This window comes from Girardinichthys multiradiatus, chromosome 14 (genome assembly GCF_021462225.1).
Source record: "Girardinichthys multiradiatus isolate DD_20200921_A chromosome 14, DD_fGirMul_XY1, whole genome shotgun sequence".
Classification (NCBI taxonomy): domain Eukaryota; kingdom Metazoa; phylum Chordata; class Actinopteri; order Cyprinodontiformes; family Goodeidae; genus Girardinichthys; species Girardinichthys multiradiatus.
In genome coordinates, this window is record NC_061807.1 from 30,673,716 (window position 1) to 30,744,648 (window position 70,933).

Genomic DNA, 70,933 nt, shown 5'->3' on the forward strand with positions numbered 1-70,933 from the left:
TAATGGACTTGTTATTATAGAAGCAAACTTGTAGGCTGGATAGAAATAGTCCAGCTGGAAAGAATTTTGATATCCTGAATCCTGCCAGGTCGCTTTGACATTAGAGTTCAGCGGTCCAGATAAGTGATGAAATTGTTATTGTAAACTGCCACGTAGACCAGTTTTGATTTCCTGCAGATGTTTGTATTGCTGGAACTGCTCTTGAAAATCCATGTTGTGGATGCCAAAAGTTTTACGTAAATGAGTATGATGATTTCAATTGGTCAAGAGGATCCCACACACACCAATGTTTTGTATCTGTATAAAAATCGCCCTGTAGGAACTGAGGGCTGGGATTCTTTGGGATTTTGTATGAAGATGTATTCAGAGTTGTGGTCTGAATAAAAGATCCCTCGTGTTGGCTTTGAAAGGAAAACAGTTGTCTCTTCATCATTTTTAAATTAGTAAACTTTCTTCTCCCACACAATCCACATTAATTAAGCTCACTGGCCTAAAGTTGCCTGCATCTGTTGGATCCTTGTCGTTTTTGAAAATTAATGAGATAAAAACCTCGTGAAATGTTTTTGGCATCCGTGCCAATAAGAACATTTCCTCATAAACCTTAAATAAGGGCTAATCTACTGAAGATGTAAACAATATGTTCAGATATAAATAATTTACAGAAAAACATTTATTTGTAATTTTTATATATCTCCAATTGAAAGCATTTTCAAAAGAGCACAACCACGTAGGGTAAACAACTGCAGATCAAGGGACAACCACAGTCTAAAAGAGGCAAACTCTGATTAATATGATTAATGTTATTGTTACTTTTTAGTACTTTTAGTAATTATTATTATTGTATTTTAAATTATAATGGATATTTTCTGACAAGATTTATAGTATACGTTAAATTTTTGAATTTAATAACACCGACAAAAACTAAGCTCCTGCTATTGTTGAACAGTAAAAGACATGTATTTATTAGAATGTAACAGATTCCACCAGGTGTTTGATAAACTGCATTTTTATCATCATTCGCAACTGCTTTAATTATGCTCAACATGGGAATCTATAAAGGTTCCTTCAGTTGTGCAGTTTCTGCAGAGCTTACATAGTTTTCATATGAGATCAGCATGCTGCATGCTTTCATGGCCTTAATTTAACTTAAACCTTTCTTGCTTGACTACATACTTTTCTCAAGGTTTGCATTGCTTTCTGTCTGTTCACTTTTACTTTTTCAAAACTGAAGAAAAAAAATGCAAACCTTAAAAAAGTAATGCAGGTAAGTCATTTAAAAAGGACTAAATACATTTTGAAATAAATCATATTTCACATGCTTTGATGAACCAAAAGAGCTGCTACATTACTGCAACAGTACCGCAGGCCACGAGTAGTTTTCTTATTATCCATGGATAATTTATTTAATTTCCCTTTGGGATTAATAAAGTATTTTTGAATTGAATTGAATTGAATTGACAAAATAATAATAATCTGGGTTTCTATCTTGTCTTGTAGAGTTCGTTGACATTCCCACCTTCTGTTAATCAATCTTGTTCAAACATTGACTGATTAAACACTGTAGATAATAAGGCTGAAAAACAGCCTGCAGTTATGTGATTTCTAAATTAAGAGAAACTGAAACAAAACATTTCCAAGAATGAACATCTACAAATAAAGAAAAAATAACATCTTCTATATCAGTTTTTTAATAATTGTTGCAGGTGTTTGCCTCAATGTGCCAACTTGACAAAGCATCAGATGATAAATATTAGTCCACAACCTTTCAACTGTGAGGCTCGATCCAAAAATTTGTGTGTTTTCTTTTGCTTTGAATAATCTTCAGTGGAAAACAACGTGGGCAAATAATCAAAAGGAAATTCACCTGTGGCATCTTTTTACACATTTTATTTCAGAAAACCGCAATACAACTAAAAATGTAAAAGCAAAAGGTACAAAAATGTTAACATAATTATTTTACTTGGAATTTCTTGCCTGACACTCACAGCATTGCTACTTTAATTATATTCAGCAGCAAAATGCTAATGCAGCATTATTTAAATCCTTTGCTGGACTGATACATTATGTGAAAATGGTCTTTGACTGAATTTCTCTATAATTCCATGTATCCTGACCATTAAAGGCCTGCAGGACTGAACAGTTTATGAAGCTGCGTTCACAACAAAAAAATTACTGCTAATAAAATCACTTTGATGAATTTTTAAGCTAAATTAGATTTTTCTGGCTCTTTCTAGAAATAGAGAAACACAGAAATGTCACTTTTCTTTTCTTTGTTGCTTCCTTTGTACTCACAAACATACACACGTGCACTGACATGAACATTTTTTTTCCTCTTTTACATGCTTGTTTTGACATGTTTCAAACTCAGCATCAGGGGAAAAATTTTGCCTGTATGCGTCTTTATTCGCATCTCTGGCGACTTCCTTCAATGTGTGATCTTGATGTTCAAATAAAAGGGGATCAGAGGGGGTTATTCCTTCTTCAACTTCGTTTGAATTTCTTTTAATATGCTTTTCATTGTTTTTTTCCTTTCTTTTAATACTGTTGTGTGAAATTTCCTCAACAGTTGTTTTTATTTGTATTTTCTTTTTTCTTCTACCACTAGGAGAAACCTCCCAGATATCTACTTCTAAAGTCTTACAATCAAGTCCGGACTGCTTTGAACTATGTCCCCCAGCTGCAGCGCCCTGTAATCCTTTACTTGTGTCAGCTTGAACTTTTTCTTGACTTGTTTCTTCATCTCTCTCAGCTCTCTGGTTTCCTGTTAGCATTGGTCCTATTTTATTATTATTTTTCATGGTTTTCTTTAAGTCAAGCTTCTTTTGTGCATCATAAACTGAATGGACATCTTGTCCATGGTGTCCCTTCTGTAAATCCTCTGGTCTTTCATCATGGTAAGACTGTGCAGGACTATCAGAGTACTCTTCCTTATGTTTTACCCTTTTTCTTGCCTGGCTGTTCTCATAGGGTTTCAGACGTTTATCCTTTCTATGGCTGAACAGATACTTACCTATCCTGTCAGTGTTCTCTGTGTTCTCTTTCTTTCCTAGACCGTTTTTATTCCTCTCACTGTTTCCTGTTATCTGTCTCTGATCATCCTTTTGTTTGCTTTCTCCACTTTCATCTACCTTTGGACCATCATCATCATGATGAAGGCCATCTTGATTCAATAACCTTTGTGAGAGGTTATTGAATCCTTCATTATCAGAAAACTGTTCAGAAAAATCTGACTGTTCTTTCCTATGTGATTCAATCAGTTTTTCTTGCTCATTAAGCACAGCACTTTCTGCTTGATTATTATTAGAAATAATGTCAGCCTGTATATTTCCAGACGTAGTTTGCTCAGTGTTTTTAAAATAGTGGGGCAGATTTTCAGTAGGGAGCGGTTTGTTGTTTTCTGCGTCATCAACAGCGGCTGCATCCTCTATTCTTCCAGCATCATGACCTTGAGTTTGATCTTTTGCAGAGAGTACAGTTCTGTTTTCCGTCTGCTCATCTCTCTGTGCATCCTCCGTTACGTCCTGAGCATAACTAGATCTTGTCTTATCTTGAGCCCTGCCCTTTGTGTGTTTCTTCCTACTGTGTGTTTCTGACTCATTCAGTTCTCCATCTCCAAGATGCTTGGACTCAGGCTTAGCTTCAGTCAACAAACTATCCAGTATCCTCCCCTTATCATTCACTGGCTTAATGTTACAAGCATTTTGAGCTCTGTCATCCATGTCAGAAAAATTCTCATTAAGTGTTTCTGTGTTGTCACCGCCCTGAAGATTCTCTTCCTTTTGACTTTGATCAGAGTCCTGGGTGGTACATAGGTGGTTATCTTTGTCTGAACACGAATCCACACTGCAAGAATCTGCAACAGTTACACAGTAAAAGAAATTAAAGACATTTTGCAAATGAATCCAACAAAGTCTTTAACACTTTGAAAATTTTTATTCAAAATGATATGTTGATTCTCACCTTTCTTTCTGTAAAATAGAAGATAGGCATCCTTGAAACTAGAAAGAGAAAGACATAAAAGAAAAAAAATTTATTTAACCTAATCAACTAATTAAAAAAAAAATCAAATAATAATAATGCTAAAATATTTATTTGAAAATTCAACATAAACCATTTTTGAATTTAATGTTTGCAGAAAAGAAAACTGTAAAAAAAAACTGTGATGCACATTTTTACCATTCTCTTTACCACTTGTCTTTTATCAATACTGCTGTATTTAAGATGCTGGACAGTTTAGGCCTGTGGTGTTGTTTTTTCTCCCTATCGAATGTTTTAATTGTATAATGAAGGCAGGTTTCTGTGGCGATCTGGGCAAAACGTGGTTTATAACTGTCTTGCCAAAATAAGTTCTTGCTAAAAACGATCTGGTTTGATGGATGTATAGGTTAATTTATCTTTGACATTGTTACTAGGGGATCTTTTTGAAAAAAAATACAGCTGTTCATATTTTCCCATTCTCCCTGACAGCTTGCAGACCAAACCCATTTAGGTTTCACAGACAGAAATTCAGCTAGTTAAAGGGTGGCATTTGGTATACTTTATGTCTAAATCCTCAAACAAAGCCTTGTAAACAGCCCTTAGAGAAAACTTGAGTTAACAAGTTTAGTCAAGTTAAAGTCAAGTTTAACCCAAACTTGACTTAACTTAGTTACTTTCAACACCCACATGGGAAACTACAATGAAACCAGGAGGGGTGTGATTAGGAAGAATGGCCTCCCTGATCTGAACCTGAGTGGTGCTTCATTATTGGACTTCTGTGCCAATCACTGATTGTCCATAACGAAAACCATGTTCAAGCATAAGTGTGTTCATCAGTGTACTTGGCACCAGGACACTCTAGGCAGGAGGTCAATGATCTCCTTTGTAGTTATGTCTTCGGACCTTCAGCCTCTTGTCTTGGACACTCGACGAGGGACATTATTGGACGGTGGAAGGGCGCCTTCCCGGGTGGAAGCAGAGACTAGAGACACGGACTTGGACTCATTCATCACCCAGGCTGAAGTTACCAAGGTGGTCAAAAAGCTTGGAGGTGGCAAGGCTTCGGGGGTGAATGAGATCCGCCCTCAATACCTCAAGTCTTTGGACGTTGTGGGGAAGTTATGGCTGACATGCCTCTCCAACATTGCGTGGCGGTCGGGGACAGTGCCTCTTGACTGGCAGACCAGGGTGGTGATCCCCTTGTAGTTGTTCCAACTACAGGGGAATCACACTCCTTAGCCTCCCTGGGAAGGCCTATGAAAGGGTATTGGAGAGGAGAGTCCAACTGATAGTCGAACCTCAGCTTCAGGAGGAGCAGTGTGGTTTTCACCCCAGCCATGGGCCAGCTCTACACCCTCTACAGGGTGCTTGAGGGTTTATGGGAGTTTGCACAATGGTCCACATGTCTTTTGTGGACCTGGGAAAATACCGTGTCCCTCGTGGTGGCCTGTGGGGGACACTCCAGGAGTACGGATTCGGGGCCCCGGCATTAAGTCTATGGTAGGGCTGCCCATTGTCACCAGTCCCATTCATAATTTCCATGGACAGGATGGTTTGGGGACCAGGCCCTTGGGGACCAGTTTGGGGACCAGATGACATGGTCCTGCTGACCCCCTCAGGACCTGCAGGTCTGAGCTACCTCTCCATCTTGCCTGACTTTGTTGCCCCATCAGTTGAAATACCTATTAGAGTTAATTTATCTGTGTTGCTGTTTATTTATCTTACTTATTTATTGTTGTTACTGTGTTTCCATTTGGTTAATTGTGTTTAGTTTCTTTTTTGTGTTCTTTCCTCTGTGCAATTCGGTTTTTCCTCTAATGTTAGTTTCCTGTTTGTTTCATTTTTGGTTTGTAGATCCTTTCATGTTTTAGTTGAACTCTTTTTGTGTTATTTAGTCTCCTTCCCTCAGTGTTCCTGCCCTTATTCAACTTTTTGTTCCATATTCCCTTTAAATAGCCCAGCTGGTTCCTATGTTGTTTTCCACCCCTGCCTCAGTAAATAGGCTCCATGGTTTAATTGTTCATTTCTGGTTTCTTCTGTTGTTTCCTGCCCAGGTAATTAAAAAGCTGACAATTGGTGATCGCATCTTTAATGCAGCTTGATAAAAACAACAGTCAGCAGTCTTTAAAACTTACTTTACAATGTTCACATTGTCAGGAAAATGATTTTGGCCAAGCTGATAGAAGAAAAAAGCAAATAAATTATCTGATTAATTGTTCTCGTTCTATGTTTTACAATTCAAGTGTTGAGCACAAATCTTCGAAGGTGAAAGAAAGTTTGAATTAGTTTTACCGGCGTGACGTTGGTGTCATCAAAGACGTACCACTGGACTTCTTCATCCTTGGGCCTGATTATTGCCTTATAATGCCCACCTCTCAGGTCACCACAATGCTCCACAACTGCGTACAGCTCATATGTCTGATTCTGACCCACATGTAAGAATTTTTGTTGGAATCAGGAATTATACAAAACAACAATTCTGCTCTAAATAGTAAATCAGTTCTAAATAAAAATATAGAGAGGATTTTTACCTCTGGTACCCTCAAGGTGTGGGGAACATCGGCATAACAGTTGATTTTGATGTATGACATGTGCTTGTAACTGAAGTCAAACCTCTTCAGCATAAGAAGAAGAACATCTGGATGATGAATTATTACATATTTCTGAAGGACAAAACAGATAAAACTAGATATGAAAACATTGCTTAAACATTGCAGTGTATGCACGTTTTTTTCATCATGTATCACAAAAATCTGAAAACCACTAAATATTTACTCACTCTGGTAGCATCAACTTTAACATCACAGTTATCGCAGTACATCTGGTTCTCTCCATCAAATATTGTTGGTGTGAAAAACATCTTGATGCCATTCTCCTAAAGAATTTAAACTGTATTTATGTCTGGGGAAAAAAACTCTCAAAAAGAAGCACTTAACAGTTAAAGGGCTTTTAACCGACTTTAACATGTTATAGTATGTTCAGACAAGAAATTATCACATATTATCACAAATTTAAAAGAATAAAAAAATGTAACAGGTTGGGTAAGTGGAGCATCAATCAAAGAGGCAGCCGAGAAGCCCATTGTAACTCTGGAGGAGCTGCATAGATCCTTGGCTCAGGTAAGAGAATCTGTGATGCACTATAAAAATATGGCCTTTATTGAAGAATGACAAGAAGGGAGGCATTCAGAATGATTTTGTGCAGCCAGCATTAATCGTTTAATAGTTGCACAAGTTTGGTCCACCAACTCAAGTGGCTGATGCAATCAGACACTATCTATTAACTTTTTCGGGAAAGATTTCCATTGATATTATGCCTTTCAAAAAATGATGGGAAACTGGAATCTTATTTTTCTTTTATTACCCGTTTTTTGCTTTCATTTTATTTCATAAACAAAAACATCCAAAGACCTTTACTCAAAGGCAGTCCAGGGAGCGCCCATTCATTTAGCTTGTTTAAATACAGTTAAGCATTTTCAGAGAAAGAGTGTCTCAGATCTTGTTTTTGTAGCTGAGAATTAACTAAACTTTTTTTCTAGATCAATAACATAGAAACAATTGACCAAAAGACATTAGGACATGGTATGTCTTTCTTTTAAAAAGACAGGAGCCATTTGATGTTTTAGATCTGCAATGATTTACAGATCTCTTTTCCACCAAACTTTATTTGTTTCATAAAAATATTGCTAGATAATTTTATTTTTTCACAGGAAAATATATATTGTTTTACCAAGAGATTATTCGTGCCTTTATTTTTTTTAACGTTTTGGGTTTTCAGTTTTCAAAACAAAAAAAAGATTTGCGTCACAAATAATATTCACATGTCAGAATTGACAAGACAAGCCAACTTTAGTGATAAAGCACTTTAAAAAGAGCAGGTACTGAACAAAGTGCTGAACACCAAGAATGATTAAAATAAATTAAAAAAACATTACATGTTAAAACAAATGATAAAAACAGAAATAAAATCCAAGAAAAAGTAGCAACTACTAGGACTAGAAAAAGCGACATGGATAAAATAAAATCAACAATGCCAAGGAGAAGCGGTTGGCCTAGTCAAAGTACAGACATGTTGCAGATGCTTTCCGTCCAATCCGACTGAGATTGAGATCATTTGCAAAGCAGAATATTGTTTCATCCTTTGTATTTGCAAAATTGTGGAAATAGTTTTTTTTTCACTTCACAATTATGCACTACTTCTTAATGGTCAATCACAGAAAACCCCAAAATGTTAAAAAGTTCCACAAGAGAGACTATTTTTTTGCTCGGCATATGGGTCAAGAAAGTCCTAGCTCAACATACATTTGTGAGCTAAGTAGGGAAAATGATTGGTCAACCTGAAATAGCTATAAAAGAACTCAGGGATCTCCAGCAGTTGGATGGGAAAGAGGTGTAGTTATTACAGGAAATGTACTTTGTTCAGTTTTTCAGGCTATAAGGATGTTTAAAAGTAACACTCTGTGATAAAGAGTTCAACAATAAACTTTGTGATAAGGCAACATCGCAGTTTGTCACTGCTGGCATAATTTCGTTGCAGTTAACTCATTTGTAAACAGTCAGCTGACAGTTCCTATACCTGTATTACCAAAGTGCTTTTCAAGCCATATTCCACAGCTTAAAGTTAAGAAAACTGCACTTCATTGCTCAAGCGTTACTAGCTAAATCAAGTGTAATCTATTCTTATATTGCTCTGCTGTGAAAATATTTTGTCCGACTCGTTGAACATTGACCCCTTGCAACAGTTAAATATTAACCTCACAGCTCATCAAATGCTCACCACACTGTAGTTTCCAGAAGACTCTTCCAGGTCAAGAGGAAGATGCCAGAATGGTCCTTCACTGTCAGTCTCTGTCTGACATACTAAACAGGTGGTCCTGTGAGTCAGCTGTCCATGGAACACCTGAAACACAAACAAACAAACAAACAAACAATCACAAAGTACAAAAATAACTAAATAAATATATATATAAATTTCAACATTTTTGAGATGGTCAGTTATTTAAATTTACACATTTTCTTTTAGGGTAAAATAAGCAATGGTATGTTAAGCAGATTTAAAAAGAAATTATAAGTACCATAAAAATGTAAGAAATCTACTTGATTTTACCCATGAAAGCCCTTTCATTTTAATCATTGTACATTTCCGCCCATAGTCCTTTGTGCCATGTACAGGTCATAGTAATACATTTTTAACTTTTTGTGTTAATTCAGAGGGCTTAAGCCATGTCAGTGAGTTTGTATTTACTGTTAAGAGTAAATATCTCACTAGAACATTTTGCAGAATTATTATTTCAAAATAACAATGACCATCCATATACATTTTATGTGTTCATCTGTTGGAATGACTATACACTCACCGGCCACTTTATTAGGTACACCTGTCAAACTGCTCGTTAACGCAAATTTCTAATCAGCCAATCACATGGCAGCACCTCAATGTATTTAGGCATGTAGACATGGTGAAGATGACCTGCTGCAGTTCACACTGAGCATCAGAATGGGGAAGAAAGGTGATTTAAGTGACTTCGAACGTGGCATGGTTGTTGGTGCCAGACGGGCTGGTCCGAGTATTACAGAAACTGCTGATCTACTGGGATTTTCACAAACTACCATCTCTAGGGTTTACAGAGAATGGTTTGAAAAAGAGAAAATATCCAGTGAGCAGCAGTTCTGTGGGCGCAAATTACTTGTTGATGCCAGAGGTCAGAGGAGAATGGCCAGACTGGTTCGAGCTGATACAAAGGCAACAGTAACTCAAATAACCACTTGTTACAACCCAAGGCATGCAGAAGAGCATCTCTGAATGCACAACACGTCGAACCATGGGGCAAATGGGCTACAGCAGCAGAAGACCACACCAGGTGCCACTCCTGTCAGCTATGAACAGGAAACTGAGGCTACAATTCACACAGGCTCACCAAAATTGGAAAAACGTTGCCTGGTCTGATGAGTCTCTATTTCTGCTGCGACATTCGGATGGTAGGGTCAGAATTTGGTGTCAACAACATGAAAGCTTGGATCCATCCTGCCTTGTATCAACGGTTCAGGCTGGTAGTGGTGTAATGGTGTGGAGGATATTTTATTTGCACTCTTTGGGCCCCTTAGTACCAATTGAGCATCATGTCGACACCACAGCCTACCTGAATATTGTTGCTGACCATGTTCATCCCTTTATGACCACAGTGTACCCATCTTCTGATGGTTACTTCCAGCAGGATAACGCGCCATGTCATAAAGCACAAATCATCTCAGACTGGTTTCTTGAACATGACAATGAGTTCACTGGACTCAAATGGCCTCCACAGTCACCAGATCTCAATCCAATAGAGCACCTTTGGGATGTGGTGGAACGGGAGATTCGCATCATGGATGTGCAGCCGACAAATCTGCAGCATCTGTGTGATGCTATCATGTCAATATGGACCAAACTCTCTGAGGAATGTTTCCAGTACCTTGTTGAATTTATGCCACGAAGGATTAAGGCAGTTCTGAAGGTAAAAGTGGGTGCAGCCTGGTACTAGCAAGGTGTACCTAATAAAGTGACCGGTGAGTGTATATCAACCACTGATTTAGTTTAGCTTAAAGTAAAGTGCTCACATTTGCTATTGTAAAAAAAGGGTTAGAAGGATCATGATCTTAAACATAATTAATCAGATATTTAATTACTTTTGCTTTAACAATTACACTTTTACAAACTTATGATATTTAAACCCGTATTGATTTCATTGGCCTGACATAAGTCTGTCATAATTTCAGAATTTTTATGTTGTTTGTAACCAAACACCCAATGGTATCACCGTCTCTGTCTTGTGTGCACTTTGCCAGTCACCTACAGTGGAACAAGATACACTGCTGGGATGATCCTATGTTATGGTTCAACGTGTGAACTACTAGACTTGGCTGAGATAATGCAGATAGTCGTTTTGGACAGTTGTGTATATTTAATTGTAAAGTTACTTGCTGCCTGGTATGTAGAGCATCTGAAATCTGTTCAACCAGAGGACACTGGCAAGATCACTGTTTTGGAGCAGCAGGCAGCAGAAACTTGATGAAGATTGAGAGAGATGGAGACAAAGCTCCGTGTAATCATTGATGACCAAATGGAGAAGTTCCATCAGGGATCCCACCAACAGTAGAGGAGCTGCTAAGTGTTGTGAAGCATACCTTCGGGATTTTAAATGAGTTCAGTCTTCAGTATTTTCATTCAGAATTTAAGGACTACTTCACTCTTTGCAGAAGCGACCAGATAAAGGACAAAGACACTGTGAAGGTTGTTGATATCACCCTGGTTGTCCTAACCATGGCTCCGCTTGATAAAAGTTTCGTAGCCACTTTGGTCACCTGTCAACTGACAACGACTCATCATATGCTGAGGCAGTTGCATCAAATGCAGACTCTGCTGCAACCGTATCTTCTCAGGACACCATTATTCTCAAAAGGCAGAGCACCACAGAACGATGTGAGCCCTGGCTGAAGCATTTCCCTATTTCACAGTCTTCATACTAAACTGATGTACTTTGAAAGAACATCTGAGGAGTACAAAAAGAATGGAACTCTTCTCCCAACCTCCAAAGAAAAGACAGACATTATGGAGAAGTTGGCTGAAACTATATTTATGTTTACAGCCTATCCTTCAAATACACAAGTTAGTTATGTTGCAGAGGTACTCGTGACAAAATACTCTTGTCTCAAGGAACCTGGCTCTTTCTCAGGTTATTATGGCTGGCAACAAAGCATCAAATACAAGATGGCTAATTATCTCACAAAGCTTAGAGGGTTTGGTGTTCCTGAGGTGACATGCAATGCTGTGAAACGCAAGAGTCTGGGGGACCAGAAATCTACAAAGAAAGTGAAAAAGCCTCAGAAAGCAGAGGTAAATTACCTTCCTCCATATCCAGCAGGAGAAAAGGAAGACAGTCAAGAAGAAGAGAGGGTTCAGTTGATAAAAGAAAAGATGGCAAAAACATTTGCACATAGACGACATTAAATCGGCAACCAGTCCCCCTTGATTGAGGACATCAAAGCCAAATGGCCAGCATTGTTTGAGGCATCTCATGTGAGTTACAAATTCATTGTGGGTAGGCTTTTTTTTTTATGTCATGTTTCAAGTTTCAAATAATTTGAGGCTTTAATCTTGTTTTTGTTTTTTTTGTTGTTCAGCTGCAGGGTGAGTTCTACGGGATTAGCATGGTACACCTTGAATTCAAGTTTATGTCCATGCTGGATGAGTATATTCCCATGCTGTTGGCCATTTTCCATTCCAAAGGGGGAGCCATGGGATTGAATTCGCAGGCTATCTTAGCCAAGGTATGTTCCACAGACATTTCTGTTTAGAATTTAATGAGTTTTGATTTCAAATTAGAGACTGTCATTTGCATGGGGTATAACTCAACTAAGTTGTTTGCATGTTTTTGTCAAGTGCAAGAAAATGTCAAGAAATTTTGGAAAATTATATGAGTAACATTCACTACAAAACACTTATGATTTTTATGTTTTAATTGTATTATCAATACATGTCTGTTCTTAGCAGAAAAATCACATAACTACAGAAGTTACTGGGTCTTTCTTTTGTCCTAAGAAGGACATTTGTTTTCTTATATCTGCATTGTCCCATATGATGATAATAATTTTTATTTTTTGGGGGAGAGGGGTTGTTCTTTTTAGTCACCAAGTAATCCTAGCATTAACATAACCTGGGATCTGGTTATTCAGTGCTTGATGGTGTACTATGGGGAGTCCATTGATCAACTCGTCAAAGAATATAGTGTAAGTGTTGAAATAGAAACATCTTTTTGTTGTCTTTGTTCATATACGTTAGTCAAGGTGTGAGATATTTCATGTTTGCAATTACAAATAGAAAACCCACATTTTGTTGTTTTAAGATGCTGATGGGGATATGTTGTCACAAGGTCTTTCTGAACAGAGGATGAAATTCTAGAAAATTAAGGCAGCTGGATCTGAGGATGATGACATTGGGAGGGTGTGAGTGTTATGCCTGGGTAATTTTCCAAGGGCATGTGCAATGCTTGTTGGGTTGACATTTGCAGTCAGTCTTACCCATCCCAAAGAGCTAAGGTACACCTTGGAGGTATTCCAGAAATGTTTCCTTGAACTGGATTGTGCTAGGCTCTCACCAAAAGTGAACAGCCTTAAGAAAAGGTTAATGGCTTAAACAAAGACTCTGAAAATATGAACAAGAAATAAGCTCACTCTGATCTTTTGCTTTTTCTTTGTTAGACATATCCATCTTTTCAGTTTTCAAGTTAATGTCAAGTTGTTCAGATCTTTCCCAAATGACCTGCAATGTGTCGGGCTGTATCTGTGCTTTTTACTTTAATATTTGTGTTTTATGACCTGCAATTTTCTTAGGAATGTGTCTGTTTTAAAAGCAACAGGAAGCACTAGGGAAACGTATCTTTACTTAAGTTATTTATAACCATAACACAATAGTTTTCAAACAATTTCAACATTTTACAAAATTCTGGACAATTTAGTCCTGTAGCTGTTGAATCTTTACCTTCACTTAGATGTGTGCAGTTTTCTCAGGTTAAACTTTCAAAGTAAGTTAAAAAGTTGATTTACATTGTTGATACACCATGAACACCAGTGAGAAATATTTGTTCTGCAGTTATATTTAGCGATTCAAATAAAAACTTTTTGTTTTTTACTTTTTGTAAGTTAGTCACTAAGCAGTAACAGAGATAAGGTAAACTGAATAAAGGATTTTCAAACCTTAAATTAATGTTGAGGTTTTAATTTAAAGGGTTATATTTGGTATATAATTTACAAATTAATTTCAATTTAGCAATGGGTCGCAGGATCAAAACATTTTTATGTGACCTTCAAACATTTTCTCTTATGTTGTATGTATTTTGCCACCTTTGGAAGAACCAACATGTTGTTCATGGAATAAATGTTTATCGTGTGCTCCATGTGTCATAATCTGTTTAATCCAGTAAAACAAATTTACACCAAGGAAATGTATTTAGGAGATTATATGATTATATGATTTGCACGTCAGGACCGCTACAGGCCTCCACCAGAGTTGCCTCTGACTTTGCCCTGCCCAGGCATAGTTCACCATCTTTCGGGTCCTATTATATGAGTCCTTCACTGAACTGTCACCTTAACGTGGTGGATGGGTTTGAGTGCTCGAATGATCCTAGAGGCTATTCCCCCTTTTCCACTGGCTCGCATTAGCCGGCTCGGCTCTGCAGTGCTCGGTTTTCGCTCTACTCGGTACGGTCACTGTTGTGTTTCCACTGACCCGCCAATGACTGAAGCTGTGCCGGCTGAAGCCCCGCCTCCAGCCATGAGTGTAGTGTGTTAGGTTTTAATGTCGAAATGATCCACATTACAATAATTATCTGGACCACAGCCCAGCCAGAACTTATAAAATAAGGTTCAGGGGTTCTGATGTGAGGGAGTGTGGCAGGAGAAGCAGAGAGGAGAGATGCTGCTGTCTGGATAGTGAAGCTCCAAAGTTTGCCTGAAGAAGTTAATTTTGGGCTTTATTAGGAGGTTTTTGTCTTATCCATGACAATAACGAGGACAATGTGCAAAACCGCGGACTTATGACCTTTAAAGTTAATTTCAGGTTGGATATTGCATATTTGTGCTCCGCAGATTCAGCGAACTCGTCCACCCGTTTGGTCCGATGCAGGCAGTCTGATTACGGGCAGGTTCTCTCTGCCTGTTCCCACTGGTTCGCCTAAGGACCGTCAATAAATGTCTGAACCACACACGTTATTTCACAGTGGTATTGTTTTGTGTGTTTTGGGAGAAACGTTTGTGCCTCTGATGTCCGGATGAAGCAGAAGACGACGAGTACGAGATTATATGAGATATATTATTACTGATAAGAATTTTAGCGTATACAAGTCAAATCTAGCAGACAAATGTTATATTACAAACTCACATGCTTTATTTTTCACAATAAAACCAATTAATGTTTTTGTTTGTTAAACTGATTACTTATATTCAAAAAGTTGTTATAATAATTCAATTTTCTCTCATCATTCAGTCATTATTTATAAAGTTTAAAAATCTAATTTGAGTTTTACTTAAAAAAACTAAAACATTTTTTTTTGTGTAAGGGGTACTTAACTAAATTTTCCACAACTTTTCCCTGATTATTAGTAAATTCAAAGTCATTTTTCACAGATATTTATTTCATACAACTTTGATTTTTGTGTTAATATTAGAATTTATTCTTTGTAATTGATAAAGGTACCTGTGCTGCATTCGTACTGGTCTTCCTTAAGATCCTCTCAAAGTATTCTGCAGCATCTTGCTGTACATTCACTGGGAGAAGTGAAGAAATTAAGAAAATCTTATTTGAAGGACTAACAAAGCAAGTCAAAAATTATAAAATGCAACTTTGTGTTTTTAATTCATAATCATTAATAATAACAAAGTGACGACTGCATCAGTACAACTATAGTCAAGACCTAGATTTAGACAACATGATGCAATTTTACTAAAAAGTAAAAAAGATCAATCCTCAGTCCTGATCGATCTCATACTGTACCGTTGATGACTTCTAGTGCATTCAATATATTAAATGTGTATGCTTTCCGCTGCTGTAATTCTTCAAATAACTCCTTAAGATGATGATCAATAGAGTTCTGATTGGGACTGGTGAACCTACACCAAAATACAAATTAATGTTCAATACACAGGCACACTTCAAGGTTTTCCCTTGGCATACAGTTAAACACAAAAACCTGTAAAAACAAACCTGTTCACAGCTTCTCTGAATTCTTTGGTCATGAACAGAACCTGCAGCACACTGTTCAGGTAGCACGTTGCCCCATGGTTGAACAAGCCGTGGTACTCAGCTTCTGGAAGATTTAGGTCACAAATGTAAATGGCAGAGCTGAATAATGTCAGACAATACTTAAAGAGGGTCTTTTGCATAATTTGTTGGGTTTGACTGTTAACCTAAATAAAACAACAAATCAAATCAACAAATGTTGCAAAAAACTTGTTAGAGGCTCCATAAGCCTGGAGACTGAGGCACAGGTTCACCTTCCAACAGGACAACAACATTAAACACACTGTCAGAGCTACAACACAATGGTTTACATCAAAACATGATACTTTCTATTTAATCTGACTGAGCTATTTAGCAAAGAGGAATGGAGAGAAACATGTCTGTAGATGTAGAAAGTTGTTAGAGGCATACGCCGACAACACCTGCTGGTGTAATAGCAGAAAAGAGTAGGCTTACTCATGATTACAAATGCATGCCACACTTTTAACATTTTATTTGTACAAACCTTTGAAAACCACGAATCCTTATCCTTCCACTTAACAGTTACACACTACTTATTGATGGTCTATCACGTCTGTCACAACTCTCAGCAAAATACATTGAAATTGTGATGTGACAAAATTTGTAAAACTTTAAAAGGTCTGAGTAGCACATGCAAATTCTTCAGAATCAGAATCAGAATCAGAATCAGAATCAGAATCAGAATCAGAATCAGAATCAGAATCAGAATCAGAATCAGAATCAGAAAAGCTTTATTGCCAAGTACGTTTTTGGACATACAAGGAATTTGTTTTGGCGTAGTCGGTGCAATACAGTACAAATTAAACAGTACAAACATATCTACAATATAATATAAATATAAGTGCACAGTTTTAAGTGAGTGAGAGTAAATATAGAGCAGTATAAGATGCAAGAGCAATACAACAGTGCAGGTGATCATTGTGCAAGTAAAGCAGTGCAAGTAAGCAGGAGTCCAAGCTGAGCGTTAATGTAACGCATAGAGTTACAGGTTACAGGTGTCCTGTCAGCAAAAAAAGGGGGGGTGTGGGGGAAAGGGGGAATGTCAGGGTGGTTTCCGGGCTTTGTTAACCAGGCTGGTGGCAGATGGGAAAAAACTGTTCTTGTGGCGTGAGGTTTTGGTCCGGATGGACCGCAGCCTCCTGCCAGAGGGGAGAGTCTCAAGAGTCTGTGACCGGGGTGGGAGGGATCAGCCAGAATCTTCCCTGCCCGCTTCAGGGTCCTGGAGGTGTACAGTTCCTGGAGCGACAGTAGACTGCAGCCAATCACCTTCTCAGCAGACCGAATGACACGCTGCAGCCTGCCCTTATCCTTGGCTGTAGCAGCGGCGTACCAGATGGTGATGGAGGAGGTGAGGATGGACTCAATGATGGCTGTGTAGAAGTGCACCATCATAGTCTTTGGCAGGTTGAATTTCTTCAGCTGCCGCAGGAAGAACATCCTCTGCTGGGCTTTCTTGATGAGGGAGCTGATGTTTGGCTCCCACTTGAGATCCTGGGAGATGATGGTTCCCAGGAAGCGGAAAGATTCCACAGTGTCAATTGTGGAGTCACAGAGGGTGATGGGGGCAGGTGGGGCTGGGTTCTGCCTGAAGTTCACAACCATCTCCACTGTCTTTAGAGCGTTGAGCTCAAGGCTGTTCTGGCTGCACCAGTCCAACAGATGGTCCACCTCCCATCTATACGCGGACTCGTCACCATCAGAGATGAGTCCGATCAGGGTGGTGTCGTCCGCAAACTTCAGAAGCTTGACAGACTGGTGACTGGAGGTGCAGCTGTTGGTGTACAGGGAGAAGAGCAGAGGAGAGAGAACACAGCCTTGGGGGGAACCGGTGCTGATGGTCAGGGAGTCAGAGACGTGCTTCACCAGCCTCACGCGCTGCTTCCTGTCAGACAGGAAGTCAGTGATCCACCTGCAGGTGGAGTCGGGCACACTCAGCTGGGAGAGCTTCTCCTGGAGCAGAGCTGGGACGATGGTGTTGAAGGCAGAGCTGAAATCCACAAACAGGATCCTGGCATAGGTTCCTGTGGAGTCCAGGTGCCGGAGGATGAAGTGAAGGGCTAGGTTGACTGCATCATCTACAGACCTGTTGGCTCTGTAGGCAAACTGCAGGGGGTCCAGGAGGGGGTCGGTGATGTCAATGAGTTGTTATAATCAGAGGTGGGCAGACAGTTATATTTACTAAAGGGACTTTTTGAAATTGTACTTCTAAGCGGTTTTATTGCACCATACTTCTTTACTTTTTCTGGAATGATATTCAAAAGTAAAACTCTTATTTTTGATTTGATTACTCTACCCACCTCTGTGCACCTGCATTTAGAGGGTAAGTAAATATACTTACAGCATATCGCCACCAGATGCAGTCGGCACTGTTTTAATTGGTTTATTCACTTTATGTTGTGAAATACAGAAACATTTGTGTCTCCTTTGATTTATTTGTTTTGGAATTTATTTTTTATTTTTTTTTGTCATTGTTTATTTTGAGTTTTGGAGATACTAGAACTTGTACATTATTTTATGATTTTACCATGTTTGATTAAATTGTTTCTAAAAAAAAATCTGACATTACAATCAACCAGTTAATTATAGTAATTATTCAGTAATTATAATTCCTAATAAAATACGTATTTACTTTTATTTGGGTTGGTTTTTACTTCTACTTCAATAATATTATTTTGAAGTAACACTACTTTTACTTGGTCAAAATGTGTGGCTACACTTCTCTGGTCATAACAACATTATATTTAGGAGTTCATACCTGGAGGGCTTCTCCAGCTCCTCCGTATCCAGTCCATTTGTTCTTCCTTCTGGTGATCAGCTCACTGTCCTTGGTAACTACAACGAAACCGATAACAATCAATCGCAGTTCCAATGTGGGGATGGAAAAAAGAAACACAATTAAGGTGAAATAAAACAATGAACGTACCCTACCTCTGGTGGCAGATTCACACTTTGCTGACATTCATTAAGAAGAAATCCTCCAACTTCTTCTAGACGCTGTAGATCCTCTATTACTCTTTGTTATACAGTTAAACCCCTGAATACTTTCTGTTTCTCTTCTCGTTGCGACACAGATCATGGTGCATTTAAGGGCGGTCGGACATGTTGCATTTCAAAAAGAAGAAGAGAAGAATAGAATCGGACCATATTGAATTCATCTTACGACTTTGATACACAGATCGTGTTTGAACCCAAATAAACATTCGAACGAACTGAATGACTTGAAAGTGGAAGCACAAGTTAAGATTTATTTTAGCTACAATTTTATTTATTATAACCCCATCTTTTCTAATCATTTTTAAAAACCTGTAGGGCTCTTGCTGTATCAGTGGGAAAAGAAGTTATTTTGCAACTGGAAAGCTCCGGGTCTGATTGTGTCCTTCTTCCCTGCCACCTTTCATTGCCCCTTTGAGCAAGGCACTGAATCATAGGTTGCCCATCTGTCTATGTATTTGGTATGTGAGTGTGACTAGAAGAATGAGACTTGTAGTGTAAAGGGGCTCTAAAAGCTCAAGCCTTTGATCACTTTTAACAATCAGAACATTAACATCCAGATGCCTGACTATTAACAGTGTTAATACTCAAACACAAAGCATAAAACTTGTTTAAACTCCGTCAGAGAGACAAGTTCATTCAGATTCAGCTGATTTATCTCCCCACTCATCTTCTCTCTTTACAGATGTGACTGCATCTTCATTTTATTTTAGGTATTTGTATCCACACACTAAACTCAATCTCTGCACAACTTCTCAAAGGAAAGGTTTGAAGACTTTAAATCTGAATTTGAGAAAACCATTGTGCTTGTTTTAACACTGAAAACTGATTTAAAATTGTAAAACGTCTGCTGAACAGTATTAGGATTGTTGGTGCTCATAGAGCACCTGAGAGGTGTGGATCCAGCAGGAAACATCACAATATTGTCAGCATAAAACTTTATTATTGTTACCTTTCAATAAATACACCCAGGCAATGCTTATGTTTAGCTTTATTTTAAGCAACAATCGAAACTTTAATTGAAAACGTATGAATAAGAGAGGGTATTACCATTTAACACACACAAAACATTATCAATATTCTTTGTGGATCATTGAAGCTTTCTTATTTGTAAACAAGAGTCAGGAGTTAACAGGATCCCCTGCAGTCGGTGGCAGCAGCAACGGCAGTTAAACAAGAAGGCCCCGATGGTCTCAGTTACGCTGTCAGTCCTCCAGGGACCTTGATCACCAGGTGGATGACGGACATCTGCTGGATTCCATACTCAGACAGCAGCGAATTGTCTCCTTCCAGCTGTTTGTCCGCAAAGATCAGCCGCAGGTTGTCCTCTCCTTTAAAAACACAAACAAGAAAGCACACAGATATAAATTCGATTTACAAACAGATTTTTATGAATATCATACACATTCAACATTCAAAATTAATTCCTAGAAAAGTTTGTTTGCTTGATCAATGATCAACGAGTAAACAAATCAATTGAGAATATTGTAAAATGTAAACACTATTTTTTAATTCTTAGTTGCAGTACCTGAGGACATAAATTGAGTTGTGGTGATGACGCTGTCAATTATTGAGTGTGTTTTACTTTAAAATGTTCCATCTGCAAATCCACAGGACTTGAGAACAACCTTTTAAGGATACTGCTAAATTGTTTTGTAATGGGTAGTCAGATGGGGGCCGCTTATGGGGGTGGGTGGATGGGGGTCCACACCAAATCCAAAAGCCATCAGAGTTTCAGGAGCTTTATATATGTCACTATGGTATAAAATACAAATGATATCAGATAGAGAAGAATCTTGGTCTTTTTTGGGGCATGTTTTCAACATGGGGGATGAGGGGGTGCAGTTAACTGGACCTGTTACTACGTCATCAGAAGTAGTTCAAGCCATTTGTCTATATTACACATGTTGCATATGTGAATATTCAATGAGCAAACGAATCCGTTTGGTAATTTAAGTATTTATCATTACGTTATTTTACTAAAAGTAACTACTCAGCAAGTTTATACTGAGCTCTGTGGCACTGACAAGCTTAACAGAAATAATGAGTCACTGGAAAATGTACTTTCAATTTAGATTTGCAGGAGCAGTCTCTTCTACAAAACCGGCTTTTTCATGAAGAGGTTTAACTCCGAAATAATAACGTATTCTCATTTATTTTAATTCACAAAACGAACATTAATCCGTCTCAATAGCCTATCCCGTTGATCGGTGAAGTCGAAAATAAATAGCATGTCCTGCTGGCAGACATAAGTAAAACAAAGATACTAAAAATATCGAGCTGCTTCCCACAACCAAACACGTATTTTTTCAGCTGATTCTGAGGGTCCTCTGAGCGTCTCTATTCATTTATTCATTTATTTGTTTACCTGCGGTCTGAGGGAGCCTCTCAGCGATCTTTTCCTTCAGCTGCAGCACCGTCATTTTCTTCATCTGCTCCTCGGTGTTGCAGAGGTCGATCAAAATCTTCTCCCCTCTCACCCCATGAACCACGACCTGGTAGATTTTTCCCATTTTCCAGCCGTCTGCTGCGCTCCTCTCTCTTCCTTCAGCTAAATGAAATACGGGCAAAAACAGCAGGAGGATATGACGTCAGTTAGGGCACCATAAGTTTTTTACTTTCTGTTTTCTGTTTCAAGGAGGGTTGTTGTTCTTATTAAAGCAGCTCTTCCTGATAATTGTCTTCCCACATTTCACCAGGCAGTATCAACAGTCAGCCATGGCTGTTTGTGTCTTATGTGGAGCACTTGTGCATTTGTTGCATAAATACCAACTGAAAATAACTTCAAAACAGTAGTAGCAAACAAAGGCTTACACGAGATTTTAGATTTGTATTGCCTTTATAATTGTTTAACATATTTTTACTTCATATATATTTATTTGTAGCTTATAAGATATGACTGCTGGAAATCACCCTGATTTCCAACAGATGTCACGTGATGGTTAACAGGTTTATTACTGTGGTTGCTTCCTTAAACTCTAAAACATTTTAATTTATAGTTAGTAATTTTAGTAATTAATAATTTTACTACTTTTAATAGCACATACTGTTGTATTTGAAACGATCGGAGGCGTTACTTTTAATTTAAAACAATGCAAAGAAAACATTACACTAAGCTTAATCTTGTTCAAAATGGGATTGACAAGAGAGTAAAAGAAAACTGGTCACGCTGAGATTTTACGTTCACGTGACTTCTTGTAAATTAAAAAGTACTTGAAAGAAAAACAAAAAACTGAAAGTAAAAATCCAGCATTTGCCCTGAAAGCAACACAGCAGCTGCATTAGAGCCCAACTATCGGCTGCAGACAGACGCAAGCTTTTTCAGGACGGGGAGCAGAGGTACTGAGAAGATCCAAAATGAGCAGACCGGGTCAGGACGACAAAAGTTACGACCGAAGAGACACGACGCTGAAATTCGTCAACAGACCTGATGATCTGGATCCGATGCGTAAGGAATAAAATATGTGCTGCATTTAGACCGGTGTTATGATGGTGTACGAGCTGGAATGGTGTTGTAGTTACTTTGCCTATTTCCAGAGAAATGAAAGGAACATTCTGTTTTAGCATCCCCTATAAAAAATATAGACAGATGTGTTTTTTATTGAAGCTTGAACCTGTTTCTGATTTTCCAGCCCCTGAGGAAGGAGACCAGGGTCTCCGAGCGGAAATGTCCTGCGGTCATGCTGTCACTCCGCAGTCTCTGACTGGGTGGTGTCGCAGCCTGCTGGATCAGGTACTTTACGATATTTCAGTAACTTTCATTTAAAAGTGTAGACTCTGGTTCTGACTGTGGCTCGTCCATGTTGAGGGCCAAACCTGTAAAGTAGTGAGCATTATCAGGGCCTATAGGTAGAAGGACAGTAGGACCCAGACAGATGCCCGAAGGGTCTCTAAACATTTAACTCCTCAAATTCAATTCCAAAATCTTATGTATTGCAGGTATGTAAATATAGTGCATAACAGCAAGAATATACTCCAAGTTAATAATATGGATCCCTCAACCTTTCAGGGCCAGTACAAATTTAAGTGCCCAGCTCTACAGGATGGCACTCTGCAGCAGTGTGGTGCTCTGTGGTCTTATGAGGAAGTGCGCCGTCTGGCCGTCCTGACCGCTGAAGAAATGCAGCACTTTGAAGAGAACATGGCCCGTCTGGCAGCTGCAGAGTACTGTGATTTTAAAACAGTAAGTATCATGGTAACTCTAGAATAATTCATCAAACAGTGTTCTGCAGATTTCAGCAATGGGCTAACCTCTTATCTTTTCTTTTCTTCTCTTTTCTTTTCTTTTCAACAGTGCCCAGGCTGTAAGTCCTACATTGAGAGAGAGGAGCTGACTAACCTCTGCGTACAGTGCTTGGTGTGCGTTGAAGATCAGAAGAAAGAGTTCCAGTTCTGCTGGCAGTGTTTGAAGCCTTGGAAAGGTCCAGCTCCTCGCTCTGATCGCTGTGACAATGATGGCTGCATCAACCATGACCTGGAACTGCTCAGGACCTGCAAAACCACCTCCCTTCCTCAGGTGGAGGGGGTTGATGCCTGTCCGTCCATCCGGGCCTGTCCCACCTGTGGACATAAGGTGGAGCACGACAAGACGGGCTGCAAGAACATCATCTGTCCTCGCTGCCAGGTGGAGTTCTGCTTTGTGTGCCTGAAGCTCACTCCTGAGTGTCTGAAGACCAGTTCCTACTTCATCCCCTGCCGTGATGGTGTGGCTCCCAGACAGACAGCCATACCTGTGTGGCACAGAAACTAAAAGAACACAAACTAACTTACGATTAGTAAAATTAAAAACTGTTCCAGGTTTTCTTGTTTACGTTCATTACCATAGTATGTGTTGTTCTGTTTGATCTTATAAGTAGCTTTTCAAAAAGACCTGCTTTTGTGTCCTTTAAAACGAATAAAGTTCATTTTAAACAGATTATAGTTTGATGCCTGGATTCATTGTGTGCATTTGGGTTTATAACTAATGTGTAGGTAGGTGAATAAAACTGAACTGAATTGAATAGGTGATACCAAAGAGTTATACAGAATAAACAAACATGTCATATATACTGTGTTGGCGAGAAGTCATTAGTTGATAAGTATTAGAGGTAATTTTGTCCTTTCCCAGGATTAATAAACAAATTATTCAAGATTCATCCTTTGAACATGAAATATGAAATTTCTTCTGCAGTTTGTACCTGAAAGAAAAGCAGCATTCAAGCATTAGATTGAATTAATTTAATTGTCATTTTATGAGTCTGATCTGACTTTTGATAACTAATGATAGTGAACGGACTTATAGGCTTTCATTTAAAACATCCGATGTCCATATTTATGCCTCCTCCTACCTGGTATATTTAGCTCATCTATAGGGAAGAGGTGGTCTCAGTTATTAATAACTAATAAGTGCTGTCATTATCAGCACCTTGCAGCTACTTCTCCATTAAATCCATTGGAAGCAGCAAGGATAGTTTCCCCTCTAATATACTGACAGTTTGACTTTATACCATGCTGACACCTGCAGGAAATCCCCTTATATTCTGGCAGTGATCATGTGACCAGGGTGTATTTGTTTTCCACTATAATTGCTTCACCAAAAACCTTTGTAACAAAATTCTTTTAAATATTATGTTTAATTTTAATAACTTTGCTCTAAATTACACCACAGCAAAACATCTAAAAACGGCCTGGCAGTATAACTTCATGTAACTCTATAAATAGAAATTTCTTAGAAGAAACTGAAAGTAAAAGCAAATTATTTACTATATGAATAAGTTACAGCCTGCAGCCCCAGAGCTCATTTCCTGGCAGAAGACACTTTGTTACAGGCAACAAACCAGAAGAACTGAGTAGATCTGAAATGAGCAGCTTAGGTCAGGACGAGAAAAGATATGATCCCCTCGACACAACGATGAGTTTTGTCGACAGACCTGATGACCTGGATCCTCTGTGTAAGGGCTAAAAACTATGCTGCTGTTTTTATGTCACTATTCATTTGCTTGTGTTTGTACACTTTATTTACATTGACTTGGACTATTGAAAGAAATGCTGAAATTGTATCACCTGTCACGTTGTACATCTGCAAAGATATTTATCCTACATCTGTTTCAGAATCTTTTCTAAAATAATCGCTGTCAAGTGTTGTTTTCACTTCTTCACTACAATGTCTACTATTTGTAAGAGTCTCCAGTTTAATGTCTGTTCTCCACTCCTTAGCCTCTGAGGATGAAGAAGAGTGTCTCCGAGCTGAAATGTCCTGTGGTCATGCTGTCACCCCACAATCTTTGACTGGGTGGTGCCGCAGCCTGCTGGATCAGGTACTTTCTGACATCGCTCACCTTTTCTATATATGTTCTTAGTTATTAGTTTATTTTTTATTGCTGTACCCTTTAATGTGTTACAAAGAAAAAGTTTTTAGTTTCATATCGTGAAGTTTAGTCTCATTCAAGTCCAGCATAATCCGTCTCCACCTCAATCCAAACAGTAGCATTAATAATAGTGAATTCCACATATATTATAGTCCATTTCAATCAAATGTATTTGTTTATTTATTGTGTTGTATCCATGAAAGTTGTACATAATTCCACATGTTGTGGTCGGTCATGTGCAATCCAAAGTTTGGACACCCTGTGTCCATTGTCCTTCCTAAGTTTAGAAATAAATGAATCCCTGGCCTTTAAATAACCACTCTATGAATCAGAATCAGAATCAGAATCAGAATCAGAAAAGCTTTATTGCCAAGTACGTTTTTGGACATACAAGGAATTTGTTTTGGCGTAGTCGGTGCAATACAGTACAAATTAAACAGTATAAACATATCTACAATATAATATAAATATATGTGCACAGTTTTAAGTGAGTGAGAGTAAATGTAGAGCAGTATAGGATGCAAGAGCAATACAACAGTGCAGGTGATCATTGTGCAAGTAAAGCAGGAGTCCAAGCTGAGCGTTAATGTAACGCATAGAGTTACAGGTTACAGGTGTCCTGTCAGCAAAAAATGGGGGGTGTGGGGGAAAGGGAGAGTGTCAAGGTGGTTTCCGGGCTTTGTTAACAAGGCTGGTGGCAGATGGGAAAAAACTGTTCTTGTGGCGTGAGGTTTTGGTCCGGATGGACCGCAGCCTCCTGCCAGAGGGGAGAGTTTCAAAGAGTCTGTGACCAGGGTGGGAGGGATCAGCCAGAATCTTCCCTGCCCGCTTCAGGGTCCTGGAGGTGTACAGTTCCTGGAGCGACAGTAGACTGCAGCCAATCACCTTCTCAGCAGACCGAATGACACGCTGCAGCCTGCCCTTATCCTTGGCTGTAGCAGCGGCGTACCAGATGGTGATGGAGGAGGTGAGGATGGTCTCAATGATGGCTGTGTAGAAGTGCACCATCATAGTCTTTGGCAGGTTGAATTTCTTCAGCTGCCGCAGGAAGAACATCCTCTGCTGGGCTTTCTTAATGAGGGAGCTGATGTTTGGCTCCCACTTGAGATCCTGGGAGATGATGGTTCCCAGGAAGCGGAAAGATTCCACAGTGTCAATTATGGAGTCACAGAGGGTGATGGGGGCAGGTGGGGCTGGGTTCTTCCTGAAGTCCACAACCATCTCTACTGTCTTTAGAGCGTTGAGCTCAAGGTTGTTCTGGCTGCACCAGTCCAACAGATGGTCCACCTCCCATCTGTACGCGGACTCGTCACCATCAGAGATGAGTCCGATCAGGGTGGTGTCGTCCGCAAACTTCAGAAGCTTGACAGACTGGTTACTGGAGGTGCAGCTGTTGGTGTAGAGGGAGAAGAGCAGAGGAGAGAGAACACAGCCTTGGGGGGAACCAGTGCTGATGGTCAGGGAGTCAGAGACGTGCTTCCCCAGCCTCACGCGCTGCTTCTTGTCAGACAGGAAGTCAGTGATCACCACAGAGGCCTGTATTTTCTATTTCTAAGATATAGACGTAGAGGGAACATGATCACTTGGTGCATATCTGAGTCACTAACTAGTGCCATGATGAGAGATAATCAGTGTTATTCTCTTCGCCTATCAATGGCCACAGTGTTATGGTTTATTAGAGTATTTTGGGAGGATGTTTATGAAGGCTTTTCATTTTTCCTTACATTTTCATGTCTCTGTCCTTCTTGTAAAAAAGCACCAGGTGTCGATGACTACAATCATGTTCAAAGGTTGATCAAAATATCACAGTACTCAGTAGGCTGAGTCCTGCTTTCCTAAAAAAGGCATTTGCTTATATTATAAAAATCACAAGTCCTAATTACTTGTATTTAAAACGGGACCATGAAATATCACCCCTCCTCAAGGTTTAAATCCAGTTGCAACATGTTTATGATTACTTGTTGTGTTTGTCTGAACTTCTTAGGGCCAGTACAAGTTCAGGTGTCCTGCTATAAATGAAGACACCCAGGAGAAATGTGGTGCTATTTGGTCTTATCGAGAGGTGCGGCGCCTGGCAGACCTGAGCGCTGAAGAAATGGAGTACTTTGAAGAGAACATCGCTCGTCTGGTGGCTGCAGAGTACCAGGAATTTAAATCAGTAAGTGCCTCTGACCTCAGATCAGTCTTGACTCTAACAGTAACTGTTCTACTACATCTATTGTGTCTTTTTCTCACAGTGCCCTGGATGTAAGACCTATGTTGAAAGAAAGAACCTGACTAACCTCTGCACACAGTGCTTGGTGTGTGCTGCAGATAAGAAGAAAGTGTTCCAGTTCTGCTGGCAGTGCTTGAAGCCTTGGAAAGGTCCAGCTCCTCGCTCTGATCGCTGTGACAATGATGGCTGCATCAACCATGACCTGGAACTGCTCAGGACCTGCAAAACCACATCCTTTCTCCAGGTGAGGGGGGTTCATGCCTGTCCCTCCATCCGGGCCTGTCCCACCTGTGGTCAGAAGGTGGAGCACGACAAGACGGGCTGCAAGAACATCATCTGTCCTCGCTGCCAGGTGGAGTTCTGCTTTGTGTGCCTGAAGCTCACTCCTGAGTGTCTGAAGACCAGTTCCTACTTCATCCCCTGCAGTGATGGTGTGGCTCCCAGACAGACATCCATACCTGTGTGGCGCAGGAAGTAAAACTGCAGAAAAACAGGGTCCCAGCTGATCTCCTTTTACTGGAACTTGGTTGAAAGATTCCCAGGAATTAAAAATGTTACAGGTAGTTTTGTTCATGTTCATTAACTGCAAAACTCCTTAATTTCTATTTATCATCAAATGATATCTGCAAGATTTTTATTCTTATGTAATAATTTGACTCTACAACAAATTCTTTGATTTCATTTTAAATAAAAAAAATAAATTTTTAACTCAAAGCATATGACATCTGCCTCAAACAAGTTTGTCCATCTTTAATTTACCTTTAGTCTGGACATTATCATGTACACTCACCGACCACTTTTTTTAGGTACATCTGTCCAACTTCTCGTTAATGCAAATTTCTAATCAGCCAATCACATGGCAGCACCTCAATGCATTTAGGCATGCAGACATGGTGAAGATGACCTGCTGCAGTTCAAACCGAGCATCAGAATGGGGAAGAAAGGTGATTTAAGTGACTTTGAACGTGGCATGGTTGTTGGTGCCAGACGGACTGGTCCGAGTATTTCAGAAACTGCTGATCTACTGGGATTTTCACGCACTACCATCTCTAGGGTTTACAGAGAATGGTCCAGAAAAGAGAAAATATCCAGTGAGCAGCAGTTCTGTGGGCGCAAATGCCTTGTTGATGCCAGAGGTCAGAGGAGAATGGCCAGACTGGTCCAAGCTGATAGAATGGCAACAGTAACTCAAATAACCACTTGTTACAACCAAGGCATGCAAAAGAGCAGCTCTGAACACGCAACACGTCAAACCTTGAGGCAGATGGGCTACAGCAGCAGAAGACCACACCAGGTGCCACTCCTGTCAGCTAAGAACAGGGAACTGAGGCTACAATTCACACAGGCTCATCAAAATTGGACAATAGAAGATTGGAAAAACGTTGCCTGGTCTGATGAGTCTCGATTTCTGCTGCGACATTCCAATGGTAGGGTCAGAATTTGGCGTCAACAACATGAAAGCATGGATCCATCCTGTCTTGTATCAATGGTTCGGGCTGCTGGTGGTGGTGTAATGGTGTGGAGAATATTTTCTTTGCACACTTTGGGCCCCTTAGTACCAATTGAGATTCGTGTCAACGCCACAGCCTACCTGAGTTATTGTTGCTGACCATGTCCATCCCTTTATGACCACAGTGTACCTATCTTCTTATGGTTACTTCCAGCAGGATAACGCGCCATGTCATAAAGCATGAATCATCTCAGACTGGTTTCTTGAACATGACAATGAGTTCACTGAACTCAAATGGCCTCCACAGTCACCAGATATCAATCCAATAGAGCACCTTTGGGATGTGGTGGAACGGGAGATTCACATCATGGATGTGCAGCCGACAAATCTGCAGCATCTGTGTGATGCTATCATGTCAATATGGACTAAACTCTCTGAGGAATGTTTCCAGTACCTTGTTGAATCTATGCCATGAAGGTTTAAGGCAGTTCTGAAGGTAAAAGGGGGTCCAACCCGGTACTAGCAAGGTGTACCTAATAAAGTGGCCGGTGAGTGTATATCTACAGTACGTGAAAGGATTTGTGTTGTTGTCATCCTAATAGCATGAAGATATTTGGCACATCATCCATATTTTTTATCCATGGCTGGTTACAAAGTTACAAAGTCAGATGTTAAAATAGTAATTATTAAACTCATTGTGGTATCTGGTAGAGAAAGGTCAAGACCTGCCAGAAGTAGATTTTTTTGCTTTGCTAAAAAGCATACAGGTCCTTCTCAAAACATTTGCATATTGTGATAAAGTTCATTATTTTCCATAATGTCATGATGAAAATTTAACATTCATATATTTTAGATTCATTGCACACTAACTGAAATATTTCAGGTCTTTTATTGTCTTAATACGGATGATTTTGGCATACAGCTCATGAAAACCCAAAATTCCTATCTCACAAAATTAGCATATCATTAAAAGGGTCTCTAAACGCGCTTTGAACCTAATCATCTGAATCAACGAGTTAACTCTAAACACCTGCAAAAGATTCCTGAGGCCTTTAAAACTCCCAGCCTGGTTCATCACTCAAAACCCCAATCATGGGTAAGACTGCCGACCTGACTGCTGTCCAGAAGGCCACTATTGACACCTTCAAGCAAGAGGGTAAGACACAGAAAGAAATTTCTGAACGAATAGGCTGTTCCCAGAATGCTGTATCAAGGCACCTCAGTGGGAAGTCTGTGGGAAGGAAAAAGTGTGGCAGAAAACGCTGCACAACGAGAAGAGGTGACCGGACCCTGAGGAAGATTGTGGAGAAGGGCCGATTCCAGACCTTGGGGAACCTGCGGAAGCAGTGGACTGAGTCTGGAGTAGAAACATCCAGAGCCACCGTGCACAGGCGTCTGCAGGAAACGGGCTACAGGTGCCGCATTCCCCAGGTCAAGCCACTTTTGAACCAGAAACAGCGGCAGAAGCGCCTGACCTGGGCTACAGAGAAGCAGCACTGGACTGTTGCTCAGTGGTCCAAAGTACTATTTTCGGATGATAGCAAATTCTGCATGTCATTCGGAAATCAAGGTGCCAGAGTCTGGAGGAAGACTGGGGAGAAGGAAATGCCAAAATGCCAGAAGTCCAGTGTCAAGTACCCACAGTCAGTGATGGTCTGGGGTGTCGTGTCAGCTGCTGGTGTTGGTCCACTGTGTTTTATCAAGGGCAGGGTCAATGCAGCTAGCTATCAGGAGATTTTGGAGCACTTCATGCTTCCATCTGCTGAAAAGCTTTATGGAGATGAAGATTTCATTTTTCAGCACGACCTGGCACCTGCTCACAGTGCCAAAACCACTGGTAAATGGTTTACTGACCATGGTATCGCTGTGCTCAATTGGCCTGCCAACTCTCCTGACCTGAACCCCATAGAGAATCTGTGGGATATTATGAAGAGAACGTTGAGAGACTCAAGACCCAACACTCTGGATGAGCTAAAGGCCGCTATCGAAGCATCCTGGGCCTCCATAAGACCTCAGCAGTGCCACAGGCTGATTGCCTCCATACCACGCCGCATTGAAGCAGTCATTTCTGCAAAAGGACTCCCGACCAAGTATTGAGTGCATAACTGTACATGATTATTTGAAGGTTGACGTTTTTTGTATTAAAAACACTTTTCTTTTATTGGTTGGATCAAATATGCTAATTTAGTGAGATAGGAATTTTGGGTTTTCATGAGCTGTATGCCAAAATCATCCGTATTAAGACAATAAAAGACCTGAAATATTTCAGTTAGTGTGCAATGAATCTAAAATATATGAATGTTAAATTTTCATCATGACATTATGGAAAATAATGAACTTTATCACAATATGCTAATATTTTGTGAAGGACCTGTATTTAATGGTAAACTTAATATCTTGTTTGCTGGTCCCAATGACGTCTAAAAATCTAACCAAAAACGTTTGTAATTTGTTTAATGTGTATAAATCCTATTTGTTTAAGAAACAATAAAGTGTTTAGCATTAAACTAATAACTGTGAGTTTAGCAAATCCAGGTTTACCTGAAAAGTACAGTACATAAATTGCAACAATATCTTAAAATACCCAGTAGATGGAACCATTGCCTCCTAAATAACACTGCATAGTCGTATTACTTCCTTCTCAGTAGTCCCCAACCCTGGTCCTCAGGGCCCACTGTCCTGCATGTTTGCCAAACACTTTATTTAAATTAATGCTTCATTCACAGGCAGAAGCTCAATAAAAATGATATTTTAAACAGAAATGTCAAGCTTTTGAAAAGTATGTTCATTGCCATGCACTCAATACTTGCTACGCCTCCTTTTGCGTAAATTGTGTAAGTGATGGTTGCTTCTGTGGCATGGTAGAGACATATAGAGGTTTCTGATGCATCCAGGCTTCACTCCTGTTCAGCTGCATGAAGGGATATTCCATGATGAGCTATAACTAGCTGAGGGTTCAGGAACACCATGTGAAGCATTTCCATAAAGAAATGCATCCTTAAGAAGAATAAAGGTTGATCATTTTCTTTTAGCGTATTAATCATTTTCCCAGAAACTTCAATGATTATTTATGTAGTGATGATGCATCATTTCAAGGCTTCTTGCATGAATTACTGCATCAATGCGCCGTGGCATAGAAGTGATCAGCCTGTGGCACTGCGTAGGTGTAATGGAAGCCCAGGTTGCTTTGATAGCTGCCTTCAGGTCATCTGGGTCTGGAGTCTCTCATCTTCTTCTTGACAACAGCCCATAGTTTTTCTATGAGGTTCAGGTCAGGGGAGTTTGCTGGCCAATCAAGAACAGGAACACCATGGCTAGTGAAGCAGCTTTTGGTACATTTGGCAATGTGTGCAGGTGTCAAGTCCTGCTGGAAAATAAAATCAGCATCTCCATACAGCTTGTCAGCAAAGGGAAGCATGAAGTGCTCTAGAATCTCCTGGTAGATGGTTGCATTGACTGTGGACTACAGAAAACCCAGTGGACCAACGCCAGCAGATGACATGGCACCCCAAACCATCACTGACTGTGGAAACTTCACACTGGACTTTAAGAAACATGGATTCTGTGCCTTTCTGCTCTTCCTCCAGACTCTGGAACCTCGATTTCCAAATGAAATGCAGAATTTACTTTCATCTGAAAACAGAACTTTGGGGTATTGAGCAACAGTCCAGTTCCTTTTCTGTCATAATGTAGCGTTTCTTTAAACTCTGAGGAGAACACAACCACAGATTCAGGACAGCGTTTTAACAGATTTATTTTGTTAAGAAAAAGGAACAAGGTGAGACAGGGACCCAGGCAATGACAGCAGTAGACTGATTCTTCTCTGGAAGGGAAGGTGACAAGGTTATGGTTATCCCAGGAGAATTTCAAGGTGTTTTCTTTTAGAAGGGTTTGTTCAGGAACTTACAGCCAGAGCGGTTGTGGTTTAGCTGGGGAGGTAAGTCTTTCCTCCGAGATGGAGGTTGGCAGGATGAGTGTGGTAGGCGGCAGTTTCCTTTCTTTCCTTTAGCTCTTAAGTGATGACTCAGTTTAAGCGTTCCCACGTAGGAGGGTGGACAGGCAGGTGACAACAGAAATAAGGTTCTCCAAAAAAAACCTCACCCAAGCCAGGGCCAGAAGCTGAGAAGGCAGGGAGACTCACGGTGGGAGATGAGGAACGAAACCTTGAAGCTCGCTCAGAAAACAGATCACAGGACTAGGAGCCTTAAAAACCCATCAGGCAAGGTCTGGGGAAAAAGACAAGAGAAAATTCCGATTAGGTTCAGCAAAATGTATGCACAAGCACTGCACAGCACGGTCAGTACCGCAAAAATGTAGCAACAGGCTGACGTCTCCCTCCTGGTCTCAGCTCCTTAAGAAGGCCAGTGATTAGGCCCTGATCAGCAGCACCTCCCAGGAAACACTCTAGAGCAGACGGTGGAAAGAAACACACATACACTGCGCACCAACACAGAGCCCTGACATTTTCTCTGTCTTCTCTGATTCAGGAGTGGCTTGACACGAGAAATACGACATTTGGAGACCATGTCTAGTATTCGTCTGTGTATGGTGGCTCTTGATGTGCCTACTCCAGTCTCAGTATGCTCCTTGCGAAGCTCCCCTAAATTCTTAAATGGGTTTTGCTTGTTAATCCTCTCAAAGATGCGGTTCTACCTGTTGCTGGTGCATCTTTATCCACCACACTTCTTCTGACCTGCTTCACATCGCTACTTCTTCCCACTTTTTCAGATCTTCATCTGCCACCGATCTTATTGTTTCTTTTACCCATCTTATAACCATCGGGAACATGGTTTTCGGTTACTCTGTCCCTCGGCTCTGGAACTTGCTTCCTCCAGTCATTAGGAATATAGTTTATCTTCCCTTATTCAAGCCACAGCTGAAAACACACCTTTTCAAAGGATTATTCACTTTCACACTGATTTTAACTGTTGTCAATAGTCGTTCACTGACTTGGTATTTTAATTAGTTATTTTATTGATTATTTATTCATTTATTTGTTCTTCTCTGTAAGTTGACCTTGGGTTTCAGAAAGGCGCCCTAAAACAAAATGTAAAACCAGCTTCTTCAGCAGTTACCTTTTGTGGCTTACCCTCCTTGTGAAGGGTGTCGATGGCTGTCTTTTGCACATCTGTGAAGTCAGCAGTCTTCCCCATGATTGTGCAGCCTATGACCCAGACTGAGAGACCGTTTAAAGGTTCAGGAAACATTTGCAGGTGTTTGGAGTTAATTAACTGATTAGGGTGTGACAGCATCAGTGTCCAATAATGAATTTTTTCACAATATTCTAATTTTCTGAGAGACAGAATTTTATTTATTTGTATTTTTTACCTGTAAGCCATAATCATCAAAACGATTATAAACAAAGGATTTGAATATATCACTCTATGTGCAATGATTCAATATAATATATGAGTTTCAGTTTTGGAGATGACTGGCAAAAAATATTGCACTTTTACGCAATATATTAATTGTTGAGATTTACCTGAATGTGCTTAATGTAAGTCGTATTCCTTGATGGTTGTGGCCTCTTTTACCAGGACAATGCATCCTCACATGGAGCAAGATGGTTCAGGAATGGTTTGAAGGCCCAACAAAATAAGCTTAAGGTGTTGACTCCAAATTCCCAGATCTCAATCCAGTTAAGCATCTGTGGGATGTGCTGGATAAACAAGTGTGATAGATGGACATCTCACTTCATAACCAAATACAAAGATAGTGTATGTTGATATCTTGAATCAAAACATCTTAGTGTATTTTGATAACAAGATTATAGAGTCTAAAGTCTAGATAGTATCATTAGTCGGGGATGCAAGCATCTCAAATGGAAAATTTTGTTCTTTTGCACAGTAGGCATCTCAAGTTAAAGTCAATAAAACGTAGTTGTCATTAGGATGACTGACAACATTTACAGTAACAGAGAGGTGATCTACAAGGAAGTAACTTTATCACTTCATATTTCTATTGCATTCCTGTGAACCTGCCACCTATCATGTTTTATGGATGTTACCCACCCTAGAAGGTGTAAAGTGTGCACAGCTGTGGCACATAGTCTTAACAGGGAAATTAACTGTTACTGTTTGGGATAGCAAGAAAATGGGTGCTGTAATTGTTTTCATCAGTGAACATCTGCGATATGAAAATTACTTAGTGTGAAATTTGATGATGCATTTAAACAAGCCTATTGATTTGCTGACAATAAGCGAGGCTAAACTTAAGACAGCATACAAGTAAAAGAAGTCTATGCTTTATTTATATGTTCACTTCACCTTAGAGATAGTAGAACAATCCTCTACATCTAATTGTTCTGATAGTGGGAACAATTAAAATGTCCCTTTAGATCCTTTCAGTTCATGACATGATAAATAAAGTTTCATAGCTGCTCATTTATAGTGATAGGACCATAAATTAATTCAAGAAATCATTGGAGCTTTTATATTGCATCTCTTAAATCTGATCTCAGTATTATGAACATGATAAACTTTTGTTACTGGGAAAAATGTGAAACGATACAGAGCAGAACACCAGTGACCTTAAAACCACCATAACCTCAAAGTTGATCATAACTTTGCAAGGAAAAAGATTGAATTTCAACCTCTGGCACTGTTAGAGCCTCTGTGGGCACATTTTATTATAAAAGTACTGTAACCTCCTTAAATTTGACATGGTTCACCAGCAGCTATTTAACAGATAAAAATGATTCAGTTTTCTCCTTTGTACAAATAATTTTAAGCCGTTGGAAATCTAAAACATCGGCTGCTTTAAGAAGTCCCTTAGCATTCAAGCAGACCTATAATATTGCTCTCTGAAAAGGGGTAAATGACTCTTAAACAAAGGACAGAAAGACTTAAGAACATTTCTTTCTTCCATGGCTTGTAAATACAATGGACTCTGGTAAGTTATACAAAAAATATGATTAACACGGTTATTAGCACTGTTGCATTGCTGCATGAAGGTCCAAGGCTTCAATCTGGGCTGCATGGAGTTTGTACACATGCTGGTACTGGTTCATGTGCTACATGGGCTTCCTCCCACAGTTCATAAACATGTATGTTAGGTTAGTTGGTCTCTGTTAATTATCCTTAGATCTGAATCTCTGTGTGGCCGTTCTGTTTTTAGCATTTGCTCAGTATCTCACTATGGGGTATACTTCCCTACATATCCCTCATAAGCTCCGTCAGTCATGATCAACTAGCAGCTGTGACACTGATGTCTAGCAGAGGGACATCCTCCTCTTATACTATATAATCATCCTTTTCTTGGTTCACATGAAATCAATTAGTTGCACAGTGATGTCTAATTGTTTTCCTGTGAAATATAAAGAGTTTGCTTCAATTGTGAAAGCTATCCAATAGTTGAGCTAATAAAAGCACACTTGAAGTATCTGAAATTTTGTCTTCTTTCAAAAAATGGAAGGATTGACATTATTGGCAGTAGATGCTCAAATAAGCCAATAAGTGAAGTCCCACAAAGTTCAATTATTTATTTTCTGACTGATCTCTCTCTTCTGGGTTTTGGAGGCACATGGAACAATTTTTAACAAAAAACTAAACACACCATCAAAATCAGAGCTAATGATGCTATACTCAAGTTTAAATTCAGTGAAAAAACTTTAAGCTTTATAATAATCTAATGCTTTTTTTTTAAGGAAAATTTCACATACATAATGCTACTGTACATAAAGTCACTGTTATTTTTGCTTCTTCTGTTCAGCCTCAATTTGCTTTTTTATTTTATCTTTAAGTGACTGTAAAAATATTTGAAAATAGGTGCTGGATCAGCACAAACGTTTCAACTTATTCACTATGAGTAGGACGCTCGTTTACTCCTCACATGACGTGAATCAGGGCAACAATCAAGGTAAGAATTCCCTAAAGACATCAATAAAAAGTGAATTTCAAGCAAAAACGTATACATTTCTTTTACAAATGAACTTCCACATTCAAAGAGTACAATGGGTTCACAAACCAAGGAGCAACGTGTTACCTGAACAGTGTGTTACAGGTGTTTATGACGGAGGAGTTCAGAGAGGCTGTGAAGAGGTTTAGGAATAAATAAAAAATAGGCTATCATTCCAGATTTTACAAGACATGTGAAGTGTGCCATTTTTATATAACTTTTGAATCTCTTTCAACATTCTCTTAACAGATGCTAAAATAAATATTAACGTGGCATTGATCCACAACTCCAAACCCTATTTACAAATCTGACAAAGAGAACAGCAGAAACCACAGACGTTACCACGACGTTGCATATTAAAAACGGTAAGGTACAAAATGCGTTAAGCAAATTGTTTTTATCAAACATAAATCTGTGTTCTCTTTTATTTTAATGGAATATTCTTCCTTAAATTTCCTCAGTTAATGAACCGCATGACACTTCTGAGTACTTTGAAAGGATTTTGACAAAGACCAGTGATAAGGCTTCACAGGTAAATCAAAAATCAAGTTGTAATCAGCGGAACATAAGAAAAAATTATGATATAAAACATATGGAAAATAAATGCTTGGTATATATTTTGATCTCTTATTTTTCTTTTTTAATTAGGTTCTCAGATTTTCAAAGGACAGTTAACATACAGGACTGATTGTCAATGTGGTAAAAAAAAACTCCCGAATTTGAAATACCCCAGCTTCAGAAGTAAGTCACTGTCCTTTCTTTTACTGTTTCATTTATGCTCCTAATTCTAATATGACTTTAATGTCTTTCCGTGCATCTCTCACTAGATCCCAGAGTGCCTATCTTCTGTTTTACAAAAAGAAAAGTAAGTAGTAGACAATTTTAATGCTGCCTTACTTTACAATAACTTGCACAGAGTTTACTTGATAATTGTTTTCCATTTGATATTTCAGATTCTGGCACACAAGATGAAAGACAAGTGTTTGCCATGGCGGGTCTACCATTGAACAACAACATCACAGCCTGGTGTCAAAATGTTAACAGGAGTGAAAGAGGCATTTTATGACTACAGTAATGAAGAGGTTACTGACAGTAGGGATCATACCAAGAAGAATAAACAAAGCGGCAGCTGGTTAAATGAAGACCAAAGAAACAGATATAATTCGAGTACCAGACTACAAAAGGAATGCGAGGGTATGAAAATTTCAGGGAATGTGAAGGAGTGGACAGAAGGTTGTTGTGGATTTTCTTATCAAAGTGGGAGAGAAGACAACTCATTAACAAGAGAAAGACCGGACTTTATCTTTATAAGTTTATTCAAAGGCATTTCAGCATTTGAAGACTCTGTCACTGAGCAAGTCAGAGAAGCAGACCCCCGAACAGAATTTACAGACAGTATTTAAACAGTATTTGGGTGTTACCTCAACTAAAAAGAGTTTAGAAATATAGCCCCTAGTCCCTCCCCGGGTCAGAGGTAACAGAGTTATTTATGAGGGCACCCATCTACCATCCCTTGAGATACAACACTTCAGGGAGTGTTAACCATAAAACTCCTGATAATGAATTTAGAGCCCCTCTGCTCTTAAGAAACCAAAACACAGAGGTCAGAAAGAGAGAGGTAAAGGAAAGTTCTGAGCACTAAAATAATTTTCCACAACAAGGTCAACACCTTCATACCAGCAAAAAGGTAGAAAATATGTTTTCAAAACAGGACCATTTCAAAATGCAAACAAGACTGATTTGACACAAAATGTCAAAATTCTGAACACAGAACAAATAAACAAATAGATAGTTCCTCCAACAAATAGGTGTGTAGGGAAGAATCAATAAAGCAGCAGCCACAGGGACAGGAGAGGACGGTTCAGATGCACGATAAAGTACAGAAACAAGATCCACAACAGAAACTAAAGAAAAATTTGAAACAAAATCTAGTCCATGTGTCAGTCCATGTGTCAGTGTCAAGTGTTAAACAAGAATATGTTAAAGCCAAAGCTGTTACTGAATATGATGTCAATCAAAAGGAACAAGACAATAAAGGGGATGATGATCAAAATGATAATCACCTGATAACCACAGAATCTAAAATGGAAAGTAAGAAACAGGGAGATCTTAGTCATGAAAAGATGGAAACGGAAAACTCTACAACAAGACGAAAATTACTTCAATGTCCACAAAAGATTGATTTTTGTTTACCCAATTTTCTACACAGTAGAACAAAGCACCATATTAACAGTGAGCAGGAAGAAAGTACAGAGGTTGATACAAGGCCTATATTTCATAATTTGACATTGGAGTCAACTTCACAAAGTTTTGAAAAAAAGGAGAAGAAACAAAATAGATCTACATTCTGTTGATCATTAAAAACTTATCTAAAGTATTTTTACTAGAAATTGTGGTATGCTGGATCTAATGTTTTTCCCTTCTTAGATTGTGGTTGAAATAAAACATTTGTTGGGATTTCATTAAACTTGAAAATTGCTTAAAACTTTATTACTTTTAATACTTCTATTAGATGGAGCCTTGGTGTAAATTCTGGATTTTTATTGGGCTCACCCAGTTTGACAGTAAGGTTCTGTAAAATGTTTCAAGATGTATGGTTCTCCAGAAAAGGTGACCAAAGCTCAAATGTTTGTGGAAGTCAGAGCTTGTGTCATCCTGACCTGTTGATTTATATTTTCCTTTTAAAAAGAGATAAACACAAATGATTTTATGAAAATGTTGAGCAAAAGAAAACATTTGTTCACTAGGTAACATATTTAAAATGAGCAGATAACACAATGTATTTTAAATCAGTGTAAGGCAATCACTATAGAAAAGATAAGATTTAAATGTTAAAAGTTATGTTTTCTTGTTTTACGTTTGTGTTACTTTGCTGGAAACTATTAGTTTAAATAACTTTAAGAAATGTATGGATTGCCAAAGAGGCCACTCTCACTATTCTTTTTACTTTTATTCGTTTTACTGTTTATGAACATTACACTGGACTTGCTAGAACTTCACGGTTCACGTGATCATGGGAGATGATTTTGCATTTTATGATAAACTTCTTTGTTTCCTTTTGGATAATTTTGAAATTCTAAAGCTGAATGTAAAATGGAATAATTTTCTGAAGAAAGTGGGAAATAAAGTCTTAAATGAACTCTTCTTCCTCTGATGCCATTATTATAAAGTATTGTATTGATTTGATATAAATTCATGCTTTAATGATTCAAAAAGGAAAGTTATATTATAGCAATAAAAAAATAAACAAGAAACAGCCAGTAGTAATTAAAAAAGGTTCTAGCATTTAGGCACCTAAACTACATGACTTCATTCCACTATTTAGGTCATGCACAGTGTCACATGCAGGATATTGTGTTGCAACACAATAACATTGACTTCTCTACAGACTAAGAATATGACATGAAGATACATATTATTTCTTTCCACCTAGCTGACAAGTTTAGAAGGTGGAAGCTTAGTTTTATGACCAGTTGAAGTATATTTATGATGATGCTTTATTTAATTACGGTATGTGATTCTCACTTGAATATCATCATGCCATAATATTCTGTCTACATAAGACCTGGCTGCTTGGGAGGTTTGCCAGGAGATAATATCTTCTGTTCAACACTCTCTCAATGTAGTCTCTTTACATTAAGAGAAGATTAATTAATTGTCTGGAGCGTGGGTGTCCAAAATAATTTTTATATATTCTCAACCAGCATAAGGAGTAAGCAGTCTGTTTTTTGGTTCTGCATACAATACACTTGTTTAGATGTTTGAAAGTGTTGAAGGTTAAATTTGTCTGATAAACCATTTGAATATTGATCTGGACAAATGTTTTAGATTACAGTCCTCCTGGAAATTGTACTGATTACATATTTCCATTTTTCTGGCAAAGGCTACTAGATGTTTATTTAAATTGTTCTGGTATTTGAAAGGTCTTTTTTACTTACATTATTGCATGAGTAAAACTCATCTGACCAAATCACACATTTCTAGTGAAAGTCCACGTACACTTGATCAAGCTCCAAATATTTACATTTGTGATGGTAAATCAGAAGATTATTTCTCCTGGCAAAACTCCCAGACAGTCAGTTGTCATGTAGATATCATGCAATTGTTTCTGTAGTCCTGTCCAGGGTGTACCCCGCCTCTCGCCCATAGACTGCTGGAGATAGACACCAGCTTCCCCGCGACCCACTATGGAATAAGCAGTAGAAAATGACTGACTGACTGACTGTTTCTGTAGACTTGTAGACCTCAAAGATTCCCCTCTTTGTGTCCCATAAAGTTGGTGAAGATATGTTTTTTTTCCTCTGGTAGGTAAAATGATCTGCCTTACTGTCCTCACTTTGTATGGTGGCAAGATAAACTTGGGGTTTGTGTGGAGCTTTGGTTTTGTCAATTCCAATTGATGAAGACCAAGGGAGATCTGTCCTACTTGAATTGAAATGTCCTATTTTGAAAACTGACTAAGAGAAATAGACCTCTGGATGACTTATTCTGTTAAGTTCAATTCAGTTTATTTATATTGTAAAAATTCACAACAAATATATCAAGGTACTTTACAATACAATCAGGCCCAATTGCCACACATTAACAACATCACATGATTAAAAAGTTAACTTCAACCAAGCAGCTTGGATTAGGAAGCAAGATCTTTATGGGACTAGTTTTTTGTTGGAAAGCTTGTCTACCCCTCCTTATAAAAGATCCACTGAAAGCAGCATTTATTTAAAAAATATACTTTCCCACCAATCAGTGCAAAGATCTTATAGAATATATTTTTACTGCATTTGTTTACATTAAAATAACACAAATTATTAAAATTGAATGCTAATCTTTAAAATACCTGTAAGGCTAAAGAATAAGGACTAAACACACTTGTGTAACAAGTTACTGGAATTACAGGACTGAAGTATTTACAATTTTAAAACCATCTTATAACACAGAGACAGTGCGTGTACTATAATAGTGAGGAAATGCAAATACATACACTACATGTTACACGTCAAACTGTAGGTCATATTATCATGAAATTATCATCTGAGATTTATTTCAAAGTAACTTTCTAACAGAAAAGCACAACAGATTCTATGTTTTTATAAAAAATTTGTTTCAGAATGTTTTAGATAAGTCTGATAAGTAACGTTAGGAAAGCATTTAACTGAAGAAAATATATTTCAATAAACAAAATCATATCACCGGATACATTTCACTGGAATTCCACCTGCCACACAGGTATAGAGGTCTGTCTTGGGGCAATACCAATGGAGCATGGTCCATAATAATCATAATTAGGTGATTTCTTACAATCAGCGGTGATCTTTAGGCACACAAAGCAGAACTCCACCTTACATCTGTAACACGTGACATTTTTACATTGTATTCCAGTGTGCTCCACCAGTACCCCACAAGTAGGGCAGGCCCGGATGGCGGGACACCAAATAACTTTCACATACTCAAAGCTTACATTTGGGCCTTTTCTAAGTGTATTCAGTGAGTTGTTATTGCAGTCCTCATTTCCACAGTGGTCGGAGCGTGGCTGTGGGCCCCTCCACTCTCTCAAACACTGCCAGCAGAATTCATAGACGTAACCTTTCTTTGCTGTGCAAATCCGGCAGTGGACACTCAGATTGGATGAATCCTTCCTAGTCACGGAGTATTTGCATCCAGGACACTGTTATGTGGTAAATCCTGAAAAAGAAAAACAAACAGATATGTCATTATCTTATTTTAGCATTCAGTCATTTTTTTAACCGATGAAGTTAAAAAGGTGTATCGGTACGTTAACTAATCGTTCTATTTTCAGTGAAATACTTACTGGTTTGGTGAAAAAGTAGTTCCTGGCAGCATTGAGAGCCAAGTTTTTTTCAAAGTACTTCTTTTCTTTAGCAGTTAGAAGAGCCATTTCACGGACCTCCGTATATGACCATACAGCATCACAGTCACTCTGGCCACAAAAAAATCTGCTTTGACCCTTTATTGAAATATTGACAAACAGAAAAAGTCAGAAATATATACAAACATATTCAAAAGGTAAAGAGCAACAAAGTGGAGACTGCATAAAAGTAGTTGTTTGTTTATACAGAGCTGTGAAAAAGTATTTGCCCCATTTTGTTTTTTTCTTTTTAGATCATTAAACAGATTTTAAAGTCAGAAAGATAACCTATATACAAAGAGCGGTTTTAAATTGATGATTTTTTTCTATTGACGGAAAAAGGCTTTCCACACCAACCTGGCCTTTTCTGAGAAAGTAAACCAGGTATCAGACCAGTTATTGTGTTCTTCCTGCACTTTTGACCTCACAACTCTTTCATGGACGCCATATTTTTCATATTGTTAAATCACTAACACTGACATTAAATGAAACAAGTGAGGCCTGCAGTGTTCTAGATGTTGTTCTAGGTTCTTTTGTGACCTCTTGCCTCAGTCGTTTTGAAGGTGCTGTTGGAGTAATTTCAGTAAGCCAGCCGCTCCTGGGAAAGATCATTACGGTTCTGTGTTTTGTCTATTTGTGGACAATGATTCGCACTGTTACTCACTGGAGGCCCAAAGCCTTAGAAATGACTTTGGAACACGTTCCACATTTAACAAGGAGGCAGTTATTTTTCAAATTGGATTGTTGCGTCTTAGTATGTGTGAGTGAGACAAAAAAAGCAAAAACAGAAGAAATCAGGGGAGGTTATGTTTTACAGCAATGCAACACTTTTGTTTTTTTTATATTAAACAAAGAAATAAGTAAAACAATGTATTGTAAAAAAAAAAAAAAAAAGACAATAAAATAGAATAAACATAAAATAACAAGAGAATTTCCAGCTATGATTAATTGTACTCACCTACTTGCAGGTTTAAGGAATCCTAAAATAATGTCGGCTTTATGTGGATTTAATATTTGTACAGATATTCACTTCACAACCTTATTATAAGTTTTAATTTCATCATTGTAATTCCTTGATTGACAGTTTCAGAAAATGACAAATATTTGTATTTTGGGATATATTTTTATGTCTATATCTCATTAAATTGTTTGCTTGTGATTTATTTAACACTATATCTCAATTTAGGTCGTTACTTATTTTCATCTGTCTTTGCTATAACTGCACACTTGTCTCACACTACATTATTAATAGACCACTAAAGGAACACCTTGTCATTCTAACCGGTGCCCCTGCTTGTCATAATCCTATAGTGTCTCAGAGTTATCCAGTCACGAGCTTACAGAGTATAAGTGCTTAAATAACCAGTCTCCATAATTCATAAAGAAGTACTGAAGAGAATTTACAAAAGTTAAAGCAATTACATAAAGCTGAAAAATAAGCAAGAAAGCGACCATTGTTTCAGCCTTATGTCATGGTTGTCATGCTAGATTGATCTAACCTCTGGGAAAATGACTGAAAAAGCGTTTTCAATGTCTCCCCATCTTCGTGATTAATTTGTAAACTTTTTTTTTTTTTCTTGTTTTTTTTTTTCATTTAAAGCATCAATTTCAGGAATCATGCCAAAGGAAAATTTTAGGGGTTAAACTGCTTACAAAGTATAGAATTCTGGATTAAGGAAGCAGTATTTCTTTTAACTTTTGTTGCTTAGTGTAATAGAAAATATCAAAAGTAAAATTTCGAATGTTCAACTAAATACTTTGCTGTATATATATATATATATATATATATATATATATATATATATATATATATATATATCTAAGGGGGGAAAAGGATAATTAAACACCTACCTCTTCCAACAAATGTTTGCACCATTTAGTGAGAGACGTCGGGGTCACAACATGACCGCAGGACATCTGAGCCCTTGGAGACTTAAAACCTTCACACAGAACTGTGGAAAACCAACAAGATTAATAAAGACACATTCTAAGCTTTATCAATATATGCTGCTATACTTGTTTTATTCATTGCCTGCCCGAAAGTATCAAAGTGATTTATAATAGCTTTTAAAAATAATTACCAAGCTACTTACAGTCAAATTCATCTTCTGCATCCACTATATTAATGTTTGGATCGCGGGGATCATAATGCTTTTCCTTTTTTAATTTAAAAAGTTTTGAGTTCCTTGTTTTTGTCGTCCTAAACGAAACCACGAAACACTCGGACCTAGAAGTCTAAATGTGACTACTCTTTCGATCTCTCCAGATAATTCTCACATCATGTGACATATTCTTCCGATCCTTAAAATGGACCGGTGCCAACTGTGGGCCAGAAACCACGCCCCAACCAGGTGTTCTGTAGTTTAAAGGTTGCATAACCAATGTTATGCAATATTAAAACATTGTTTATACCTGTTTGCCTCAGCAACTTTCACGGCGAGACCCAAAGTAAATGCGCTAAAATAAATGAAAATGACTTGACATGGAGAGCACACTTCACAGATATACGTCGATTAACAACAAACGTGATCTCAGGGCAATGTTAACAGCTCAAAATTATAACTACCCAGTAAAATACAATCAGAGGCTGCATTCATTTTGTCAATTTGGGAAATTTTTTTATTTTTTAAGCACGCATTGTAGTTTCACACTTTAAAAGACATAATTGCGAAATGTGTTCAATGAAAGCAATCTTTTCACGGCCTCGGTGTATTTCTACCTCTGTTAAACAGGACTGAAATGCTTGTATTTCTCATATTGTCTCTTACATGTAATATTGTCTGTTGTGAGCAACGTAAGCCACCTGTCATCCGCATATTTTCAGCATTAATTAGTTTTTCTACTGTCAAAAACACAGTAGCTACTGTATACCTGTCCAATACTTAAAGCTTAAATTTTCTGGTACACAGAGGCCGGGACCTTTCACTCACTGCACATTGTTTTCTTTATCTTTTAATCATATTAACCAGGTGGCTTTCATATAATTCTGGTCTTTAGAGGCTTAAAGAATATTGTAGGCCTTTTCTGTTGCCATTTCTTGAATATACAATGTTATGCTGTGTGTTCTTACTTGTTATAACGCCCATTGGCTCACCCACAGCAGCCTGCATTTTAGCTTTTGGAGACGGTTACCTTTTGCAACACTTTGCCATTGGTTTAATAATAAGAATAAATAAATAAAAAAGCTTTTATAGAATATATAGTTTTATTTAAAATATTTGACGCAACATTTGACATTAATCAAGCATTAGCGCACACTGGCGCTGGAGAATTAGGACGAGCTGGTGATGGTGGAGATGTTTTAGGTGCGGAGTGGGGTCATTCCTCCTCCATCTAGAAAGATCACCATATGGATGACAGACTGGTCCATGACTCCGTATGCAGACAGCGGATTATGGTCCTTATCCAGTCTTTTGTCTGCGAAGATCAACTGCATATGCCCAAGCATCTCCTCTGCATACACAAACACACACACACACACACACACACATATATATATAAAAGGAGAGAACAGAAATCGAAAAGACTGCGCAAACGCAAACTAAAATACATAATCCTGTACTACAATGAGTATGTTTAGCCCCCTTCCTAAATGTTTTGTGTCCAATGAGGACAGGATATTATCAAATCAGGCAACAGAGAAGCAGACTTTCACTTCTAAATCAAGGTCTAGCTCCATGTAGGCTAAATAATATAAGCTGGTCAATTATTTTGTTTCTAACTGACAATTTAGAAGAAAGTTGATGGTTACTTTTATCAATTAGTTATTATTTCTTTCTTCACACAGGTCCTGTTTATTGTTCGAATACCCAATAAGAAAAAGTACGGTCCTGTTACCTTGGTCACCTGGAAGCTTCACAGATATTTTCTTTTTCAGCTTCAGGACTGTAATCTTCTTCATTTCCTTCTTACTGCTGCACAAGTCGATCATCATCTTTTTCCTATTTTCGGTAAAAACAATAACTTGTATCATTATTTTTTTCGCATGCAATGTAAAGCACTCCTCTTGAAAACAAACAGTTGCTTGAAATGAAAGTATGGACTGATGGGTATTGACTATAAACACGTCACAGAGGGGAAGTTCGTTTCGTATTTAATGATGCAAGGTAAATACAACAGGTCACATGAGCAAAGCTGCAGATATAACTCAACAAATAATTGTTTATAATAATAAACAGCAACAACTCAATTTAAATTCCATTTATTGTTATCTATTTTTTTAGTTTGTCAGAGTCATGGAGCGATCCGATTTCATTTGGTCAAGTAGGGGGGGCAGCAACATGAGTTTGTTCTTCTACTTTAATAAATGAGAGAGCAATTGCTTCATTTGCTCCACTGTGCAGTTGCCCATAGGTCTAGCTGAACAGACCAAGAGGTTGCTGTAGTTAAAAATGAATAGATCTCCAAAAATAATTTAGCATTTTCTAAACACTCCTTAAACAAAACAAATTTAAAACAATAAAAAATCCCACTTATTAAACCTGACAGGGCACACCTGTGAAGTGAAAACAATTTCAGGTGACTACCTCTTGAAGCTCATTGTTAGGTTGAATGTATATACATTAAATGTTTATTATTATCACTCACATATATTTCTTGTCTATTCTAAAAGGTCAGATGCAGATGTGACCCAGCATTCTGAAACATTCTGCACTCACTTGTTATTTTGGTCTATGTGTAGCTGGTTTCACAACACCCGAAAGCAGAACCAGCTGTTCCTCTTTCCACTCTCTAACTCTGCCTGACCTGTCTCGCACCCCTATTTTGTAACCTGATATGTCTGTTTACTTTACTGTATAAAATAAACTCCGTTGGTGATCACACTTCTGTAGTCCACTGCAGATCAGTGTGATTACCCCCGCTGCGAGTAGAAAGAGTCTCTGTGTCGTTCCTCTGAGTCTGACTGTTGGTTTGAGCTGATCACTCATTCCACACCCTAACACTCATCAACAGAATGCCAAGAGTGTGTGGAGCAGTATTCAAAGCAAAAGGTGGCTACTTTGAAGAACCTAGAATATAAGACATATTTTCAGTTTTGTGTTAGTAGTGCCAGGCCAAAGGGACGATTTAATCATTGGCACAAATGTCATAAGATTTCTCATGTATCAGCTGAAAATAACCAATGATTATTGGCGTCCAGTGTCCAGTCCCAGTCTTCTCCCAGAATGTGAGCAGTTTCTCAACATGATGGCAAGCACTTCTCGGTGGAGAGGTGAAGAACTCCCAGAAAAGATTGGCACAGTCAAATTACAACAGTCTGTTACCCTACTGGCAAGGACTGAACATCTGGTGTGGGGTAAGCTGCCACATAACATTCCCATGTTTCCAGGGAGTACTGTAATCACTGAACCAACCTCATCAAAGTCGATGCCACGCAACATCATGATTGCTCGCATTATCACTCCTTTATGGGGAGATAGGTGGGTCCCTTTAAAAGTCAGACAAGCCCATCACGCTGAGAAGAAACAGCAAGTTGGCAGATGTGTCCCCTTGCCTGGCGGTTGAAGATTTTGAGATTTTTCAAGGCATCAGCCAGGTTGAAACTACTGCTCCAGAGAAGGGACATGTCAAAGAAGGGCCCGCAGATCTGAAACTGCGATTGCAACAGCTTGGGCTCGGTGACCTTAATATTGACTTATGCCACACTGATGATGCAGGGAAAACAAAGTTGGTCGAGCTGCTTGAGAAATATAATATAATATGTTTTTTCTAAGCACGCTCTATATTGTGACAAGGCAGAAGGCTTTGTACATCGTATCCGGCTTGTTGATGATAGACCATTTTGTCTCCCATACCGCCAAATCCCGCCAGCTCATTATCACAAGCTGCGCCAGGTTTTATCTGACATGGAGGAACAGGAGATAATAAAGAAATCTGTGAGTGAATACGCCTCTCCTCTTGTGCTAGTCTGGAAGAAGGATGGCAGTCTGAGGATATGCACAGGTGGTTAAATGCAAGGACATTGAAAGATGCACACCCACTTCCACACCAGTCCGACTGCTTAGCCGCTCTTGGAGGCAACACTTACTTCAGCACTATGGATTTGACGTCAGGATTTTACAACATTCCTATGGCGGAGGAGGACAAGAAATACACAGCATTCACAACTCCAATGGGGTTGTACGAATATTATACAATGCCCCAAGGCCTGTGTAACAGCCCCGCCTCTTTCGTGAGGATGATGCTCAGCATATTTGGAGATCTGAACTTTAACAGTTTGTTGTGCTACCTGGACAATCTCCTTGTTTTTGCTTCGAGTGAAAAAGAGTCTCTGGAGAGGTTAGAGGTTGTGTTCCTACGCCTTCGCCTGCACAATCTCAAGTTGAGCCCCAAGAAATGTCACTTCATGAGATCATCAGCGAAATTTCTGGGGCACATCATAGATGCCCATGGAGTGTCTGTCGACCCTGGAAAGGTTGAAATCATTACAAAGATGACAAAGGCTGACCTGATGGAGGGTGATGGATGCACGCCTTCAGTCAAGAGGATAAAGTCCTTCCTTGGTATGGTATTTTATTACCAACATTTCATTCCGAGCTGTTCATCTGTGGCCAAGCCACTGTTTGCTCTAACTGCTGGACAGAAGAGGAAGGGCAAAACCAAACTAACAATAAATGCGGGTTCTTGCAGAAAACTAAGACCATCTGACTGGACAGAGGAATGTGAAACAGCCTTTTTGAGTCTTAAAGAAAAGCTGTTGAATTGTGTTGTTCTTGCACACCCAGATTTCTCACAGCCTCTGATTTTGTCTATTGATGCTTCACTGGATGGACTTGGAGCTGTCTTGTCTCAAGTACCAGTTGGAGAAGAGAAGGGTCGCCCCATCGCATTTGCCAGCAAGACGCTGAGTAACTCAAAAGAAATACCCGGCTCACAGGCTTGAATATTTGGCTTTGAAATGGAGTATATGTGAGAAGTTCAGTCATTGGTTAAGAAGTCAAACATTCACGGTGTGGACTGATAACAATCCACTCTCCTACATCATGACAAAGCCGAGACTTGATGCTTGTGAGCAGCATTGGGTGGCGAAGCTGGCACCCTTCTCTTTTGATCTCAAACACATACCTGGGTCCAAGAACACAGTGGCTGACGCGCTCAGCATGGATCCATTTGCAACAACTGTCAATCATAGGATCATCACTGAGGGCTATTCTCATCTCCTTATTGAAGCTGATAGTATTAGCCAAGATGGGGTCCAAGATGCTTTTCACCTAAAGGTCCAGAGCCAAAAAGTGAAGAAACCATCTTGTGTCGGTCTAGAACCCCATGGGAGTTCGCAACCTTACCAGTGTGATGCAGTCAAGGTTCTTCTGGAGATGCATGACCAGTGGGATTTGGTTACTGAGACTTGTGCAGTAGCACTGATCCAGTCTGTCCAAGATTTGGGCATACCAGGGAAAGATTCGCTCCTGTGTTCACTTTGGATAAATTGCAACATGCCGAAAAGCTTGACCCAGATGTTTCCAAAATCTTACCATTCATTATCCGAGAGAGGTGTCCATCCAGACGTAAAAGAGCAGGACTCGGCATAGGAGCTACGGTGATCATTAAACAGTGGGAGAGGCTCAAGATTAAAAATGGGATCCTCTATAGAGTCCCTCGAGATCCTCTCAGCGAACAGAAAAGACATCAGTTTGTTCTTCCTGTTAGCCTCAAGGACAGAGCCTTGCAAGGCATTCATGACATGGCTGGACATCTGGGCTAGGCACGGCACTTCACCTGGCAAGACAGATTTTTTTGGCCGAAGATGGATACTGATGTGAAGGAGTATATCAAGTGTTGCCAGAGGTGCATTCTTGCCAAAACGTCAGAAACTTGTGCTCGAACCCCTCTTAAAAGCATAAGAACCTTTGCCCCAATGGAGTTGGTGTGTTTAGACTTCTGGAACGCGGAAGATTAATAGCAAAACTCAGTGGATGTGGTTGTCCTAACTGACCATTTCACAAAGCTAGCCCATGCATTTCCATGCACCAATCAAACATCAAAGCAGGTTGCTAAAAAGTTGTGCGACCGCGTATTTTATGGAGGACCGATCCTGACAAAATTAAATATAAAAGCAGAAATATATTTATTTTGTTTTTCCTTAGACATGCATTTTCATCAAGAAATGTAGATATTTCGTTTTTGTTGCTGAAGGATGTTGCAGGCAGCAGATCGCTCTCCACAGTGTCTCCAGACTCTGTCACGTCTGTCACATGTGCTCAGTGTGAACCTGCTTTCATCTGTGCAGAGCACAGGGTGCCAGTGGCGAATTTACCAATCCTGGTGTTCTCTGGCAAATGCCAAGCGTCCTGCACGTTGTTGGGCTGTGAGCACAACCCCCATTTGTGGACGTCGGGCCCTCATACTATCCTCATGGAGTCGGTTTCTAACCGTTTGTGCAGACACATGCACATTTGTGGCCTGCTGGAGGTCATCTTGCAGGGCTCTGGCAGTGCTCCTCCTGTTCCTCCTTGCACAAAGGCGGAGGTAGCGGTCCTGCTGCTGGGTTGTTGCCCTCCTATGGCCTCCTCCACGTCTCCTGGTGTACTGGCCTGTCTCCTGGTAGCGCCTCCAGGCTCTGGACACTACGCTGATAGACACAGCAAACCTTCTTGCCACAGCTCGCATTGATGTGCCATCCTGAATGAGCTTCACTACCTGAGCCACTTGTGTGGGTTGTAGAGTCCGTCTCATGCTACCACGAGTATGAAAGCACCACCAACATTCAAAAGTGACCAAAACATCAGCCAGAAAGCATCGGTACTGATAAGTGGTTTGTGGTCCCCACCTGCAGAACCACTCCTTTATTGAGTGTCTTGCTAATCGCCAAAGATTTCCCCCTGTTGTCTATTCCATTTGCACAACAGCTGTGAAATTAATTGTCATTCAATGTTGCTTCCTAAGTGGACAGTTTGATTTCACAGAAGTTTGATCTACTTGGAGTTATATTGTGTTGTTTAAGTGTTCCCTTTATTTTTTTCAGCAGTGTATATATGTAAATGCCCATTCTATGTTTATAAGCTGATTCTATGTTGTTACCAGTAATGTCCAGCAGGGGATGCTGTAGCCTAGTTCGTAACGAGCTGTGACTTTAAAAAACCGGAAAGGAAGAAGGTAAAAAAGTTTTGCTAGTCTCCTGTCAGTCAGTACTTGAGGCTGAATTATCCTGCAGACTAGAGGAAGAGGAGGATGTGCTTCATCTTTGTGACTCTGAACTAGTAGGGCACGTTCGTCAGAAAACAGCTCAAGGCTTCATAGCGGCACAACACGGACTTTACCAGCATAAACATTTTGCATCCCTTGGACAGCAGAGCGAGGTACATGTTTAAAGTTGTATTACTTTGTGAAGTCTGCACTTATGTAATGTATCTATGTTTTGTGTCAAACAAAAGCACCTAAGCAGATGTATTTTAGTTTTCTTTTTAGTTTTCACGGTGTATTTTGGTACATTCCAACTTGGTTTCGGATGAAGTAAATGTGAGGGATTGCTACTATATATATATATACACATACAGGGGTTGGACAATGAAACTGAAACACCTGGTTTTAGACCACAATAATTTATTAGTATGGTGTAGGGCCTCCATTTGCGGCCAATACAGCATCAATTTGTCTTGGGAATGACATATACAAGTCCTGCACAGTGGTCAGAGGGATTTTAAGCCATTCTTCTTGCAGGATAGTGACCAGGTCACTACGTGATACTGATGGAGGAAAACGTTTCCTGACTCGCTCCTCCAAAACACCCCAAAGTGGCTCAATAATATTTAGATCTAGTGACTGTGCAGGCCATGGGAGATGTTCAACTTCACTTTCATGTTCATCAAACCAATCTTTCACCAGTCTTGCTGTGTGTATTGGTGCATTGTCATCCTGATACACGGCACCGCCTTCAGGTTACAATGTTTGAACCATTGGATGCACATGGTCCTCAAGAATGGTTCGGTAGTCCTTGGCAGTGACGCACCCATCTAGCACAAGTATTGGGCCAAGAGAATGCCATGATATGGCAGCCCAAACCATCACTGATCCAACCCCATGCTTCACTCTGGGCATGCAACAGTCTGGGTGGTACGCTTCTTTGGGGCTTCTCCACACCGTAACTCTCCCGGATGTGGGGAAAACGGTAAAGGTGGACTCATCAGAGAACAATACATGTTTCACATTATCCACAGCCCAAGATTTGCACTCTTTGCACCATTGAAACCGACGTTTGGCATTGGCATGAGTGACCAAAGGTTTGGCTATAGCAGCCCGGCCGTGTATATTGACCCTGTGGAGCTCCCGATGGACAGTTCTGGTGGAAACAGGAAAGTTGAGGTGCACATTTAATTCTGCCATGATTTGGGCAGCCGTGGTTTTATGTTTTTTGGATACAATCCGGGTTAGCACCCAAACATCCCTTTCAGACAGCTTCCTCTTGCGTCCACAGTTAATCCTGTTGGATGTGGTTCATCCTTCTTGGTGGTATGCTGACATTACCCTGGATACCGTGGGTCTTGATACATCACAAAGACTTGCTGTCTTGGTCACAGATGCGCCAGCAAGACGTGCACCAACAATTTGTCCTCTTTTGAACTCTGGTATGTCGTGTGCATTTCAATATTTTGAGCAAAACTGTGCTCTTACCCTGCTAATTGAACCTTCACACTCTGCTCTTACTGGTGCAATGAAGACTGGCTACCAGGCTGGTCCAATTTAGCCATGAAACCTCCCACACTAAAATGATTGGTGTTTCAGTTTCATTGTCCAACCCCTGTATATATATATACACACCACCAGAACATGACTACTCTATGCAGGCTAGTATAATATCATAGATGTGATTAATGTTTGAGGGGTATAACTAATTGTCATATTTTTTTAGCACCATCTACTTCTGCATATTTCTGATTACATCTTAGTGATGTGTTCCAGCCAGCCCTTTAAACTTGATGACGTGGACAGTGGAGAGAGGCATCACAAACATCTGTAGGCCACCTGTGTGATGCTTCGCTCACCATCCAGAAAGACAAACCACAGGTCTCCGTTGCAGCGTCCTATCCAAGTCTCTGACCTTGTGAGAGATTTAGCCACACCGCCAGAGACCTTCTGTTAAGAAAGACATCTGCCTCTTTGTTCTGTTGAAGAGGTTTTTCCAGGAACCGGTCACTCAGGTTGATCCTGCTGTCGCCATTGTAAATATTTGTAAATTGTTTTATTTTATGCCTTTTGTCTTGTAATCTTGATCTGTTTGAATGTTGTTTTATTCCACATTCTGTTTAAAATGCTATTTGTAATTTTCAAAATAAACTTTGTGTTTGAAATTTAAATGAAGTTGATGTATTGTTAGGTCAAATGGAAATAAAATACATTGGTGACAAAAACAATTTTGAAATTTATTAGAACAGCTTAAAACTTTAAGAAACTATCTGCACAAAACATATTTATTTATTTCTTATATAGCACCTTATTTCGGTACCATTCTTTCTAAGATGGAAAACAGTCGGTCCATTCTCTGTACCCTCATGTCCTCCTTGATCAACCCCATCATCTCTGTCCCTCTTTCTTTCTGACCCCTTCCTGCTGGCTCTCTGTCTTCCTTCTCCTCTGGTTGACCACCGCTCCGCTTGGCCCTGGAGTGGTCCCAGGGATGGAGGCAATCAGGACAGGAGGTGTTGTGGAAGACCTCTGTCCCAACACCTCATCCATAAGGACAAACCAGGGCCAAGTAGCAGCAGTGGGCTTTTCACTGACTCCCTCTCCTGACCCTGGATACTTACAATCCTAAAGTTAGATGGAAGAAAAAAAGAGTTGACTAAACAGAGAAACCAATAAGACTTTGAGAAATATATTTTATTTGTGTGTGACATGAGAACTTATGAACAAACTTTATATTTCTTTTTCAAATTGTCCCACTTTGTTTCTGGCCTGCAAGGGGCTGAACTTCCCCTGTTGGACCGTCTTTTCCAGAACTGTCCTAAACAAACAAAAGGAAAGAGGGAAAACCAAAAGAAGTATGTTAATCACTGGATGGATATTTATGAAAGTTAGAAAGATAGGAGTTTTTGAAACTGGACAGAAACTGACTGCAAAGAATGTTGTTATTGTACCTCCAAGCCACGGTGGCTGAGTTTTTAGCTCCAGTAAAAAGGTGGTGGTTCTCATCCCTGAGCTTAATAAACTGGCCCGTCTGCTCCTTTGTTCCTAAACAACAAAAACAAACACAAAAAAAAAAACATCTTGCTTAATATCAGTGTAAAAAAAGTCTTTTTTAATTGTACATTTGTCTTAATTTGCAGAACATATTAAAATATTTCTATGCAAATGCCTAAAACAAGCTCTTTCAAACTTTTCACTTCTTTACTGAGATTTGCTTGCATTTGAAAGTGTAATTTTCTTCAGCTGTACCTGGAATCACGAATTATAATGCTAGCTGAATTATAAATATACTTTTAAAAACACATAGCATACATATTTCTTCATCAAAAATGAATATTTGTAAAGCTTATTATCTCAAGCACACTCTCCAGCAATACGGTAGGATTACATAAAATTGTCCATTTATTCAGGTTAACTTTAATAGCACCTGTAATGTTAAATCGACTTACATGAACAAATGACACAATACATTAAATATACGAACATAAACGGTTAGAAATCACTTGTGTTTAAACGTTCACTGTGATGACTGGCAGCAGGAGCTCAGTGCCGATAGTCTGGTCAGATCTCTACCGGTCTAGCTCGCCCCACCGCCGTAGGGCTGGCGAGGCAAGCCGGCAGTTACTAAGGTGGAGCGGAAAACTCCGAACACGTCAGAGCACGGTTTGAAATTAAGCGATGTCTTGATAAATCAAGCAGATTTTTCACGTCTACCCAGTTAGAGTATCGCACTAAAAACATGGGTAAAAGTTCATTGTGTCAAAGAAAGTGTCATTTTTCACAGTTACTCACAGCTTTTTCCACTGTGGTCGCCCCTGTCTGACCAAACCGCTTCGCACCCGCAATGATCAGGGAAAAGCGGGACACGCAAGGAGACTCACAAACTCATCCTTCAATCGGGCAAAAGAAGGACACATTGTTCGCCCGCATTTCAGAGACCTTTCCGCGCCGCACTGTGACGTAATCAGCCCACAAGTACGGACGTGGAAGGAATCCAGCCCCCTGATTGGGAAGAGCACCCTCGGCCTGCACATGGATCCTCCTCCTTCCTATTTAGTGACCAATAGGAGAGGAGCTGGAGGAGAAGAAGGGCAGCCCTTTGCTCATGTTGCATAATGAAGCAGAAATACATACGGTAAAGGAAAAAGAGAGACGAGGAAATGTAAAAAGAACAAAGGCATGTGTAAGGAAAGGAAAAACAAAATATATATATTTCTGCTTTTATTTTTAATTTTGTCAGGATCGGTCCTCCATACATATGTGCGGCCCTCCAAAGAAATGCCACCCCACACCATTACTGACCCACTGCCAAACCGGTCATGCTGAAGGATGTTGCAGGCAGCAGATCGCTCTCCACGATGTCTCCAGACTCTGTCACGTCTGTCACATGTGCTCAGTATGAACCTGCTTTCATCTGTGAAGAGCACAGGGTGTCAGTGGCGTATTTGCCAATCCTGATGTTCTCTGGCAAATTCCAAGCGTCCTGCACAGTGTTGGGCTGTGAACACAACCCCCATTTGTGGACGTCGGGTCCTCATACCATCCTCATGGAGTCGGTTTCTAACCATTTATGCAGACACATGCACATTTGTGGCCTGCTTGAGGTCATTTTGCAGGGCTCTGGAAGTGCTCCTCCTGTTCCTCCTTGCACAAAGGTGGAGGTAGCGGTCCTGCTGCTGGGTTGTTGCCCTCCTACGGCCTCCTCCACGTCTCCTCGTATACTGGCCTGTCTCCTGGTAGCGCCTCCAGGCTCTGGACACTCACATTGATGTGCCATCCTGGATGAGCTGCACTACCTGAGCCACTTGTGTGGGTTGTAGAGTCCATCTCATGCTACCACGAGTGTGAAAGCACCACCAACATTCAAAAGTGACCAAAACATCAGCCAGAAAGCATCGGTACTGATAAGTGGTTTGTGGTCCCCACCTGCAGAACCACTCCTTTATTGAGAGTGTCTTGCTAATCGCCAAAGATTTTCCCCTGTTGTCTATTCCATTTGCACAACATCATGTGAAATTGATGTCATTCAGTGTTGCTTCCTAAGTGGACAGTTTGATTTCACAGAAGTTTGATTTACTTGGAGTTATATTGTGTTGTTTAAGTGCTGCCTTTATTTTTTTGAGCAGTGTAATAATATATAAAAACACATCATGAAATAAATTATTATGATATCCATCATCCTTTTTTAGTTCATCCACTCATCTTCTGTACTGCTTCTTCCATAGTGGGTCACGGGGAAGCTGGTGCCTATCTCCAGCAATCTACGGGCGAGAGGCGGTGTACACCCTGGACAGGTCACCAGGCCAACACACAAACAACCATGCACACACGCATTCATACACCTATGGGCAATTTAGAGAGACCAATTAACCTAACAGTCATGTTTTTGGGCTGTGGGAGGAAGCCAAAGTACCCAGAGAACATCTTTTTAACCTTTTCAAATAATGCCAGATATTCCAGTAGGAACTTCAATAAATAAACATTTAGATACTTAAAGCTTGCAGACATTTTCGCTTTGAAACCAAACAGAAGCCAAAATAAAGTATTTTATGAACACTTAAATGTGCCATCTGGCCACTAAAATGAAGGGTCATGGTTTTTATGGGCAGAGGACATTTACCTATGTCCTGACATTTTTCAGTATTGTATTTCTACAACCTTCACTGCAGATCAATATGGAATGTAATTATACAGTCTATGCTTTTCACCACGACTACCAAGTCCGAGGCCATGGTTCTCGACCGGAAAAGGGTGGTTTGTCCTCTTCAGGTTGGAGGGGAGTTCCTGCCTCAAGTGGAGGAGTTTAAGTATCTCGGGGTCTTGTTCACGAGTGAGGGAAGAATGGAGCTGGGAGATCAGCAGACATATCGTGCGGGCTGCCACAGTAATGGCGCTGTGCCGTCCGTTGTGGTGAAGAGAGAGCTGAGCCGAAAAGCAAAGCTCTCGATTTACCGCCGGTTCTACGTTCCTACCCCACCATTGGCCATTGAACTTTGGGTCATGACCGAAAGAACGAGATCCCGGATACAAGCGGCTGAAATGAGCTTCCTCTGTAGGGTGGCCGGGCACTCCCTTAGAGATAGGGTGAGGAGCTCGGCCATCCGGAGGGTCTCGGAGAGAGCCGCTACTCCTCCACAATCGAGAGGAGCCAGTTGAGGTGGCTCGGCATCTATACCGGATGCCTCCTGGACGCCTTCCTCGGGAGGTGTTCCAGGCACGTCCCACCGGGAGGAGACCCAGGGGACAGTCCAGGACACGCTGGAGGGACTATGTCTCTCGGATGGCCTGGGAACGCCTTGGGCTCCCCCTGGAGGAGCTGGAGGAGGTGTCTGGGGAGAGGGACGTCTGGGTGTCTCTGCTGAGTCTGCTGCCCCCGCGACCCGGTCCCGGATAAAGCGGAAGACGACGAGTACGAGTACGATTATTTTGTATTCACTCTACATTTCAGTTGCTAAAATTAAATCTGATTATTTGTATGTTTCAACTCCAGATTTGAAAATAAGAGTCGTCCAAGGGTGGAGAACGAGAACTTTGAAAACAAAGGTTCAACTTCTGTAAAGAAAGCTTCAGAACACCCAAGAAGGACCATAGAGTGTCAAGGCCCAGTCCTAAAGAGGATTCAAACAAGAGATCATGTTGGCTACAGAGCAGTGCTTGCTCAGGAATGGTGGTATGTAGGTTTTACTTGTTTCTGAACACAGTAAGGCAGAGATTTGTGGATGCTGGCCTGATATCAAAAGGGGAAGCAAAGAAGTTACGTCTCTCCACGAAAAGCATCACTAACAGACTGACATTTTGCTACTTCCTCTGAAGTCCCAGGATTGGACAGCATGGATCTGGGTAAAATTCATAAATATGACACTACACCTTTGCAATAGGGCTGCACGGTGGTGCAGTTGGTAGCACTGTTGCCATGCAGCAAGAAGGTCCTGGGTTCAATTCCCAGCCTGGGGTCTTTCTGCATGGAGTTTGCATGTTCTCCCTGTGCATGCGTGGGTTCTCACTGGGTACTCTGGCTTCCTCCCACAGTCCAAAGACATGCCTGTTAGGTTAATTTGTCTCTCTCTAAATTGCCCTTAGGTGTATGAATGAGTGTGTGCATGGTTGTTTGTGTGTTGCCCTGTGATGGACTGGCGACCTGTCCAGGGTATACCCCGCCTCTCGCCTGTAGACTGCTGGAGATAGGCACCAGCTCCCCCGTGACCCACTATGGAATAAGTGGTAGAAAATGACTGACTGACTGACCTTTGCAATAGAGCATCAACATAAAATGCAATCTACCTTGTACTTTTATTTTATATTTGCTGAACCATAATCTTTTGCACTAAGATAAGATTTACTTATCTCATGAGCATTACCAGTAAGTCTGCTGTTGGGTCATGACTGATTATATGTCTCTAAAATCATCTGATGCTGTCTTTAAGTTCCAGTGACTGCCAGTAAGTAATAATTTTGTGACTGCAGGTTTAATGACCTTAGGTATCCAAAAAGAATTTTTGTTGTTGGAATATTACCTTGTTTGTAGAGTAACATATTCTGAGGATTTTTTCTAGGACTGAGTACCTTGAGGTAAGCAGCATTTGAAGGAGGTGCTCCAACCATCTTGTGAGACACTAATAAGATGACCTGAATTGTTTTGTTAGAGTAATTAAAATTTTATTTATGTAGCACCTTTCAAGATAAGAATCACATCGTGCTTCAACAAAATAGAAATGCACAACATGGAATAAAACAAAAGCAGATTTAAAATATACATTTTGAAGTGGCCTTTAAAGGAAACCACTGAGTCTGCTGATCTCAGAGTCAGAGGAAGGGAGTTCCAGAGATTTGGAGCCACAAAAGAAAACGTCTCCTTTATTTTTCAATTTTGTAAGGGGGACAATTAGCAGGTCCTGATCACAGGACATCCGGGCTAGAGTTGGGGTGTAGGGTGTCTGTCCATGCAGGGCTCTCTTGAAATAGAAAAAAACTAGGATCTTGAAATTCACTCGACCCATAGTAGATGACTTTTGTCATCACACAGGTTTTTTAATTATCAGTTGATTGTTGATTAGTGATAAAATGCTGGATTTTATCGGTAATAATCATTTATAATTATACATAATTAAAGTTAGACAGATATTCTATTCATATTTATATTTTATCAGTTCCACAGGGGAATTGGTTAATAACTGCATTCAACACACACACAATAAAAAATATTATTCTTAAACTAAGAGTGAAGAAAGCAAAAACAGAACAAATCTGAGAGGACGAAAATACTTTTTTCACAGAACTACATAAAAAATCATAAATGCAAAAAGATTCTAATGAATTTATACTATGAACATATTTTTTTGCTTACACAATAAATAACAAGTGTAGTTTGACAGAAGGTTAAAAGATGAATGGGAACACGAAAAATAATTCCCTGATCTGAGGGAATAAGTTACAAAGTCTATTTGATGTGCTGTTAAATACTTTCTTAGGTCCTCGTATTAGAGACTCCAGTTGTGTCTCTACAGTGTTATAGCTGTGCAGATCAGTTTATCTGTTGGTATTCACCAGTGGAGTCAAAGGTTATGATAAAGTGTATTCATTACTTCTTTTAAAGTCAATATGTAACCATTTTCTAAACATGATTTGTCGTTGAATGAAAATTGTTTTTGTTGATTCTGCTTTCATATAAAATGCAGATTTTACCGAGGTTACAATTTTTGATTTGGAGCGCCCTCTAATGTTGGATATCAGGATCAAGCTTGATTGATTGAACAAAATATTTAGTGTTTTGCTAAATTCTTGTGCCAATTGATTGTGAAAAATGAGGAATTATATCTACCTTTAGGGGTTTTGAGGGTGCTTTTACAGGTCTAAAAAAGTGTGCAATAAAAAAATGTAAGAGATATTTAAATATTGATAAAATATGTTGGAGCTAACCTTTTTCTTTGAGGGATATGTCACCAAACTATATGAACATGAATGCTGATATTATAGTTTTTTAAGATTTCTAAGTTCTAATTTCATAAACCAGTCCTTTTTTTCTAAACGATTCACTCAATTAGCATGATCTAATCATCCCATGATCTTGTTAAATGAACCATATCATACCCCGCATCACACACATCGTTCAGAATGTCTAACACTTTTTTTCTAACAACTCACATGCTTGATGTAAAAAAACACTTTTAGCTTGTTGACTTTTTGCATGACAACTGTCTGTGAGGAATACAAAGGTATACATAGGTGTGATGCACACCTGATGTCCAAAAATAACACTAATGATGCATATCCCACTAAATATTTATTTACTACCATATACTCAGGTCAATCAATATGGAACTCAAAATAAAGTAAAATATATTAAATGTTTCTTTTTGCTGTAAAATTAGAAAACATTTTGTGTAGATAAATAAAAAAAGTTATTTATCAAGGAAACTTGATCTCTTAAAAGTATCTCTAGACTAGGCATAATCTTTTATGTGTGCAGTGTACATTGATCCTATCAAGTACCTGTGGTCAATCCTCCAAAGGTGAGTGGACAAAAACAAGCAAAAAAAGTTGTGACAACCTCTGAGCACTGATAAGACAGGAATGAGTCATCATCAGTCAGGATTCGGACCTGAGGCTGGTATCCAATATGCCAAGATTTCCATAAATTAGAGATATTTACTAGTAAAAGTCTTTAAAACCAGGAATTTTACCTCATACCTCATAAACATGGGATAAAACTCTACTTTTTAAACATAAGTTATAAAAGAAAATGTGTCAGTTTCAAATGTTTGGATGCAACTGTGGATAAACTAAAGTTGTTCTGAAAACAAGTGGATGATGAAGTGGATAATTTTTGTCTCTTTGGCTACAGGCACTAAAGATATTAAGATAAAAGAAACATTTTAATAAAAGTTGGCAGTGGGCCACTGTGATTGCCTAGAAATAGAAAAAAAATTGTTTTCTTAACAACAAGGTAACATAAACAACCTCAGTTAAACATAACATTTTAGGAAGGATTTCTAGTTCCTCATACCTGATCATCCAAACCTGCAAAATTTAGTCATGTCACCATGTGTTGTAACTGATAAACATTTGAGTAATCAGAGCATATTTCATCTTAAACAAACTTTATCTTACTTGAATCTATTTGTACGAAGACAAAGTTCAGATATCTCATGTGATTAGACTAGCATTACCAGTAAGTCTGTTGCTTTGTCATCCCAGTCTGTAAAATTTGTTGTGGTTATCCTGAAGTTCCCGTTGTCCCCTTTTAATCACTTTATTAAAGTCTTCTTGCTGTTGACAGCAAAGGTAGAAAGAAATGTATGAAAGATGTTTTCAAAATTGTGCCTAAGCAATCATAAAAAAACTGTAATATTGAGCTCACATGCCAGCCAACATTTGTGTAGATTAATTAATATATTTGTCTATCAATTTTATCCATATTACTAACAGTAACTGAAGGAAAAAAATATCTCATACAGACATTGTCTCTTCTGTGTACAGAGCAGAATACCACTGTAGGAGCCATTTATGTTCTTGGTGTTGGGTTATAGTTTGAATTATTTTATTTGGTTTGTTTTGGGTGGTGTTTTCACGCTGGTTTACACACTGACCTATATTTCATTCTACCACTGGTGGCGGTGTGGGGTGAAAGTTATATAGGTGCTGAAGGAGAAGGCACAAGGTTGAGTGAGGGAAGGTCATACGGTTTTTACCTCTCTGTTGGCCAAGCTTAGCTTTTATTGGTGGTCTTGTGTTGTATTAGAGCTCAGTGGATTAAACAATCCAACCTTGCAAGCTGTTCAATAAATGGGAGCATTCCCCAACATATTTGGCAGTCTGGATGTTATCTGTAAGCACGTTGGAACCTGGATCCGCCCAAACCCAGAAGCGACCATAAGAATGGAACTTGATGCTCGCTTCAACCACTATACTCTGACCAATAAATACCACACCTCACTCAGAGAGGGGAGGTCAGAGGGAGGTCTGATTAATGTGTCTTACTGTAAAATCTTACTGGAATGTGTAAAGGTGCTGATGAAATAAGCTGCTGAACGCTGCCTTTGAGACAGAAACCTTTTTTTTCCATGTATGCTTGAGTATCTGCTGTGTATTCTCTGAGGTTTCAGTCCAGCCGGCATCAGCATCACTACCTGCCTTATAACAGTGGCCCTCAGTAATATCTTACCCTACCCTGAAATTTATAGCAATATATATTGTTATAAATTTCAGGAGCCTGTAGCGTTGTGTTTTCTATTGTTGAAAATTTTGTTTTTGTACTTCTGTATAAATCACTCTACTCAGACCGTCAGGATCTGTCTGTGTATTAGTTTGTGTTTTTGTTCACTTAAACTCGGTTTAATCTTTGTTTACCTTCTGCCTGTGTTATCGCGTTAATTGGTCTGGTCCTCTGTTTCCCGAAGCCTGTCCCATACCTGTTCCTTGTTTCCCTGATTGTCTGGTCTTGTTGTTGATTGGTTTTCCCTGCATTTCTGTTTGTATATATCTTCCTTTGTTCCATTAGTTCCCTGCTGGTTCGTTACACCCCATTGTATCTGGTCTCTGTATCCTGGCATGATTCTGGTTTCCCTTGCTCCTGATTTCCTGTCGGGTTCATAAAAAAGAGGTAAAGCTAACTTACTTGCATTCATCTAGCTCCTGGCATCCTTCCTCTGTCATTTGGTCCTACCCAAACCTTCATTCAATTCAGTTTATTTATATAGCGCCAATTCACAACACATGTTGTCTCAAGGCACTTCACATCAGTCAGGTGCATAAATTCCAATTAATCCTAACCATTGAACAGTGCAGTCAGATTCAGTTATTTATTCAAATTGGATAAAAAGTTTTTCTATCTATGGAAACCCAGCAGATTGCATCCAGTCAGTGACTTGCAGCATTCCCTCATACTGAGCATGCATGTAGCGACAGCGGAGAGGAAAAACTCCCTTTTAACAGGAAGAAACCTCCAGCAGAACCAGGCTCAGTGTGAGCGGCCATCTGCCACGACCGACTGGGGGTTTGAGAGAACAGAGCAGAGACACGAAGAGAACAAAGAAGCACTGATCCAGGAGTCCTTTCTATGGGAAGGAAAAGCAAATATTGATGGATGTAACTCCTTTAGTTGTTTCATCTAGAAAGAAAGAACAGATAAACTCTGAGCCAGTTTTCAAGGTTAAAGTCTGAAAGAGACCACATAGAGTTAGTTACAGTAAAAGCTCAGTCAATTGACTATCTAGGAGAAAGAAAGGGTTAAACACCAAAAGACAGGGCTATGTGGATCATCGATAGAGGGTGAGCATTAAGTTGTTGCCAGCAGAAGCTCGGACTATTCCCCTCTCCAGAAAGGTGTCACAAGTAGACACAGAGTCAGGCCAGATGTAGCTTCTAGGAAGAGAAAAGAGAGAACAAAGTTAAAAGCTGAAATAACAGCAAATAATGCAAAATTGCAGAGTAGTGTGTGAATGTAGCAAAGACGGTGAAAGTGGTCGTTATATCCTCCAGCAGCCTAAGCCTATAGCAGCATAACTACACAGATAGTTTCAGTTCAGATTATTTAGTTAAACGGCGCTTATTTACAACAATGTCATCTCAAGGCACCCCACAAAGGGTCCCACTGATGGTCATTGTTATACTAAAAACCACAAGGATTGGGATACGTCTCTCTGTCAGACTGATTATAACCATTGGAAAAGAGAAGGGGTCATACAGGTAGCAGAAATGGAGGGTGTGTTTGCACCTCAACCATAACTGAGCCGGTTTAGGCTAAACCTGACTCCCCTTTACTCCAACCAACAGAGAGGGAGGAAAGCACCCTCCCTGATAACCTAAGCCACTCTAACTATAAGCTTTATCAAAAAGGAAAGGTTTAAGCCTAGCCTTAAAAGTAGACAGGGTGTCTGCCTCACGGACTAAAACTGGGAGCTGGTTCCACAGGAGAGGATCCTGATAACTAAAAGATCTGCCTACCATTCTACTTCTAGAAACTTTAGGAACCACCAGTAAACCTGCAGTCTGAGAACGAAGTGCTCTGTTAGGAACATATGGAACAATCAGATCTCTGATGTATGATGGAGCTAAATCATTAAGGGCTTTATATGTGAGGAGGAGAAGCTAAAATAGGAGAAATAAGATCTCTCTTTTTAATTTTCATCAGAACTATTGCTGCAGCATTCTGAATCATCTGAAGGCTTTTAACTGCATTTTGTTGACATCCTGATAGTAAAGAATTACAATAGTCCAGCCTTGAAGTAACAAATGCATGGACTAGTTTTTCAGCGTCACTCCTGGACAGGATATTTCTAATTTTGTCAATGTTCCGGAGGTGAAAGAAGGAAATCCTAGAAACCTTTTAATATGGGATTTAAATGACATGTCCTGGTCAAAAATAACACCATGATTTTTTACTTTATTACAGGAAGTCAATTTAATGCCACCCAGGTTAAGTGATTGACTAAGCAGTTTCTTTTTTAAAGACTCCGGTCCAAAGACGACAACTTCTGTCTTGTCTGAATTTAGAAGCAGAAAATTATATCTTCAAGACATGCTTGTAGTCTATCTAACTAGTTGGGCTCATCAGGATTTATGGATTAGTAAAGCTGTGTATCATCAGCGTAACAGTAAACAAAATATAGGGCCCTGATACTCGCACTTCCACCCTTGTGTCCCTGAATTGCGCGTTCCCGTTGATGGGTTCGAGTGCATAGTGTGTCCTAATTCTCCAGAGTGGCCCTTAGCACTGCCTCGTTTGTGCCCTCAATCTACACTTCCACAAGTCCGCTTAGATGCGGGCTTCGCAGAAATATATTACCCACAATTCACCGCTGCAGATGACATTCTGAGCAAAAACCAATCACAACAATCAATGTAGTCAACCATCAAATCAGAATAATAAGAACTGCATAAATTTTAGACAGCAAGCTGACAAATATATTTTTTCACTGGATTTCCAAGCTCAACATTGTAAGATACCACTGGCTTCAGAGTGAGTCTGGGCAGTCAGTAGGCCATAACACTGAAGTTACCTTTCAAACAAACACTGGCGCGGTGAGAGTCTGGTGTAAAAGCCTCCTTCGCTTCCTGCACTTTCTTCTCCTAAAAACAATTGCTGGTTGCAGTTTTTTTATATTTTTTTAGCAGCGAGACTACAAAAACAGCGCCGGTTCCATCCCTTTTCGATGTTGCAGTTACGGTGCAAAGATGCAAGTCGATGACGTAACCCCTACTGTCCCAATTCTCCAATTTTGCACGCTTGTAACCTGCGCACTTCAACCCCTACGTGCACTTGTACAAAGTAAACACTTCATAGAGGGGCGTAGGGTGTAGTGTGGGTATTGAGACAGGAGTCTCCAGAATATAGTGTGTTGAGCTGAGCCCCTTTCTGGTTGAGTGCAGGTCTGGGTGTGTATCCCAGCCTGGTGGGAGCAGGCTGTTTGCTCCAGGTGGAGATGATTAAATGATTTGTTTGGAGGTACTCACTAACACAGGAGATGAAGGCAATGTGTGAGAGAGGTGCTGGGAAATGGACACTGCAGGACTGAGAAAGCTTGTTTCAAGGAAAGGAAGGAGCCGGTGAGCTGCAGGCTGTATTTGAATATATGTAGAAACTGATATTTAGTGCTTTAAATATATTTGTTTGATTTTCGGGTGTTTAATTTGGACATGTTATACTTAGTTTCAAGAATAATTTATAATCATTTAAAGACCAATTAATTTTGATCATAGTTAAATTCGGTTTATTGGGTTTTGCTTAACCCTTTTGTTTTTTCTTTGTGTTTAAGGTTTTTCACCTATTGTGGCCTTGACAACTTTCAAAATAAAAGGAAAAGTAAATTTTAGTGGACGTAGCTCCTTTAGTCGTTTCACCTAGAAAGAAAGAACAGATCAACTCTGAGCCAGTTTTCAAGGTTAGAGTCTGAAAGAGACCACATATAATTAGTTACAGTAAAAGCTCAGTCAATTGCCATGTCTAGGAGAGAGAAAACACTAAAAGACAGGGCTATGTGGATCATCGGTTGAAAGTGAGCATTAAGTTGTTCCCAGCAGAAGCTTGGACGATGCCCCTCTACAGAAAGGTGTCACAGGTAGACACAGAGTCAAGCCAGGTGTAGCTTCTAGGAAGAGAAAGAGAGAACAAGAAGTTAAAAGCTGAAATAACAGCAAATAATGCAAAATTGCAGAGTAGTGTGTGAATGTGGCAAAGAGGGTGAAAGTGGTCATTATGTCCTCCAGCAGCCTAAACCTATAGCAGCATAACTACAGAGATAGCTCAGGATAGCCTAAGCCACTCTAACTTTAAGCTTTATCAAAAAGGAAAGGTTTAAGCCTAGCCTTAAAAGTAGACAGGGTGTCTGCCTCACGGACTAAAACTGGGAGCTGGTTCCACAGGAGAGGAGCCTGATAACTAAAGCATCTGCCTCCCTTTCTACATCTAGAGACTCTAGGAACCACCAGTAAACCTGCAGTCTGAGAACGAAGTGCTCTGTTAGGAACATATGGAACAATCAGATCTCTGATGTATGATGGAGCTAGATCATTAAGGGCTTTATATGTGAGGAGGAGAATTTTAAATTCTATTCTAGATTTAACAGGGAGCCAATGAAGGGAAGCTAAAATAGGAGAAATATGATGTCTCTTTTTAATTTTCATCAGACCTCTTGCTGCAGCATTTTGGATCAGCTGAAGGCTTTTAACTGCATTTTGTGGACATCCTGATAGTAAAGAATTACAATAGTCCAGCCTTGAAGTAAGAAATGCATGGACTAGTTTTTCAGCGTCACTTCTGGATAGGATATTTATAAATTTGGCAATGTTCCGGAGATGAAAGAAGGAAATCCTAGAAACCTGTTTAATATGGGATTTAAATGACATGTCCTGGTCAAAAATAACACCAAGGTTTTTTACTTTATTATCAGAGGTCAATTTAATGCCATCCAGCTTAAGTGATTGACTAAGCAGTTTCTTTTTCAAAGACTCCGGTCCAAAGACGACAACTTCTGTCTTGTCTGAATTTAGAAGCAGAAAATTTAAAGTCATCCAAGTTTTTATATCTTCAAGACATGCTTGTAGTCTATCTAACTGGTTGGGCTCATCAGGATTTATGGATAAGTAAAGCTGAGTATCATCAGCGTAACAGTGAAAATTTATTCTACGCTGCCTGATAATTTTACCTATTGGAAGCATATACGGGTCCTTCTCAAAGAATTAAAATATTGTGATAAAGTTCATTATTTTCCATAATGTAATGATGAAAATTTAACATTCATATATTTTAGATTCATTGCACACCAACTGAAATATTTCAGGTCTTTCATTGTCTTAATATGGATGATTTTGGCATACAGCTCATGAAAACCCAAATTCCTATCTCACAAAATTAGCATATTTCATCCGACCAATAAAAGAAAAGTGTTTTTAATACAAAAAACGTCAACCTTCAAATAATCATGTACAGTTATGCACTCAATACTTGGTCGGGAATCCTTTTGCAGAAATGACTGCTTCAATGCGGCGTGGCATGGAGGCAATCAGCCTGTGGCACTGCTGAGGTCTTATGGAGGCCCAGGATGCTTCGATAGCGGCCTTTAGCTCATCCAGAGTGTTGGGTCTTGAGTCTCTCAACGTTCTCTTCACAATATCCCACAGATTCTCTATGGGGTTCAGGTCAGGAGAGTTGGCAGGCCAATTGAGCACAGTTATACCATGGTCAGTAAACCATTTACCAGTGGTTTTGGCACTGTGAGCAGGTGCCAGGTCGTGCTGAAAAATGAAACCTTCATCTCCATAAAGCTTTTCAGCAGATGGAAGCATGAAGTGCTCCAAAATCCCCTGATAGCTAGCTGCATTGACCCTGCCCTTGATAAAACACAGTGGACCAACACCAGCAGCTGACACGGCACCCCAGACCATCACTGACTGTGGGTACTTGACACTGGACTTCTGGCATTTTGGCATTTCCTTCTCCCCAGTCTTCCTCCAGACTCTGGCATCTTGATTTCCAAATGACATGCAGAATTTGCTTTCATCCGAAAAAAGTACTTTGGACCACTGAGCAACAGTCCAGTGCTGCTTCTCTGTAGCCCAGGTCTGGGGAATGCGGCACCTGTAGCCCTTTCCTGCACACGCCTGTGCACGGTGGCTCTGGATGTTTCTACTCCAGACTCAGTCCACTGCTTCCGCAGGTCCCCCAAGGTCTGGAATCGGCCCTTCTCCACAATCTTCCTCAGGGTCCGGTCACCTCTTCTCGTTGTGCAGCGTTTTCTGCCACACTTTTTCCTTCCCACAGACTTCCCACTAAGGTGCCTTGATACAGCACTCTGGGAACAGCCTATTCGTTCAGAAATTTCTTTCTGTGTCTTACCTTCTTGCTTGAGGGTGTCAATAGTGGCCTTCTGGACAGCAGTCAGGTCGGCAGTCTTACCCATGATTGGGGTTTTGAGTGATGAACCAGGCTGGGAGTTTTAAAAGGCCTCAGGAATCTTTTGCAGGTGTTTAGAGTTAACTCGTTGATTCAGATGATTAGGTTCATAGCTCGTTTAGAGACCCTTTTAATGATATGCTAATTTTGTGAGATTGGAATTTTGGGTTTTCATGAGCTGTATGCCAAAATCATTCGTATTAAGACAATAAAAACCTGAAATATTTCAGTTAGTGTGCAATGAATCTAAAATATATGAATGTTAAATTTTCATCATGACATTATGGAAAATAATGAACTTTATCACAATATGCAAATTTTTTGAGAAGGACCTGTATAATGTAAAGCGAATTGGCCCAAGTACTGAACCCTATGGTACTCCACAATTAACCCTGGAGTTTAAAGAGGATTTATCATATACAGGTCCTTTTCAAAATATTAGCATATTGTGATAAAGTACATTATTTTCCATAATGTCATGATGAAAATTTAACATTCATATATTTTAGATTCATTGCACACTAACTGAAATATTTCAGGTCTTTTATTGTCTTAATACGGATGATTGTGGCATACAGCTCATGAAAACCCAAAATTCCTATCTCTCAAAATTAGCATATTTCATCCGACCAATAAAAGAAAAGTGTTTTTAATACAAAAAACGTCAACCTTCAAATAATCATGTACAGTTATGCACTCAATACTTGGTCGGGAATCCTTTGGCAGAAATGACTGCTTCAATGCGGCGTGGCATGGAGGCAATCAGCCTGTGGCACTGCTGAGGTCTTATGGAGGCCCAGGATGCTTCGATAGCGGCCTTTAGCTCATCCAGAGTGTTGGGTCTTGAGTCTCTCAACGTTCTCTTCACAATATCCCACAGATTCTCTATGGGGTTCAGGTCAGGAGAGTTGGCAGGCCAATTGAGCACAGTGATACCATGGTCAGTAAACCATTTACCAGTGGTTTGGCACTGTGAGCAGGTGCCAGGTTGTGCTGAAAAATGAAATCTTCATCTCCATAAAGCTTTTCAGCAGATGGAAGCATGAAGTTCTCCAAAATCTCCTGATAGCTAGCTGCATTGACCCTGCCCTTGATAAAACACAGTGGACCAACACCAGCAGCTGACACGGCACCCCAGACCATCACTGACTGTGGGTACTTGACACTGGACTTCTGGCATTTTGGCATTTCCTTCTCCCCAGTCTTCCTCCAGACTCTGGCACCTTGATTTCCGAATGACATGCAGAATTTGCTTTCATCCAAAAAGTACTTTGGACCACTGAGCAACAGTCCAGTGCTGCTTCTCTGTAGCCCAGGTCAGGCGCTTCTGCCGCTGTTTCTGGTTCAAAAGTGGCTTGACCTGGGGAATGCGGCACCTGTAGCCCATTTCCTGCACACGCCTGTGCACGGTGGCTCTGGATGTTTCTACTCCACACTCAGTCCACTGCTTCCGCAGGTCCCCCAAGGTCTGGAATCGGCCCTTCTCCACAATCTTCCTCAGGGTCCGGTCACCTCTTCTTGTTGTGCAGCGTTTTCTGCCACACTTTTCCTTCCCACAGACTTCCCACTGAGGTGCCTTGATACAGCACTCTGGGAACAGCCTATTCGTTCAGAAATTTCTTTCTGTGTCTTACCCTCTTGCTTGAGGGTGTCAATAGTGGCCTTCTGGACAGCAGTCAGGTCGGCAGTCTTACCCATGATTGGGGTTTTGAGTAATGAACCACGCTGGGAGTTTTAAAGGCCTCAGGAATCTTTTGCAGGTGTTTAGAGTTAACTCGTTGATTCAGATGATTAGGTTCATAGCTCGTTTAGAGACCCTTTTAATGATATGCTAATTTTGTGAGATAGGAATTTTGGGTTTTCATGAGCTGTATGCCAAATC

General features: G+C 39.7%; 5 protein-coding genes and 2 long non-coding RNA genes across 9 annotated transcripts in view; 3 read left to right on the plus strand and 4 right to left on the minus strand.

Moving 5' to 3' along the window:
- Positions 1–1,867: 1,867 nt before the first annotated feature.
- Positions 1,868–18,828, minus strand: LOC124880170 (probable ubiquitin carboxyl-terminal hydrolase creB). 2 transcript variants are annotated; one of them, XM_047385112.1, is made up of 12 exons: positions 18,703–18,828; positions 18,530–18,606; positions 15,718–15,820; positions 15,508–15,623; positions 15,211–15,281; positions 8,755–8,877; positions 6,758–6,853; positions 6,510–6,641; positions 6,271–6,402; positions 6,114–6,154; positions 3,961–3,998; positions 1,868–3,853 (listed from the first exon to the last, which is right to left on the minus strand). In XM_047385112.1, the coding sequence occupies exons 2-12, from the start codon at positions 18,564–18,566 to the stop codon at positions 2,289–2,291; spliced, it is 2,454 nt and encodes an 817-aa protein (XP_047241068.1). In that variant the 5' UTR covers positions 18,567–18,606; positions 18,703–18,828; the 3' UTR covers positions 1,868–2,288. The 2 variants fall into 2 exon arrangements, with proteins under 2 accessions (XP_047241068.1, XP_047241069.1); XM_047385113.1 differs by having other exon boundaries at positions 18,698–18,798.
- Positions 18,829–19,738: 910 nt separating this feature from the next.
- zgc:194655 (uncharacterized protein LOC794380 homolog) lies at positions 19,739–21,386 on the minus strand. Its single transcript, XM_047386558.1, has 2 exons — positions 21,134–21,386; positions 19,739–20,096 (listed from the first exon to the last, which is right to left on the minus strand). The coding sequence occupies exons 1-2, from the start codon at positions 21,276–21,278 to the stop codon at positions 19,963–19,965; spliced, it is 279 nt and encodes a 92-aa protein (XP_047242514.1). The 5' UTR covers positions 21,279–21,386; the 3' UTR covers positions 19,739–19,962.
- A 572-nt stretch (positions 21,387–21,958) lies between these two features.
- LOC124880981 (probable E3 ubiquitin-protein ligase ARI5) lies at positions 21,959–23,680 on the plus strand. Its single transcript, XM_047386451.1, has 4 exons — positions 21,959–22,213; positions 22,398–22,498; positions 22,775–22,948; positions 23,060–23,680. The coding sequence occupies exons 1-4, from the start codon at positions 22,123–22,125 to the stop codon at positions 23,513–23,515; spliced, it is 822 nt and encodes a 273-aa protein (XP_047242407.1). The 5' UTR covers positions 21,959–22,122; the 3' UTR covers positions 23,516–23,680.
- An 874-nt stretch (positions 23,681–24,554) lies between these two features.
- Positions 24,555–28,044, plus strand: LOC124881078 (probable E3 ubiquitin-protein ligase ARI5). Its single transcript, XM_047386570.1, has 4 exons — positions 24,555–24,695; positions 24,961–25,061; positions 27,097–27,270; positions 27,350–28,044. Exons 1-4 carry the CDS (start codon positions 24,605–24,607, stop codon positions 27,803–27,805), a joined length of 822 nt encoding a protein of 273 aa, XP_047242526.1. The 5' UTR covers positions 24,555–24,604; the 3' UTR covers positions 27,806–28,044.
- A 13,164-nt stretch (positions 28,045–41,208) lies between these two features.
- On the minus strand, positions 41,209–44,882 carry LOC124881221. Its single transcript, XR_007041573.1, has 4 exons — positions 44,633–44,882; positions 44,391–44,491; positions 42,483–42,638; positions 41,209–42,355 (listed from the first exon to the last, which is right to left on the minus strand). It is a non-coding gene; the product is annotated as an uncharacterized LOC124881221 (long non-coding RNA).
- Positions 44,883–45,730: 848 nt separating this feature from the next.
- Positions 45,731–46,567, minus strand: LOC124881368. Its single transcript, XR_007041635.1, has 2 exons — positions 46,377–46,567; positions 45,731–45,992 (listed from the first exon to the last, which is right to left on the minus strand). It is a non-coding gene; the product is annotated as an uncharacterized LOC124881368 (long non-coding RNA).
- Positions 46,568–66,135: 19,568 nt separating this feature from the next.
- The window catches only part of LOC124880197 (ubiquitin carboxyl-terminal hydrolase 47-like), a 26,383-nt gene continuing 21,585 nt past the window's right edge, over positions 66,136–70,933 (plus strand). For both annotated transcript variants that reach the window (XM_047385149.1, XM_047385150.1), the window contains exon 1: positions 66,136–66,206. The gene's annotated coding sequence lies outside the window, so the exon portion shown is untranslated. The remainder of the gene's footprint in view (positions 66,207–70,933) is intronic.

Bases quoted from the DNA above. Each gene is read 5' to 3' on its own strand.
- zgc:194655 (XM_047386558.1), bottom strand. From the start codon at position 21,278: ATGGGAAAAATCTACCAGGTCGTGGTTCATGGGGTGAGAGGGGAGAAG. The intron at 20,097-21,133 runs GTAAACAAATAA...GTGTTTTTAAAG, and splicing joins GAGGCTCCCTCAGACCGCAG to GAGAGGACAACCTGCGGCTG.
- LOC124881078 (XM_047386570.1), top strand. From the start codon at position 24,605: ATGAGCAGCTTAGGTCAGGACGAGAAAAGATATGATCCCCTCGACACA. The intron at 25,062-27,096 runs GTACTTTCTGAC...TGAACTTCTTAG, and splicing joins GCCGCAGCCTGCTGGATCAG to GGCCAGTACAAGTTCAGGTG. The intron at 27,271-27,349 runs GTAAGTGCCTCT...TTTTTCTCACAG, and splicing joins AGTACCAGGAATTTAAATCA to TGCCCTGGATGTAAGACCTA.
- LOC124880981 (XM_047386451.1), top strand. From the start codon at position 22,123: ATGAGCAGACCGGGTCAGGACGACAAAAGTTACGACCGAAGAGACACG. The intron at 22,499-22,774 runs GTACTTTACGAT...TCAACCTTTCAG, and splicing joins GTCGCAGCCTGCTGGATCAG to GGCCAGTACAAATTTAAGTG. The intron at 22,949-23,059 runs GTAAGTATCATG...TCTTTTCAACAG, and splicing joins AGTACTGTGATTTTAAAACA to TGCCCAGGCTGTAAGTCCTA.
- LOC124880170 (XM_047385112.1), bottom strand. From the start codon at position 18,566: ATGGACTGGATACGGAGGAGCTGGAGAAGCCCTCCAG. The intron at 15,821-18,529 runs GTATGAACTCCT...TAAATCTTCCAG, and splicing joins GAGCTGGAGAAGCCCTCCAG to AAGCTGAGTACCACGGCTTG. The intron at 6,854-8,754 runs GTGAGCATTTGA...TAAATTCTTTAG, and splicing joins CTTCTGGAAACTACAGTGTG to GAGAATGGCATCAAGATGTT.